The sequence below is a fragment of the Tenrec ecaudatus genome, chromosome 8 (genome assembly GCF_050624435.1).
Source record: "Tenrec ecaudatus isolate mTenEca1 chromosome 8, mTenEca1.hap1, whole genome shotgun sequence".
NCBI classification, from domain to species: Eukaryota; Metazoa; Chordata; class Mammalia; order Afrosoricida; family Tenrecidae; genus Tenrec; species Tenrec ecaudatus.
The window spans coordinates 129,986,739-130,058,827 of NC_134537.1; the positions used below are offsets into that span (position 1 = coordinate 129,986,739).

Below are 72,089 nucleotides of genomic sequence, written 5' to 3' on the forward strand. Positions count from 1 at the left end.
CCTTATTGCATGTTTAATCAATTTCCCCAATGAACTCATTGGTAGAATTCTTCAATTTCCTCCTCAGTAGCTTTTGAGGTTGGTGCTAAATTTAATAATAGTTTATTGATCAGATTCCCTTGAAGGTGGATAGATTTAATCTTATCATAGATAGCATTGTACTTCAAGATTGATTTAGCCAGGAAGCATTAGAGAGGGGAAAATAGCCTTCATAAATGTATGAACCTAGATGAAGGAGATAAGAGAACTCAAAATTACATATTTTTCTTAAATATTTCAATGATTTCAGAGTATATTATTTAACTTTTCCTTCTATTTTATTTTATGTGGTTCATACATAGACTATCATAATAAAGAAAATGTTGAAGTTGTCAAGAATTTTATTTTTCTTGGATCCACAGTCAACGCATATGGGAGTAATAGTAAAGAAGTCAACAAGCATACCACATTGGGCTAATCTACAATTAACTACCTCTTTAGTATGTGAAAAAGTTTTAAAAAGTTGTTACTTGATGAGACAAAGACAGGGTCACAGATATGATGTTTTCAACTCCATCATATGGATATAAAAGTTGGACAATGAATAAGGGATACTGAAGCATGAATCCTGCATTTGAATCACAGTTCTAGTGAATTAAAAAAAAATGTAACATGGACTCCCAGAAGAACAAAACAATTTATCTTGAACCAAGGTACAGCCAGAATGCTACTTAAAAATGAGGATGGTGAGACTGTATCTCATCTAGTTTGGACATGTGATGAAGATGGACCAACACCTGGAGAAGGATATCATGTTTGAGAAAGTCGAGGGTCAGCAAAAAGAAGAGTCTCAAGCTGATGATTTATCCAGTGACTGGACCAATGGGCTCAAACATAGGAACACTCATGAGAATGGGCAAGAATGAGCAATATTTTACTCCATGTACACATGAGTAAGAGGTGACCGAGCAGCATGTAACAGCAACAACAGTATCATATATACAATTAAATATCAGCATACTATAAAGAACGGGATAGAGTAGTAATTATAATTAATTAGGAATCACTCAACTACTATTAAGTATGATAGGGAAATTTGAAGCAGAGACTGGTGAGGGCTGCTCAACTTGATGAATGACATTCAATTAAAGTCATCGTAGAGTACATTTTAAAATATTAAAACAGACCATCTTTCTTTCTTATCTCATTGTCATCCCTCCTAGTGTGCGTCTTTCACCCTGACTCTTGTTTCCACAACTTCCCTGCACCAGTCTCCATCCTTTTACACCCTCTGGGCCTTTGGGTGGTGACACTAGTGGCAGATGCATCAATAGCACAGCAGTAGCAACATTGCCATTAGCCACTGCCTACACCGAAGCCACACCCTGACTCAATTGTGCTCTTGTCTCTGGGCCAACCTCTAGTCAAATTTCACCAACATGCTGTCACATGTACAGTGTGCAATAAATTTGTATCAATGGAAGTGAGGTTTAAGTTCTAGAAAAATGATCACATTGCAAAAATATTTCCTTTGTTGGCAGTGCTTCTCCATGTAGATGCTGATGTGCATATATTATCATTAAAATGATAGGTGTTTTCATTGGCATTGTCACTGAAGATGTTTCCAGGTGTCGTCATGCAACCTGTGTTTCATGAACTCTTTGATTTGACCTGCCATATCCTAGCTTATTAACTGGGAGCCATTAGAATCAGTTATACAGAATATAGTTTGCTTATCACAAGCCTATCACAAGGGTACATTTGTCTGTGATTGGGTGATGAAACTGAGAGTGTTCAGCAGGTCTTGATAAGCTGCTCTGGACAACTATATATCATTAAGCCCCTTGGATTCCATTCTGTTTCATGTATAAATAATGTCAAGTTTTCAGGAATCTTTGATGGTTTCAGGAATCTCTGATGAATAAATTTTGATTGTATTATATTGTATGAAAATAGTTTGTTTTCTTCTAGGTTTTCAAGCTCTGAGTAAAAATAAAGCTTTGTTTTCATGCTCTTTTACATTTCTTAAAGTTATTTTGAATTTTCCCCCTGTGAATGCATCACCTACTCATTATACAATCAGTGGCTCCATCACTTGCTAAGTTGTGAGTACAGTCAGCTCTCTGCATCCATTAGTTCTGCATCCCAAGAATTCAGTCAACCACAGATTGAAAATATTCAGAAGGGGGATATTAAAAAGAAAGCAATTAAGTGATCAGAACAAATTCTTAAGGCTAAGGGAAAGAATAAAGTGCTATTTGCATAGCATTTATATTGCATTTGGTATTATTTGCAATCTAGAGATGATGTCAAGTACATAAGAAGATATTAATAGGTTATATTAATATCATATGCCATTATCTATAAGGAACTAGGCATTTGTTGATGTAGAAATATACACAGGTCCTGAAAACAATTAGAGAAACCACCTCCCCTCTGAAAATACAGACAAATGACAATATTCTCAAAAAGTTTTTTAAATATTTGTGCTGGTTTACATTTTTATGTAAATTTAATTAGACTATTTCAAAATTGTTTGCTTCAAAATATAAGATATATGCATTGTGATTGGACTATTTATTGTAGCTTTACCTTAAGATTACAGTGACCTACGTTGGGAGGAAATATGGGGTGTGCCTTGATAGGGTTATAATAAAAGAAATATTTATAGACACTGTAAGTTTTGTTTTATTGTTTGTGTATTGTTATTAGGTGCACTCAGGCCTTTTCCTACAATTAGTGACCCTTGTACAACATAACAAACCACTGTCTCATCCTGAGTTATTCTCACAATGGCTGTTATGTTAAAGCCCAGTGGCACAGGCAATGTATCAACCCATTTTATTGAGGGTAAACCCTTTTGCCACTGAACTTATATTTTACCAAGTGTGATGTCCTTTGCCAATTGCCAATGATTGTCTCTCCTGATTACATGTCCAAAGTACACAATAAAAAGTCTGATCATCCTCACTTCTATGGAGTATTCTGTTTGTCCTTATTTCAAGACAGCTGTGCTTGTTCTTTTGCCATTCTATGGTATTTTCAGTATTCCTCACCAACACCGTAATTTAAGTGCATCAATTCTTCTGTTGGCCTCCTTATTTACTATCCAACCTTTATCTGCATAGGCATACAATACGGTTTACTGAATATAGTGTGGCTTGGGTCTGAAACGCCTTAATCCGCAGGGTGATACCCTTGCTGTTCAACAGTTTAAAGAGTTCTTTGTGTAGAAGATTTACTCAATGTAAAGCATCATTTAATTTCTTGACTTCAATGATTAATTATGGATCTAACAAAAATGTAACAGTTGACAATTTCATTATTTCCTTCTTTTATTATGATGTTGTCTTTGGAGTCACTTTTGAGGATTTTTCACATGTTAATTGATTTAAAATAGTATTGCCTTTATCTGATCACACAACTTTACAGGTTCCATATTAGCACAATGAAGTGTTCTCGATTTCCACTCTTCCCTATATTATCTATAGTTTGTTGTGATCTGCACAATTGAATGCCTTTACATGCAGAAGGAGACGCAAGTAAACATATTTCTGTGTTCTCTCTCTCCAGCCAAGGTCCATCAGATGCCTGCAATGACATCCCTAGAGCACTATCCTCTTCTTCAACGTGCTTGAATTTCTGGCAGCTCCTTGTCAATGTACTGCTGTTCTATTGCAGAACTATCTTCAGCAACAATTTCCTTCCATGTGATATTAATTACTCTACAATATACAGATCTTGCTGTGTCACCTCTCATTGTAATAGAGAAAATATGCGTTCCTGGCCAGGTAACTTCCAGGTGATTAAGTAGCTCTCTTCCAAATTTCTTATTATGAACAAGTGAGTGCTTTCAATGTTTCATCAGTTTCTTGGAAGAGATTGCATCAGTATTCTGCCAATTCCTGGTCACCATGTTTCTCTAACATCTTAAGTGTAGTTAGATTTCTTTCCTCTATACCATCGTTTTTTTTTTTATCATATGCTCCCTTTTGTAATGGTTGATTCTCTAGCAGTTATTTTTTGGTATAGTTAATATAGTTAACATATTTTTTTTTCACCTTTTGATACTTCCTACATTCTTCAATATTTCAAATCGAGACTTGAATATTTCTTCAGGGTTTTTTTCCAGTTTGAGATATACTGTCATGTTCTTCCTTTTATACTTTCTAACTCCTGGTCTTTGTATGTTTTGGTAAAAAAAAAACCTTATCTACTTAAGCTGTCCTTTGAAAATTCCTACCCAACTCTTCATGGTGTCTGTTATTTGCTTTAGCTACTCGACATTTAAGAGCAAGTGTCTCTTCTGACAACCATTTTGACATCTTCCCACAGCTCATCAAGTCCTCTATTATTAATGTCCACTGCTCTAGGCCTGCAGTTGAAATTTAGAAATCCAAATGATATATGTTCAAGGGTGTATTTAAGCTCTTGTTAACTTGTTTTAATTTTCTCCAATTCAACCTAAATTGCACTGCCAAAATCCTATTGTGTGAACGCCAGTCTTGCTTCTGTACACAAGGCCATATTTTCCAGAAAATGTTCCTTCCTCTTTGTGTCCAACTATTTAATTTAAATAATCAACAATAATTAGCAATGCATCTTGATTGAACATTTGATCAATTTCAAACCAAGGAAGTAGGCAGTATCCTCAATTTCTTCATCACTAGGTTTAGTGATTGGTACATATGTTTGAATAATATTTGTGTTAACTAGTTTTACTTGTAGGATTATAGCTATTAGCCTATTACAGATAACATTGTGCTTCAAGATAAATCTAAAAATAGTCTTTTTGATCATTAATGTGATGCCATTGGTCTAGTCTTGTTATTTTGGTATAGAAAACCACGTGATTCTGACTCAGAATGGCCAATTCCAATCCATTTCTGCTTACTAATATCAAATCTTTATGACTTCTTTCACCTTTGATAATTTCCGTTGTTTTCTAGATTTATGCTCCTTAGAGGCAAGGATGATGAGAACTCATCTCATAGTTCAGCCATGTTGTCAGGAGAGACCAGTCCCTGGAGAAGGACATCATGCCTGGGACAGTAGAGGGGCAGCTAAACAGATGGAGTGACCCAGTGGTTGGGACGATGACCTCAAACTAAGGACAGTTGTGAAGATGACAACAGAACTCGGTTTTGTCCTGTTGTACGCAGTGTGGCTTTCAGTGGGCACTGACTCAGACACACCAACCACAACATAGTAAGGAGACCGCATCAACCTGAGGCTTAACACAAGCACACCTCACCTGCCTTACAAAATTTATTGGAGTGCATAATCTTTTTTATGCTGATCTCACCATTAACCATTCTCAAGTTCTGCTACTCTGCTCCAACCAAAAAAAAAAAAAAAGCAATTTTCTGCTTCTTTCCCCCATAATATTGCTTTGACGGGCTCTTCTCACCACCCCTATGAACTTGTGCAGAGCTCTGCAAATCATCCTAACGAAAGCAGCCACCTACTTGTGCCTGTTGTAGCAGAGGCTCAGCTTCTAACTCGTTTTGCTTATTAACTTCAGAGTCTTCTCAGTTTCCTACACTAATTTTTTAGTCCCTTCACATAAAACTAGTTGATATTTCTTTTTAATATGACACATCAAATATTTAGAACAAAACTTGGCATATGTATGCATAATACATAATTACTTAATGGGTGAATTAATAACTATTTACAATTTGTAGAAATTTCATGAAAAGACAGGTGCTTTTTCATATTTCTTATTTATTTTACATGTCTACCACTATAGTCTCAGACTTATTGGAAGAGAGCTAGTACATTAATATTGACTTCATATTCTTATTTTCTTACCTTATAAATGTCTTATTACTTATTTATATTGTGGGGCCAGTGATTAATGTTAAAATATATGCATATTTGATCTTAAGAAAGCTGTTTAATTATCATAATTCTATATATCCTTACTGATGAAATAAGCTTAGTAGTAGTGCCAACATTGTGAGTATGAAATTTAGAAAATATAAATTGTATCTTAGTCTCTTAGTGACTTTCTTTTACTTCTTCAATCCCCTTGAGTGGACATGACCTAGTTTGGGGACCATAGGAGCTCAGGATAGCAAAGATTTGATTAAGTGCCTAGTAATTTTAGTCAAACACAGAAGTCCCTCAAGGTAGGGAATAAGAGATAGAATTTGATATGTCAGTTGATCCACTCTAACTTTGGCCAAACAAGTCTCTGGACAAAAGTTCTAAATAGATGTCTCTAGGTTAAGAGAATAAAGTCTAATGTCTTCAGTTATATAATTTCATTTCTATAACACAACAGCCCAAGTAGAATCTGTGTGGATTCATACATAATCAATTAATTTATATTACTTCCCACTGATTTAAAGATAGACACAATAAATCTACAGCAGCGGATCATTTCACAGGGTTTTTGCTTTGTTTGTTGTACCTTGCAAAGTTTCTTTGAAGTTATAGTATGTTTCTGAGTAAACAACCAGCTTTCATTTTTACAAAGGATTTAGCGTCTCCTCTGAAGTACAGATATTGCATACAAAATACACACACTCAAAAAACACCGTTTCCTACTTGATGGCACGAGGAGCATTAAGCCATTTAAATAGAATAGATGGAATGCGACGTGAAGTGCACGAGCTTGCACACATTTTCAGTGCATTGGGGATAAAAGAAATTTGACTGAGAAAACTAAAAGGCAGAATAGGCCATAAAGTTACTCCAATCCTGCTAGTCAAGTATTTTTTTTCTCTTCATTTAAATATTGTAACAATTTTTAAAAAGAGGATTAGTCCTATAAATAGCATTAAAAATAAGTTATCAGATTGTTTTTAAATTACCTATGTTTGACAAATGCTTCCAAGAGTTGATTCATTATAATTTCATTCTCCTAAAATTGAAATATATAAAGAGAATGTTTAATAAGCAGGAAATACTTTAAGCTGTTTAAAATGTCTGGATGGCTGAAGAAAATTAGCTGTAAAGTCACACATAAAACCCATTACTCATGTGTTTCACAAAAAAACTTTACTCATAAAATTCATCTTTAAAATATTACTGATAACATTTTACTCTGGCCCCTGCAAATGGCACATACTAAAATACTTGCAAAATATATTTCATGTTAAACTAGCATATGTCACAGTGCACCTACTTAAATATTTAAACATTTTGTTTACTGAATTAACATTTTTTCTAAATATTGTCTTGCTATTAACGGTGTCACTATGAAGGTATGGTGAATGATGGTGATCCCTTGATAGAATTCTCATCTTCTTGGGGAAAGACCTGGGTTTGATCCCTGACAAGAGCACTTGATGAACACCCACCACACGTGTCAGTGACAGCTGGGATGTTTCTTTGATGATCAACTGTTACTGTGAGGAGAAAACGCCTGGCAAATGCTTCAAAAAATGAACAACAACAAAAAAAGAAATCCTATAGATCACGAGGGAGGAAAATGAGGCCTTTTATCCTCAGAGAGATTTATCCGGGGATTGCATGGGGAAAGTTCTACGTTGAATAAGCATCAACCAGATGCCTGTTTGAGTTGCTGGATCACAGTGAGAGAATCACATTGTGCATGGGGTCACTGTCAATAGACTCCTCAACAGCAGCTGACGAAACCTCTTCTACAGATTTTATATTTCAGATCAATGTTAACTTGCCCTGGATGGAAGCGAATTAATGAAACAGAATTTTGTGCAAAAAAGTAATGACAATACAGCATATTGATTTTTTTCTCTAAATTATTTTGAAGCATCTGCAATATAAATGAAATTGTCTTCACTTTAAAATATGTATGAGAAACACTTTGGCATTATTATATAATTTCCCATCATCACTATTTTAACTTCATGAAAAAAAGGAATTTAAATGTACCATAATACCATTCTTCTCTTTTTTTCTATTGCACTGTTATGAATGACTTCACACTACGGTCATCCTGCTTCTCCATATTTGTCAATGAAAAAAAAAAAGAGACACACGGAAAAAAAGCCCCACTGCCATCAAGTCAGTATTCTTAGGTCTTCCAGGCTGGTATTGTATAATTGAACAAAGGCTTTGAACCGCAAGGTATTGCATGAGAGATTGGCTTCTGAAATGTCAGTCTATCCACTCTAATTTTGACCTGATACATATCTGGACAGATTATTTATTTCTTAAGAAAAAAACAATAGAAATCTTTTCTCTATTGCATGTTAGTTGAAAACACACAAAAATGTTTAACCAAGTATACTGAGATTTCTTTGGGCCAGCTGATAGATTTTAGTCGCAATATTTATATAACTTATTGTTTCTTTGGTTATTAACAAATAATAATTTGGGTAGCATCATACTCATTTCAATCACGGTCTCTAAAATGATATCACATTTGTGAGATAATCAAGAATTTGGGCGATACTAATACTGCATAACCTCTCATGCTACAAGAGATTTGGATCAGGGTACCTTGGAAGTTAAATATTAGTCTGTACTTTTAACAAGTTGGTGTGTAGCTATGAAACAACATGAAATTGAAAAGTAAAGGTCATTTACAACCACAAAAAATCTTAGAGTGTATCAAAGACTTAGTGTGGAAACTGGCTAATAATAGAAATATGCACCACCCATGCTCCTACCAGAGGGACACTGGTTTTTGCTTGTTTGTTTGTTTTGCAGATCAGATTGATTAAGTTGTGTTAAAGTCCTTTGTGAAGACAGGAAACAATACTGCTCAAAAGTGAGAGCTCAAAACAGAATTAGTAGAAAAATAAGGTGAACTAAACCAAATAACTTCTTTTTGTTTCCCTTGATTCATCCTCCTTTTTAATCACCTTCCTTCCTCACCATGTATTCTGATTAATTTAATGAAATGAAGATTACACGATGGTATTGAAACATGAAAACCTGCCACCAAGCTTCATCATGATCAATACATTGGTCAGAGAATTTCTGAGTTTTCTATTTGTAGATATAGCAGGGGAAAAATGGCTGTGGGGTGATGGTGTAATAATTTCATGGGAAATATATTGATGTACAAAAAACAAAGAACTAAAGTCTAAAATAAATTGTATCTTCCTATAGCCTTATTTTATTTCATTTACTCTGCAATATGTTCATTCTGTCTCTTTTATAATAAACTAGTTTATTTTTAGGGTCAGAACCATCAAAAGGGAAATAAAAACAAAATGTTTTATCTTTGGAACACACAATGATAAAATCTACCACTGGTCTATTGAGGCTTATAAGTATAAATAAGTAAAAGAGTTACTTATTTGGGTTCCATTTACTGAGAAATGTTTGCATACACATTATATTGTCTTTTTTGTTGTTCTGCCTTTAAACAAGTTATTCCATCATTTGTATTGTATATAATTTGTTTCTTCCCTATGGCAACATATTTTACTAATTTTATATAGCATATTTTTACTTTAAAGAATGTATATCTGAAAGGTTATAAGAATAGTCACATTTCTAATAAAATTGAGTTATTATTTTGAATGACATTTGGACCAATTTTCAGACATTCAGAACAATTTAGACTTCATCATTCATTTAATCTTCTCATGCAGGCTGACACCATGTTATTATTCAACATAGAGATCTTTTACAAATCCAAAAATAAGTTCTAACGTAGTGAGTAACTAACTCTCAGCACATATTTCAAAATTCTATACAATAATTACCTTCACCTCGTTGATGCATACTACATAGTAGTTCTCTGGCAGTGAATAGCAGTTAAATGCTTATTTTATGTGTTTCACTTTTAATCTGCTTTTTCTATTAGTTCAAGATAGTCTAGTACTGTAAAGACAGTCTTTCTCTTCACAGTCTTTTTTTCTTGCCAAAAGTTGAAAAGAAAATTAACTTTTTCAGTACACTACTTTATAGATTCTCAACTATAAAATATCCCAAAACATATCTTTTAGAGAGGGGATGATAAACTATATTTCATTTTTAAAATAATTTGTTATTGGGGACACTATGAAGTAGCCCCTGATGTAGTAGTTCACTTTGATAATACAGAGTGTTGCACAATCACTCCACCCACACACTGACATAATGTTAAATAGGATACATTTTCAGCAGGAAATAAAATTAGTATCTGAAAATGCTAATATAGTTTAATTTTATTGTGCTGGTAACAGTATTTATTTTTCATATGACTTTCAGTCATTTAAAAAATAATGTCTTAATTACAAATGTTCTTATATGAAATACATGTAAGATAAAGTGTTCATTGTAGTATTTAAAATACCCTTAAAATATCATTTAGAAACTGATTCAAATACAATATTATGTTGCTTTTAAAAGGGGAACTATTAATTCATCAAATTATCCATAAGTCAATGGAAGCATGGACTCTTTCTTTATAAGTTGCATGTATCAACAGACAGAATTCTGAAATTGCTATTATTCTTGATATATAGCTTCAGGACAGGGTGACATAAGCTGCTGCTACCTCACCTCCATGCAATATTTGTGTTATTTGAAGAAGAAATTATAGTTTCCCTGTAGGTTGGTTTCCTTTTTACATTCTCAAGGAAGTGGCATTTACATGTTTGCAGTGTTTTTACAGAGCACAGTTTTTATGTTAAAGGCCTTGGGTGTCTGTGTCCCTATAATGTCAGTAGGAACCTTTATATCTTTCCCACTTCTTCACTCTGTTAGCTACCCATGAAAGTCAATAAATTATTCTGCTGAAGCTCTATTCTTCCAAAGGCATGGGCTATCGTAGTGTTACTTATTATTCATTCATTTACTTAATAAGCATGTTTTTAGCATTTAGCATGCAGCAGAAACTGTGCCAGGCAGCCAGAATATGAAGTCAAAAGAGACATCATACCTCTCTTGAGAAACAATGTTTAGCATGAAATGAAAACAAATGATAGGTTGTGATGCAATGTACTACTGATATGACTATGCTTTGGCAATCCAAGAAACTATAGCTGTTTTTTTTAACTTTTTGATGAAGTTATTAAGTCCCCCTCATGAAAACAGCAAACAAATCCTCATAAGGATATCACATACAATTGTTGACAACTCACAATTATGAATAATTTGGCAAATCACAAAGTAACACAATTCCAATGCCAGTAGACATAGAACAGATTCCAAATCACATTGATCTCATACCTGTCATGATGGAATTGTACGCCTTATGGGTTTTTTTTTTTACCAGATTTTTTTGTACCTACGTGCTTCTGGGTGGATTCTTTTGGTTAGCTACCAAGCATATTAATAATTTGCACAAGTTAGGAATTTGAAAGCACAATTTACAGAGTGTCAATTAGGTAGAAATTCTAGAAATGCATGGCATGGCCACGGAGGGAGAAATGTCCTAAAATGAATATCAGATACATTCTGAGGGAGACAAGGGTGGGAATACTGTTTACTTTCTTTGTTCCAAGTCTCTTGTTTTCATATACAGCTTGGATGGAAAGATTTATTCTTGAAACGGGCTAGGAACACAGCTTTATTTGTGAGTTATAGAAGAGCAGTTTGCACAGTGGGATCAGATTTCTTCCCTGTGCAGGAAAGAGCTGTGACCTTTCCAAGCACCTATATTAGGGTCTTTATTAGACTAGTCTGAAGCTAGTGGCTCACCAATAAGTAGGTCTGTGGAATGTGCAAAGGTGACACGAAGCCGGTAAGTTATCAACTGAGACCTATCCAAAAAAGAAGGTTGTTCATTATCATTATATTCTGTCCACTTAATTAGTTTAACGGGTACTAGGAGAAGGTGCAGAACTTCTATACCTGAACTAAAAAGCGCCAGGAAAACTTTACATTTCTAGGTGGACCCGTTGCCTGGTGCACAGAAGCTATAACATTGAAGGTCATCAATTAACTCCATGTGAACAAAATCTTGAAAATTTTGTAGTATGCAGAAAGAATACATGCAAACAAGCACATACACAGAAATGTTTAGATTCTTATTTAATAATGGAAATATAAAACAGTCCTTAGGGTTATCAATTTTTTAAATGGACTTGATTAATCTAGCCAAATATATTTGGCAAACCTCCAGATGGGATTTACTGTCAAAGGAAGTAAATCCCCAAATAAGATGTTAGATATTCATTAAATAGCCTAAAGGAGAGTCTATCAAATCTTGCACAGCGCACTTTCAGGAGGTAAACTCCGTCAGGCACCCAGTCCCAGACCATGTACAGTATTAAATATCCTAATAAAAATGGACATGGAAGCAGAATAGGCTGGAGGCTGATACCACGGAGAAAATGGTGGCCTGTCTTTGGCAGATTCTCATCTGTACCTGCACTGTCTCTTCCTCGACGCTTAAGTTCCTTCACAAGTTCTGAGACGCAGTAAAGAAAAGAAGTGCACCAAAACAACTCTAGTGTCAACAGCTTCTCTGCCTGGCTTTTTGTGAATGTGTTTGGTTGGTTGGTTGAATATTGTTTGGTGTTGTTAGGTGCCATTTTTACATTAAATATTGAACTTTTATATTTGATATTTGGGTTGCCTCAAAAATTCATTTGTATATGAATTTTGACTGATGGCTCTAATAATAATAAAATCCACTCTTTATTGTTTGCCTATTATACACACACTAGGGCCTTGGTGGTCGAGTGGTTATACCTTGGGCATTAAACTCAAGGTCGGCAGTTTGAAACTACAGGCCACGCCATGGGAAAAAGGCAAAGATCTCTCTCTGTCCCCGTAAACAGTTAAAGTTTTGGAAACCCACAAGGCTAGTTCTATGCTGCCCTGTATGGTTGTTATGCGTTGGAATCAATTTGGTGGCAGTGAGTTTCATTTTTGAGGATATATATATATATAAAAACAAAAAAATGGAGAGGATATTATAGTCTAAAATATCTACCCTTAAATATTGGCCAATCTTTGCTTCAAATTTTTTCTTACCCAGCAATTTAACTGAAGTGCATTTCAAAACATCTGAGAGTCTTTTTTTTTTTTAATGCTATGAAAGTTTGAAAAATATAACCTCCTGCATAGTATGGTAATTTATATGCATACTGGGGGTAATAATATGGTAATGTGTATGTATACAAAGATGTGTATATTCACATGTATATATATATCTGGATGTAGATTTATTAATGTATATATCTATGTATAATAATATATAATTATACATCAGTTAAATGGATATATATTACATATATTTATATATATATTTCATATGATAAAATTCAAGTGAAATAGAGTTTATAAAGTATCAAAGAATACACATCTAAGTGGTACAGTCCTTAGATGCTGGACTGCAATCGAATGGTCGGCAGTTCAAAACCACCATCAGCTCAATGGAAGAAAGTCTGGGCGTCGTACTCCAATAAACACGGACAGTCTCGAAGACCTGCCGAGGGCACTATGAGTACATATTGACTGATTGACAGTGAGTGAGCAAATGACAGACATTGTCAAACTTGCATTCAGTTTAAAGTGCTATGTATCTTTTCCAAATTTGGTTAAGTAAATAAACTGATACCAATATAGATAATACTGGAAAGTTTTCACCTGTGATAAATTTGAGTGGAACAAAAAGGCATTATGACTTTTTCTTTCCCCCTTCTAAGTCTCTGGTGACCTGTTTGTAAATGTTTCTGAAGAGAGAGTGGATGTGCATTCCTCTACCTACATTATATTATCACTGTTTTACTTGTATACTGTGTCTAGAAATGTCTTATCTATGCAACATCAATATAATACTGTGGTGGAGTGAAATTTGTTAAGGCACCTCTTCTACCCTATTCTCTGTAACTCCTACAAAGTTATTGAGTGAAACTGAGCAAATAGGATAGGAATCACACTCACAGAGGGGATTCCTCTGTTTCTGTTATGAGACCATTCACTGTGAGGATGAGGCATCTTTGAAGCAGCAGCAGAGAAGGAAGAATTACAAAGGATCCTGGAAAAGCATGTGTAAGACCTCTCTGAAGGGTTTTGGTCCTTTGGGACCTGTACCTCCTTCACAGTCCGTGTGGCATGGGGTGCTCCTCCCAAACAATGGGCACCTTCTCCTTATCTGTCCAAGATGATGGAGCTGTGGGGCAGAGTGCATGAAGGCTGCCTTTCTGGCCCATGGAAGTAAAGGTCAAGGGACTCTGTGGTTGTAAAACTAACAACTGGAAAGAGACTTTGCTGCTGGCAGAGAAGGAAATGGCTCTGTCCTTACTGTCCCAAATGAAGCCTTTTGTGACCATCACCATGAATTAGCACATCCAGTATAGAGACAGAGTGGCACCGGAAGAATGATTGGTGGAGACAACGGATAAATGGAAAGGTGGGTGGGCTATGGGGCTTGTCTGACTCTTGTCTCGAGTTTACAGGGAAGACTTAGGAGGTCAGATATGCTATCCCCAAGACATTTACTGAAAGTGGTCCTGTCTCACCAACAGGGAGGATGTGGTGACAGAAACGTATTTCCCTGTCTTACACTCAGCCCCAAATTTTCCTGCATCTATTATTGTTGGGATGAATATTCTCAAACAGGAAGGATTGTAAGAAGAAGCACACAAATGACCTATTTCCAAAATATTCTGCCTTAATTTAGCATAGAGACCTATACTATTTTGCCTTCGTAAAAATATTAATAATTTACTTAAAATGTTGATGAAGATCAAGAAGATCTAGAAACTGGTAACTTACTTAAAAAGTTTTTTATTCCTTCTGGGATTTTTCCAATAGTTTCTGGCAAAGCCATTGTGGGGAGGAGAGGGCAATTAGTGACGGAGAGTCTTTGCCATAAGAGGCTGCTGGTGTAGTGGTTACATATTGGGTTGCTAACTTCAGGGTCAGCAATTTGAAACCACCAGCTGCTTCAGGAAAAAATCAAGGCTTTCCACTCCCAGAAATATTGACAGTCTTGGCAACCTGCAGGGCCAGTTATAACTTGCCCTATAGAATTGCTAGGCATCAGAATTAATGGTGGTTAGTGAGTGAACCTGTACAGATTTAATGATGCAAATTGGCTTACCATGCTTAATTTCAAGCAATCAATGTTACTTTACTGAATGTGAAGTTAGAAGATAATATGCACAATTGGCTCTTGCAAGTCAGTAGCAGGCTATAGAATTCATCTATAACCACCATTGCTTATGTCCCTATGAAATCTCTGCCACCGTGGCTTCTTCATTGTAATCTCTACTTAAATTCACTCTCCTTAAATCAGGCTGACATTCTTTCAGTGGTAATATCGTTCTATCTGTAGTGCCTTTGCCCTCTGTGTTCCCTTTCTGGAAAATATTATTGCATCATGGACATTTCTTCCCATCTTCAAAGAACATCTCAAATGACAGATTCTAAGAAAATCAGTTTTTCTGTAAATGGCTTATTTAATGAAACATAAAACTTCTCTGAACCACTATTCTCCATTGCATCAATCTCTTTGCTATCTCTCTGTCTTGGAGATTTGTTCCCTAAAATGTCGCTCATTTCCTTGGACTATGATCCATTTGCATTCTACTATTTATTCTCTCAGCCAGTTACTTTTTCATCCACAATGTGCTTTAATGTGAATCTAAAAGAAGAAAAGTCCCAAATGGATTCATTTAGAATATGCTGGGAGTCTCCAGGTAATAAATGAGAGGAGATCCATTCTTCTGTCTGTCTTTCACTCGTGTTTGTCCCTGAGTCAGAAGAGTTAGGTACTGTTCAGACCTAGTTCCATTTAATCCAAAGTTTGTCTTATTATGGTTTATCATGTACATTTATTTCTCTATATGAAAACATTGAAGAAGCACATCCAGATACACTAAAACATCTTGAATATAATAGTAATAATGGTAATGCCTTGATGAATATCACAAATTGAACCCATTTGTTATCATGAACCATGATGAATTTTGAATTTTGAACATAAAAAGGTTTTATGGGGGCGTTTCATAGTAAGGGATTTTGTAACCTAACGGGTTCTTGTATAATCTCTTGAACAATTATTGTTTATTGCCTACTTATACTGTATAAGACTACAAGAAGGGAGAATAAGAAAACTGAAACATATATAGAATATAGTTTCTATCCTTATGTGCTTTTCTTCTAATATTAAATATATAAATAAAATAATTATATATAAATACATAGCTTGGTCTCTCCAAGCTAATATTAATGAGTTAATGAGTAAACGTGTACATGAAAAAAAATGAAATAGAGCATATCATCTTTAGTTAATAGATAGGAAATAGAGACCATGAAATTTAAATTTTTCTCTCATCATTTATAAAGATAGCTTTAGAATTTAAACTCAAAGTACAGACCTATCAATGGTCCTGTGCTTCTTTGTCTTTAGAATGTATGTCTTGATACAATATAGAGAAGTGTAGCCAGTGCTTTAGAAAAACCATTGATGCCATTATCATAAGATGGAGTAGGAAGGAGATTCTTTAAAGTGATTGAGGATGCATATTTGAACTAAATAGAATTGAATCGGTTCAAATGCGTTGGTGTGACACCTGCTGAGTGTCAGTTTGTCACACTTTGGTGGTGTTTGTCATACTGTGGTGTCAGTTTGAAACCTACTGGGTAATCCGTCAGTTTCTTATATTCTGGTGGCTTGCATATTTTTGTGATGCTGGAAAGCATGCTACTGGTATTATTTCAAGGACCAACACGTTGACCGTACTGACCAGATTGAAGCCGAGCATTTGAACTGAGAAAAGACCATGGAGGAGGAATACGTTATTCATTCTGGAAAGATTTTTCCACGGAAAGCTTCTGAATAGCAGCAGAACATTATCAGATGTAGCTCCAGAATGGGAGTCACTCACGGTGAAAGGTCATCAAAATATAATTGGGGAAGAGCAGCCTCCTCGAAGTAGAATTGACTGTAATAATATGAACGGAGTGAGACTGTTTGCTGCCGATGGGGAATAACTCAAAATGAGAAAAAAAACACATTAATAATCAGAAAGTGGAATGAATGAAGAATGATTCTAATAAAACTGGAAGTCATCAGAAATGAAACGGAATGCAAAAAGATCAATGCAGTTGTCATTAGTGAGCTGGTGTGGGTGAGTGTTGACCATTCTGAGTGTGAAGTGATCTAGTTCACTATGCATGAAATGAAAAATCCAAAAAGAATGGCATTGCATTTGTTGTAAAAAAAATAAACTAACATTTCAAGATACATCTTGAAGTATACAGCTATACAGGTTAAGCTACTATTTATATACCTACAAAGAAGTCCAGTTAATATAAATATTATTCAAATGTATGCATAACCACTAAATCAAAGATATAGAAATGGAAATTTCTACTACTTCAGTTTGAAATTTATTTAATATTTAATCAAAATACATTCATCATTATGGTGATTGAATTGATTCAGTTGAGAAAAATCAGGACGTTGTTAATAATAGTGGGGGGAGGTGGAAATTACCTGGGAACAGAAATTAAATTGGAGATGACACAATAGAATTTTGCAAGAAAAACAATGTATTTTGCAAGAAAAAATAATTTCATTGGAAATATATTTTTCAACAACATACCTAACTATTATTCAAGTGGACTCCATTAGATGGAATACACAGGAATCAAAATGAGTATATCAGTAGGAAGGAATGGTGGAGAAGTTCAATATCAACCGTCAAAACAAGGCCACTAGCTGATTGTGGGATAGACCATCAATTGTTCCTTTGCAAGTTCAGACTGAAGCAGAATAAAATGAAAATACATTCCATGAAAGACAAAATGCAACTTTGACTATGTTTAGATAGTATCTCTAAAACAGATCTGATGAATTAAACACTAATGACAGTATCCCAGATGAATTATAACATGACATCAAGACCATCATGTAAGAAGAAAGCAAAAGGTCATTAAAAAGAAAGAAAAGATTAAAGTGGATGTCAGAACAGACTCTTTAACCTGCTCCGAAATGTAGAGTAGTTAAATCAAATGGAGAAAATAGTGAGATAAAAGAGTTGAACAGAAAATGTCAAAAGGCAGCTTGAAGAAATAAAGTATATATGAAATGAGCAAACACTTGGAGGTAGAAAACCAAAATATAGCACATGTAGTATAAATCAAGACAAATGAATGGGAGAGATATCCAAGCCTAGTGTAGAAATATTGAAGGATCCCATGGATAAAAGATGCAAAGATAGAGGAAGGCTCAAAAGAAGAGGGAAGGAATGCACACAGTCACTGTCCCAAAAGTCAACATGTAACCATGAAAAGAGGTAGCAAATGATCAAGCAACGATGGGGTTGAAGCAGGAAGACCAAGGAAGGACAGGGCTCTCAGACATCTTTCAACAAACTTATAAAGCAATGGAAACACTCATTCATATATTTCAGGAAATTGAAAGACAACTCTCTATCCAATCTAATTGAAGAGATCCATGCTAGTGCTCTTTCCAAAGACATTGACCCAACAGTGCACACACCATCAAACAATGTCATTACTGCCACATGCTAGTAAATTCTTGCTGAAGATAATTCAAAATTGGTTAACACAATCCACCAATAGAGCATTTCCAAGAACTCAAACTTTATTCAGAAAAGGACATGTCATGATATAATAACATTGCAGACACTACACTGTTCTTGGTTTAAATCAATGAACACCAGAAAAATGGTTGGCTATTTATGTTTCCTGACTACATAAAGATATTGACATGTTAGGTGCATAACAAACTATGGATAGTATCTCAAAGTATTGTAATTCCAGAGCACTTTTCATTATGTTTACTTGCAACTTGTACAAGAACCAAGATGAAGTTTGTCAAATGAAAGAATGAACTACGGCATGATTTAACATTAGGCATGTTGTGCTGCTTCAGGGCTGTGTCCGCTCATCAGACCTAGTCACTCTGCGTGCAGAACAAATACTCTAAGAAACAGAAATATGTGCCGAGGAGCACAGTGATAGGCTTCCAGGGAGGCTTATTAATAATCTGCTAGATGCCCATGACACTGGCTGGCTTGCTCAAAGCTACACGAGATTGAAGCCCTTGCTTATGCAAATCAAGACCACAATTTTGGATTACTATGAATTAAAAATCAATAGAAAACTACAAAAGTCTTCATAATTGGACAAATAGAGAACAAGGTCCTAAATGGAGAAAACATGTAAGCTATCAAGCATTTTGATTATTTTCTTTGATTCATAATTAATGTTTGCAGAAGCAGCAATCACAAAATAAAATCACTGTACCATATTCTACTCGCTGTCTCTAAAGCTCCATTAATCTTGGATTTCATAGGCTGAAAAACATATAACACAACTTCAATATGGTGACCTTTGATGACAAAACACCTCTGAGATACACTCTAATATGAACTAAGAAAACTCAAAACAATACATACAGAAAATGTTGAAAATCAGATCAGGTCCAACATGGGGTACAAGGGTGGTGGTGATGTTGGGGTGGGGGCAGAAAAGAGGAGATGATGTCAAGGAGTCCTGGAAGAAAACAGAATGTTTGGAAACTGATTGCATAGCACTTGTGCAATATTGCTTGACATGATTGAACTATGGAATTATATATGTATTAACTCCTAATTAATAAAAATATACATATGTGTATATAAAACACAAGGAATCTATTCAATAGCCATGTTTAGCTCTGAGTGCGAGGGCAATTCTCATCATGTGCAGAATGTCTGCCTGCGTGCCTGGGACTTTTAAGGCTCTATTAACTTCATATCAGAGAACTATGTGCACGTTATTTTGAGGGTTAAGGTTGGTAAGTTGAAAATTCATTATGTCCAAGAATATAGAAGTTATTTAAAGGAAAAAAATAAATGAAATCTATTGCAGTGTCATGATCTGAATCCTATCTTGCAAGTCTGGCTAGACCAGCAGGTATACACCGGTACAGATGGGAACTGGAAGCACAGGGAATCCAGGGTGGATGATCCCCTTAGGACCAGTGGAGTGAATGGTGATACTGGGAGAGCATAAGGAGGATGGGTTGGAAAAGGGGAACCAATTTCAAGGATCTACATGTGACCTCCTCCCTGAGGGACAGACAACAGAAAAGTGGGTGAAGGGAGACATGGGACAGAGCAAAATATGACAAAATAATAATGTATAAATTATCACGGATTCATGGGGGGGTTAGGGAGGAAGGGGAAAAAATGAAGACCTGATGCCAAAGGCTTGGGTGGAGAGCAAATGTTTTGAGGATGATGAGGGCAATGAATTTACAAATGTACTTTACACAATTGATGTATGTATGGATTGTGATAAGAGTTGTATGAGCCCCTAATAAAATGATTTTTTTAAAATCTATTGCAGTGGCCAAATTTGCTGCACAATGTTTCATAGGATGTTGTAGAACACAGAGGTCTCTTTGAAGAATAAAGTCACCGAACCCCAGTCGTGGTATTCTTAATTGCCTCATATGCATGTGATAAGCCCACAATAAATAAGGGCCACTGAAAAGAACTGATGATTTGAATTGCAGTCTTGATGAAGAATATTTTAGTGAACAGGGACTACCAGAAGAACACGAAAATAATTTTGGAAGAAGTGCAGTCAGAGCACTTCCTTTAGGCAGGTACAATGAAGTCTCCACTCACATGATTCGGACACATTATCAGGAAATACCAGTCTTTGGAAATGGCCAACATGCCTGGTAAGGGAAAGACCTACAGTCAAATGGATTGACCCAGTACCTGTGACTGTAGCTGAAATATTCCAATACATATGCAGATGGTGTAAGATTGGGCAGTGTTTCTTTCTGTTGTGCTTAGGGTCATATTAGTCAGAACCAATTCAATCAAATTTAACAATTACAGCCAACAGAGATTAGGGCATACACAGGGATGCATGAAAATATGCCTTCATTTATTAGTACCATTAATAGCAGTAGAAATAGTATGAGCAATGTCATTTCTTATAATGGTGTGGTAGTGATTAATAGCAGTTGCGGAAATCTCAATAAACTAGGTATGGTACTAATTTAGTATAACCCTATATACAAAATCTAATTTGATCTTAAAACCTGACTTTGAAGGTAGTTAAGAGAAATTCTTATATTGCTTTAGTATGTAAGAATACAGAGATTCAAAGCAGTCACATAACTTTTGAGTTTTTATGCCATATGATTTTTAATTGTAGAAGTACAAATGAAATAACTTTCTAATTTAAACACTGTAATCCTTCCCTGGATATGCTATAATGCTTTTATGTTGACATATATTATTAATACAGTAACAACTTTATTTGATTGTATGTTTCCACATTTTATTTGTGAAAATTATCATAGAGAAATCAACCTGATATTTTGCCTTGAAGAGCCAGGGTTCTTACCTGCAGAGCAGCTCCCATCGACGCTTAGCCTGATGAAAGTAGATCTTTATATTGATTTATTTTCTGTATAAAAACATTGTGGGGGAAAAAAGGAAAAAACATAAAAATAAGTAAAGACTTACGGTAGAAAGTAGGCAAGAAACGAACTGTAGCGTCGCTAGAAAACACTGCATTAGGAATTTTAAAAAAATAGTGTTTTGTCATTTTAAGAAAGAAACTGTTGCTTCTCTTTTATTTTTCAGAAGCATAATGTGGTAAGCATGAAAACAGTAAAAATTAAATATTTGAGAAGTAAGGTAGCTCTTATTCATCATCGGGCCACTATGTCATAAAAGGACTATTATCCATGCATGTGTGTGTGTATTTCAAAACTTTGAAGCTAGCATATGCTTATACATAGAATCATCTTTTGGGTATTTTATGACCTAGCTATCATGTGCATGTAAACTTCAGTTTATTATGGTTCTTTTTCTCAACACTTTGATCTGTTGTCTGGGTTCTATGTGCTCTGTTTCACTCTCCCTGTATATATATAGAATTACACCCTCGGTTTTACTTTTGACATAAATTATTCACTATTTTTTCCAGGATGGTCTTTGAAGGTACTATACTGTGAATAACTAAGCAAAAATTTTATGGTAGAGAAATGATTTTCTTCCTCATGCATTTGAGATAGAAACTTTAAAGGCATGTTTCATCCTTTCTGAATGTGCTTTGCCCCCTGATATGAGGCATAGAACGGTGAAGACACAGAGGTTGTGCTGACATCTTCCCTGCAAAGCGCTATACTTTGTTTTACTTCTTCATATTCCTGAGATGACATGGTCAGTGATTCTTCAAATTATAATCCAGTTTTGTAATAAAAATAATATATAATTATCATTTTTCAAGTGGCCCACAATAATAGAATGTTAGTCACCTCTCCTCTAAAAATAACTAACAATCAACTTAGGTATGCATGCATGCAGCATATGTGAGTGTACAATGAATCACTATAAAGTTTAAGTGTTATGCTAAATTTTCATAATCAGTATTATGCAAAATTATCATAATCAAATTTTTAACATTTATTTTCTCTTTTTGGGGTTATAAGTACAAGATTTCATATTAATTTTCATATCTGTTTATATTCTCTATCTAATAACTTGTTGGACACTAATTTAAAAAATATATATAAGTGAGATTATATATATATATCTAGTATCTTACCAAGGTATTATGGTCTTACATATAGAAACATGGTAGATCCAATATCCTCATAGGCCTACAAAAGCAGGAAACTTAGTAAAGAAGGTAGAAGAACTGATGCACTTAAATTACGGTGTTGGGGAAGAATATTGAATATACTATGGACAAGCAGAAGACTTAACAAATCTGTCTTGGAAGAAGTACAGCAGAATGTTCCTCCGCAGCAAGGAGAGCAAGACTTCAGTTTGCTCACTTTGGACATTTTATCAGGAGGGTTCCTTCCCTCAAAAAGGACATTCTTAGACAAATAACAAAGCCATGAAAAAGAGAAAGAGCTTCAACAAAATGGATTGACACAGGCGCTCACCAATGGACTAATACAGAGTAATTATTGTAAGGATGGCTAGGTGCCGGACTTTACGTTAGGTAGTTACAAACTAAATACGCTATAAACTAAAAATTCCCTCTGGAAAAGCATGAGGTTAATGAACTCTCAGAAATATCTCTTTCCTGTTGCACAAAGGATCACTTTTAGTAGAAATATAGTTCTTTCCAATTTTCCTTTCTTCAAACACATAGCAAGTTTCTTTAAATCTCTTCTTATTTTGATGGACATGTATGTTTCAAGATGCTAAATGGCATGGCAACCAAGTTCAATACACACATGCAGAAGTCACTGTAAGCTTCGTGTAAGTACACATCGGGAAAGAGATGACAGCTGGAAAATAAAATATCCTGCAGTCACATTTTGCAATGGTTGAAAGAGTTTAGATTTACTGCATGGTGGGCACGAATTATTGCCATTCATAGGAGAGGCCATGGTATCAGAAACTTACATTGTTGTTGTTAGGGCTCATTGAGTTGGCTCTGACCTGAGCGACCCTGTGCACAACACAACAAAACACTGAACTGTCCTATGTCATCCTCATGATTATTCTTATGCCTGAGTCCATTGAGGTAGCCACCGCGTCACTCCCTCTCACTGAGGGCCTTCCTCATTTTCTCTTCCTATCCACATGGTGCCCTTCTCCAGGGACCTGTCTCCCCTGACAGTAGGTCCAAAGAATGTAAGACAAAGTCTTGCCATCCTGGCCTTAGTTTTTCCAATAAAGATTTTTTTTTTCCTTTTAGCAGTTCCTGGCACTTTCAATGTTCTTCTCCAGCACCACCATTCACATGCAAGACCTACCTTAGGAGATGATGACGGCCAACAGTAGGAAGGTCAGTAGACTGATATGCGTTCCCATCATTCAGGCACAACAGGTTGTTAGTGTCCCTTGGCAGAGCAAAAAGAGATTCCAGAAAGAGCAACAAAGGACTTAGTTTAATTTATGGAATTACCAGCAGAAAAATAACCATTTCAGGGACCTACAGGGCAAGTGCTGTTTTTCTTTTGTGTTAGGCAGCTACCAATTAAATATGCTTGAAATATAAGCTGATCTCTCTGGAAAACCTTGAGGTAATAGAACTCCAGGAATATTTCTATATGACTAATGGTTTTTTATTTAATTTATTTTTATTATAATTTATTTTTATTTAATTTATTTAAATTGTTCCAAGAAATAATTCAAGGATAAAACCAAAAAGGGAAAATATAATCAATAATAATGAAAATAGTATGAAAAAGAAAGAAAATATCAGAAGTACCAAACAGAGAAACAATTACATATTAAAAAATAATTATAAAACTTATCTAATAAATTTTGAAGTAATACTTGGAAAAGAAGAATTCCAGTTTCCATTAAAAATAAAGATATTCTAAAAAAATCAAACAAGTTCATGGGAAAGTTTTGATAACTAACATTTATTAATTCTCTAATTTCTTCTACTGATTCAGTTAGCACCATTCTTTGTATAGTATGTGACATATCCTGCAGAGGAAGATAAAGTTTAGATCTGCAGATACGACGTGACAACTGGCATGTTCTTCCAACTGTAACATAATGGAAGCTGTTAGGTCTCAATCATCTGTTGGCTTGTGAGTGTAAATCTGAAATGTTGTACTAGTGACTTCTATGATCCAGTGTAGCCAATTGCTAAAAGATTGAATATTTGTGGGGCTGAAGGTGTTTGAAAAATAACTGGAGGGAGGCATATCTTGAAAAGTGGGAAGAAGAAACCTAATGCCACCTTAAGGTGATGTTAATTAAAATTTAAACTATCTACAAACTTGGTAAATTATATATTATTATACTTTTGAGATATTATTGTAAGTTTCTATATTTTACATTATATTTTCCTCTGGTAATTGTTGCCATTTGTATTGTATTAATTCTACTTAAATTAAACTTTAGCTTTTCATTGCCTCATTGACTAGCGATCTGTAAGGAATGCAAGATCAAAGGCCACTAGCTGAATTACAGATATGACTGCTGTAAAGACATTGGTTCAGCACAGTAAATATAGAAAAAGATTAAGCATCTAACCTAGAAAAAATGAGAGGATTCTTTAAAGAGCTGAAAACAAGATATTTGGCATGTATCATTAACCTGCCGTGTACCATGAATCAGAGTCAAAGCAGGAAAATAAATGTGAAGGGATTCATTCAGGGATTTTCAGTCTTTCAATGAAATCTTTTTAGAGAGTGATTGATAAAAAAATAATCAGCTTTGAAAATAATATTGAGGTAATGAGCAAATAGTTTGGCATAACCTTAATTATTCTGTGATTCTTGTGTGTTTCAATTAATGTCTCTTAATGCTTTATATAGAAATATTAACTCATATAATTCTACAGAGTATTTTAAAGTCCTGATGCACTTGTTTATTTGTTAACAATTTGACTGGCACATTAAGAAAAGTTGCACAGACAGGGCCCTGCATGATAGTCTCCCTCATGAAGGAAATTCATAAGGTATGGGTGCTAAAGCAAAAGGTGATGAAGAAATTAGATGGTGCCCGGCTATCTGACAGAATAGCACCTGAGGTCTTAATGGCTTATGTCCAAATAAGCAGCCATCTAAATGAGATGTCAACTAAGTCCACATGGAAACAGCATCTGTGATCCAAATAGTATAAATTATATAATCCAAAACCCAAGGAGGGAATAGTATGAAAGTTTAAATTGTGAGAGTCTTTATTCAATGTCCAGTTTTCACAAGCACATGAGACCGCTGTTAGCACATGGCTAACATCAGGCACATCTGAGCCTTCAAATGAACATCCTTGCTTTTCAATACTCTTTGAGAGGCCTTCTACAGTTGATTTACTGAATACAACTCCTCTTGTGATGTCTTGACAGCTGCTTCCCTTTAGCAGTGATTGTAGATCCAAGAAAAACAAAATCCTTAACAACTTCAACTTTTTCTTAATTTATCATGATGTTATCAATTGGTTCAGTGAAATATTTGGGTCTCTTTAATATTGAGTTGTAATCTAATCAAAAGGCTATAATCTTTTATCCTCACCAGCAAGTGCGTCAAGTCCTCCTCACTTTCAGCAAGCCGGCTGCGTCATCTATGTAAGCCAGATGGTTAATAAGCCTTCCTCCATTTCCGATGCCACATTTCTTTCATATAATCCAGTTTGTCTCATGATTTGCTCAGCATACAGATTCAATAAGTATGGTGAGAAGATACAATTTATAGCCATCTTTCTTGATTTTAATCCATTTTAATCCTTGTTCTTTCCCATAACTGTCCCTTGATCCACATACAAGTTCTGCATGAGCACAATGAAATGTCCTGGAATTCTGAGTCTTCTCAAGGTTAAGCATCGCTTGGGAAGTTATCCATCCAAACAGTTAAGTTCCTTGGGATTGTCAGTAAAACACAAGTAAACATCTTTCTGGTACTTTCAGCTTTCAGTCAAAATCCATCTGACATCAGCATTGATGTGACTTGACCCACATCCTCTTCTGATTCCTGTCTGAACTTCTGGCAGTTCATAAATCCTTAATGTATGAGCTTTAGCAAAATTGTACTTGCTAGTGATGTCAATAATATTGCTACAGTTGGAGCATTCTGTTGGGGTGCCTTTCTTTGGAATGGGCACATATACGGATGTGTTTCAGTCAATTGGCCAGGTAACGGTCTTTTAAATTTCTTGGCATAGACAAATGTGTACTTCCAGTGTTTCATTTACTTGTTGAAATATTTGAACTGGTATTCCATCCATTTCTGGCACTTTGATTTTAGCTAATTATTTCAGCGCAGCTTGAATCCCTTTCTTCAGCACCATTGGTTGTTGCCCACATGCTACCTCCTGAGATGGTGGACTGTCCTTTAGTGCTTTTTCGTACAACCACCTGTGAATTATTCCATTTTAAAACTATATGTACAGATGTGCTTTATACAATTGATGTATGTATATGTATGGATTGTGATAAGAGTTGTGTGAGCCCCTAATAAAATGTTAAAAAAACTATTTTGCATACATCAATATTTTGCTCATAGAACCCCTTAAAATTGCATTTGGAGGTTTGAAGAAGTTTTGTTGTGTTCTTTCAGCTTAAGTTATGCTGAGTGTGTTCTTTCCTTTTGGTTTTTTAAGGCTAGATCTTCACACATTTCATTATACAATATAATAGATATGTTTAACATGTGTACACAATAACAAAAGAATTATTAGACATATATTTTTCCTTGTTAATACTGTATAGACCGGTGAATAAGCCAAGTTTTATCAGTACATTTTAATGCAGTTTTTGTGGTAACATTAGGTGTCTCGGCTGATATTTGGGTCGGCTCATACTCGAGTATACATGGTAGGTATTAATAAATTGGTTCAGAATCATAGTATTGTTCTATATATGCTAGAACAAACACTAGTTTGTCTGGAGTAACCCTCAAAATAGCTATAATATGTGCGCCCACTGTTGTCCCCAGCATCTGAAGCTGGTCCCATATAATAACATGTTCAAGATACATAAAATGAAGTCTCAAGACCTTAACTTCTAAAAAGTATTCTAATTCTATTTTTTCAAATATAAATATGTTCATTCTTCTGGCTGTTTATGTTGTAGTTAGGTGCTTTCCAGTGAGGTCTGAATCATATCAACCCTATGGACAACAAAAGGAAACACTGCCCTGTGCCATCCTCACAAATATTTGATCCCATCGATGCAGCCACTCTGTCAATCTATCTTGTTGAAGGTGTCCCTCTTTTTCACTGCCTCTCGCGTTTATCAAACAAGAGGCCCTTCTCAAGGGACTGGTCTCTCCTGATGCGGTGTGCAAAATATAAGACCGAGTCTTGCTATCCATGCCTCTAAGGAGTGACTAGCTGTACTTCTGTCAAGACATATTTGTTTGTCCTTCAATTTACTGTCCATGCTACATTCAATATTCTTGGCCAGTACCATAATTCAAATGAATCTATTCTTCTGTGTCTTTTCTAATTCAAGTTCCTGCTTTCATATGCATATGAGCTATTGAAAACACCATGACTTGGGTCAGGCACACCTTAGAATTCAAAGTAACATCCGTGCTTTTTAACCCTTTAAAGAGGTCCTGTGTAGCAGATTTACCCAATGCAAGGTATCATGTAATCTCTTGACAGCTGCTTCCATGAGCACTGACTGTGGATCCAAGTGACCCCAAATCCTTGACAACTTCATTTTTTTCGCCTGATGTTACCTACTGGTTTCATTGTGAGAATTTTGGTGTTCATTAAATTGAGTTCTAACCTGGGGCTGCAATCCTTGATCTTCATCAGGATATGTGTCAAGTCCTCCTAACTTGCACCAACAAGGTTGTGTCACCTGAATAACTCAGGTTGTTCATAAGCCTTACTCCAATCCTAATGCCACATTCTTCTTCAAATAAAGCAGCTTCTCTGATTATATGCTCAGTACGCATATTGAAGAAATAGAGTGAGAGGATGCAACCCGGTGGCAACCTCATCCTGATTTCAAACCAAGCAGGATCTATGCACTTGTTCTGTTCACACACTGACTCTTGACGCATGTACAGATTCTGTAGGACACAATGTAGTGTTCTGTGATTCTCATTCATCTCAAGCCTGATCATAGTTTATTATGGTTCACACAGTAGAATGACTTGGCATACTTACTAAAATGCAAGCAAACACCTTTCTGGTTGGTATTCACTACTTTCAGCCAAGATCTATCTGATATCAGCAAGTGTTATCCCTTGGTCCATGAAGCTCCCTGTCGATATATTCATGCAAACATTGTTGGATGATCTTTAGCAAAATTTTACTTGCATATGGTATTCATGATTTTGTTAATAATTTGAGCCTTCTGAGGAACAACCTGTCTTTGAAATGGATGCAAATATGGATGTCTTCCAATCAGTTGGCCAAGAATCTCTCTTCCAAATATCCTAGCATAGGTTAAAAAGTGCTTTCAATTATTTGTCAGCTTTTGAAACATTTCAATTCGTATGCCATCAATTCTCGGCATCGTGATTTTGGCTAATGCTTTCAGTGTAGTTTGAAGTTCTTCCTTCAGACTCTAAGTAATTTGGTTCCTGCTAATATGCTACCTGCTAAAAAGGTTGAATACAATATAGTTCTTTTTGGAACAGTGATTTTGTGTATTTTTCCATCTCCTCTGATGGTTACTGCATTATTCCATATTTTTCCCATAGAAGCTTTTAATACTGAAACTCAAGATTAGTAGTTTTCACTTATTTCAGTCAAAGATACGTTGAATAAGTTCTTTCTTCTACTTTTTTTTTATTCTAGGTCTCTGCACATGTCATTATTAAATTTTCCTCTGTCTTCTGGAACTGCCCTTTGAAACGTTCTGTTCAGCTCCTTACCTTCATCATTTACTCCATGTCTCTTAAGAACTCCACATGTTGACCCAGTTTCAGAGTGTCTTTTGACATCCACTTTTATCTTTTCCTTCTTTCCTGTCTTTTAATTGTCTTTGTGTTCTTCATGAATGATATTCTTGATGTCATCCCACAGCTTGTAAGGTTTTTTGTCATTAGTATTTAATGCATCAGATGTTCTTGAAGTTTAAGCGGGATAAATTCAAGGTCTTATTTTGGATCTCGCGGACTTGTTTGATTTTCTTCAGCTTCAACCTGAACTTATATATGAACAATTTATGGTCTGTCTGACAGTCAGCTCCTGACCTCATTTTAGCTACTGATACTGAGCTTCTCCACTCCCTCTGCCCACAGATGCATTCAATTTGATTTCTGTGTGTTCAGTGTGACAAAATCCATGTGCACAGTTGACTTTTGTGTTGTTGAAAAAAAAAAGGTCATTGCTATGAACAAGTCATTGTTTTTGCAAAATTCTATCATGTAATCTCCAACTTTGTTTCTATCACCAAGACTATTATGGTGGTCAGATGATTTTATGTAAAGTTGCATTTGTATAAAAGTGTAAGGGTGGAGACCAACCTGCCAATCAGGTCACAGTCTGATGATGCCTCCTTGAGGGTGTAGCTTTTTTATAAAAAGGGAAACTGGGAAGCTTTTTTTCTTTAACTTTGACATTTGTTTGCTCGGACTCTTATACCAATCCTGAGACTGCAAGCACCCTGCAATGTTTGCATTCACTTTGGATGTACCTCACCGTGTCCACCAGCTGTACACTTCCTCTTCTGAGCCCACCATTCTGCATCACCTCCATGCAGCTATGTGAGTGTGAAGAAGGATTTGGGGACTAGTAATGGACTCAATGACTTCAGTTAGTATGAGCAGGAATGCCTTCCTGATATTCAATTACTTAATGATGAAAAGCTCTTTCTCATACTTATATGAGGGTCTTATACATAGATGGGTGTGTTTCTCTAGACAACCTAGTCTAACACAGCTATTTTCCAACCATTGTTCCTACTTCCTTGCTCTCATTTTTTTTATTCCAACGGTCAGTAATTATCAATGCATTTTGATTACACGTTTATAAATTTCCAACTGAAGCCATTCATAGAATTCCTCAATTCCTTCATCACTAGCTTTGGTGGTTGGTCCATTAAACAGAATGGTAGTTGTATTGATTGGATTTCCCTGGAGTCACTCCTATCATAGACAGCACGTTATTGAACTATAGATCTTGAAATGTCTTTTTAAATATGTATGCAATGCTATTTCTCTTGATTATTTCATTTACAGCATAGTAAACCACATGATTTTCTTATTCAAAATGGCCAATATCAGTCTAGTTAAGATCACTAATGCCAAGAATGTTGATTTTTATATATTCCATTTAATATCTGACAACTTTCAATAATGCTAGATTCAAATTTCATAAATCAAAGTTCCTATTAGTAATTACACCTTTTAGCTATTTTGTCCCATCTTTCAACTGATAGGCTTATCTTTTGCCATTGTATTAGGCAGTGTTCTGTTATTCATAAGGCTAGAGTGGATAATTCTGCAGAAGTACATTGCCTCATTGGTGTTCTTGTATGTTCTTAGCCTGTAAGCTATACTGAATTCTGTCCACCATGTCTGAACCTGGTGACAGTTGACATGTCTGCTGTATAGGTTCTAGCATCACAGTAACACACAATCTACTTAGTCCATCAAATGGACAGAATGGTGAAAATGATATCAAATAATAATAATAGGAAACTAACAAAAATATGACTGTTGATGTATTTCTAGTCATCAGATAGCCATGTCATACCATATATTTCCATACATTTATTATGAGGCAAACAGGTTATTCAAATTTTATTCAAGCATTACCAGAAACAGCTGTATGAGGAGATTGCACTGAAAAACCTCAGAATTGTGCTGGGCAGAGTGGAGCTTTGATAGGATGCATTTTTCTCCCTGGGCAAGCATCAAGCACCTCACTCCGAGTTAGTGCACCCAGTGACATCACCTAAGAAAGTTCTCTGGTCACAGTGAATTTTTTCATAAAAGCAGTTTTCTTTGAACCTCATTTTTTTTATGGCCAATTTAAGAGAACAATGTGTGGCTGTGAAATGTTGTTTCCTACTCAGGGAAAATGCCACAGAAACTGTTATGATGTTGAACACGGCTTACAAAGACGACGCTGCGAGAAAAACTAAAGTGTACAAGTGATTTTCTCATTTCAAAAGGGGTGAAATATCAATTGATGACAAACCTCATTCTGGATGTCTGTCAACTTCCCAAACAGATGAAAATGGTGACTTATAGTGTGCTTGGAGTGTGTTCCACCAGGTCAAATGGTTAATCAAACTTTCTATTTAGAGATTATGAAAAGATTGTGTAACATGGTGTAACAACAACAACAAAAGCCTGATTTGTGGCAGAGGAAGGACTGGGTTTGCTGCCACAACAATACACCTACTCCTGCAGCCATCTCAGTGTGTCAGTTTTTGGCAAAGAAACCAGCATGCCTCTCTAGTCCCACATACCTTATTTATCTGACCTGTTTCCTTGACATTATTGTTTGTTTCCATGAATAAAGAGGGACATGAAAGAACAGCAATTTGCTGCCATAGAAGAGGGGCACACACAAAAAAGAGGGAGATGCTGTCAGCCATCCAAACAGATGAGTTTAAAAAATGTTTCTAAGAATGGAATCACAGATTTGACAATTGTTTTAGGTGCAATGGAGAGTACTTTGAAGGTGATAGGTTGTTTTGTAAAAATAACCAAAAAAATTAAACACATAGGTTTGAAAAAAAAAGCTTGTTTTTTTTTTCCGTTACCCCCTCTGATGGTGTATGATCTCCTTCCTTCTGTGCAGCTGACCCAGAGGCTCTGAAGTGAGATGAGAAATGAGATGAAGATCTGCGCTGGGACCCACAGTGAACTCTGAATATCTTCAGCCTGAGAGTTCAAAAAGCAGATACTACACAACATGGGACTGCCAAATAGTAAACATACTAGAATGATTAGTATTTCTCACTCATAGTGATTGTATTGTTATATTTTGTTATTTGAGTTAAAAAGTTATTTATCTATCTTTTAATCACATAAAGAAAGAACAAATTCTATGGAAACAAAATAGAGGGTGAGGATATGCTCCAAACATCTCCTCAACCAGCTGTACTTTATGGCTGGTGTAGCCCTCTGCGTTCCCAGCTCAGGAGTCGGTGGAGCAAGTCCTCGAGGAAGGCACTATATAGCACTGCACTTTTCAGAAACCCGTCTTTAAGCATGTTATCTAAATCTAAATCCAGTTTCAGTTATTAGTTCCTAATGTATTTGTGAAGATTCAAAGAAGAATTTAAACAAAGAATCCATGTAAAAGCAGAACACAGCCTAGAGCATCATAAGCACTCAATAAATGTTTATTCAATTCATTTTGCAAGAATAAAACAAAGGTCATCTATGAGTTCAGCCTTCTTCAATAATTCTGAATTTAAGAAATACTAACAGCTATGGAATTACTGTGCAATAATCATCTACAATAAAAGAAAATGTTTTAGAATCACACTTAAATTTTCATCATCTATATGAATTTCAATAAATAACAGTACATGGTATATCGTTGCCATCTTGATAAATAGCTAACTTATTCAGGTTATATAAAATATCTTTCTGAAAGACATCATCAAGCATTTTATATACTCTATAAATGAATATTTCCTTTACAAAAGTAATTCTTCAACCTTTTTCCGAACAATCAATTGCAAATATATTCTTGGGTGGCAAAGACACTTATTGATATAAATGTAAGAATACATGAGACTGGATAACTGGAGACATTAAAAACATATTGATTCTAATTCTGACAAAGCAGATCTTTTAAAGATCACTTGATGTTGCTTTAACTATAAAGTTCATGATTGGTCTGTTGCCTTCCATACCTACTCTTTCTCACTGTGTTTCCTTGTCCATTGTGACCTTCGTGATGATAGATCACATAAACACACTCAGGGGAATATTTTCAGCCTTTTGTAATTTCATTATTATACATAAAAATATGTTCACTGGTAGAATGTTTATCACTATTGTAAAAGCTTACTATGTTGTATAATATTCTCTAAAATATATATCTCATATATTAATGAGTACTTAGAATTTTCATTTAATAAACTTGAATGCATACATGTTAAGAGCTGCCAGTGATTTTGTAATATGTACATCACTTGATGAATAGATGCACCAATAGTTAATTGCATGTCAAATATAATCACACCTGTGTAATTTGTTGCTGATTCAGTGCAAAATACTGTTTTAGTCATCACTCTTTTGCTTTGTCACCCAAACACTACTGTGTGGAGAATTATATTTTTGGATTATTTTTTCTATCATTTTCATTTGGCGAAAGGATATATTTTTCCAGTGGAATTCTAATTAATTATTGATGTCTGTTTATCATGTAGATTGATCATGGTGAAAATTTAAAATAACATAAAAATTCATGTGTATTGTTGTTCATAAGAAATATAAGTAAAAATTCAATGTTCAACATACAATTCTTCACTAATATTATATATGAGAACAAAATATCAAATAAAATTATCACTATCCTTTTGTAGTTCTTGTCTATATTTTGTTTGTTTTTATTGAAATAACAATGTAGATGTCAGTATACATATTCATATTCTAATTTGTAATGATAAACATTTTTAATTTGACTTCAATTGTGCTTTCATATAGGTAAATGTTTTATGATACTCAAATGTAAATTATATTAAAAGACTGTTTAATTTATTTGAGTTTTAAATTTAGTAAGATAATAATATTTTTAGGTCAGGTCTAAGCTATTTTGAACTTTGGAAACTCTCATGTAATTTAGAGGTATGTGTATGGGTGTGTAGTAATATCACTATGTAGATAAATTACAGATCAAGATTGAAAAAATGGTAAGAAATGTAATTGGCAAAATTACTTACTATATGAAGTTTTTTGAGTATAGTATTTAATTTTTAATTTCAGTATGGTTAAATAAATTGATTAATATTGCTTATATATACTAAAGGAAATTTATCACAAAATGAGATTTGCCAATGCGCTTTATTTCTAAAGCTACCTTCAGAAAAGAATTATAAGATAAAGATAACCAATAATATTGTCACCTTTTCTTTCCTTCATAAAGCACTAGTTGATATATAGCTTTACCCAAACAATGTAAATGTGAGAACTAGAAAACAATGTACTTTACAACTAAGGTTTACTTAAGAATTTAGTCTGTGAGGCAAATATTTATAACAGTGGAAATAAGATTAAGAAGCCTAATATGATCACTCAGAAAAAAGCCAGAGACTGATTATAGAATAGGCTATCAGTTGTTTATATGCAAGTTCAAGTTGAACATAAAGAAATTGAAATAAATTCACTAAAGCCAAAGTTCAGCTTTAGCATATACCATCTGAATTTAGATATAATAATGTAAAAATAGATTTCATGCCTTGAACGCTAATGACAAAAAGCCAAATGAATTGTGGGACATCAAGGACACCATTCGTGGAGTTTTGCCCTAGAAACTTTCAAAATTGCAATGCAAGGCTTGCATGTATTTTGGGTTCATTTCATTTCAGATATGCTGACCAAGTTCTTCCCTCTTAGCTTTCTGACCCACAGCTCTCACACATTTCAGGATAACTGTGCGGCTTTGTCTTCTGCAGCCTTGGACATTTTCTCCTCGCCCTGGACTTCATCCTTCAGCTTCTCCGCCCTGAGGAGTAGGTATCAGAGTCTGTGGACATTCACTCCGAACTTTCCTCTCTTTCCTCTCTCTTTTCTAACCTTTGGCTTTCTTCAGGAATGATGGTCTTGATGTCCTCCCACGGCTCATCACGTCTCTGTCACTGGTGCTCGATGCACCAAATTTGTTCTTGAGCCAATCTCCGAATCCAGATGGAATAAGCTCAGTGTGGCATGTTGGCTCCTGTGCACTTGCTTTAGTTTTCTTCAGCTTCATCCTGAATTTATAGATGAGCAATTAATTATCTCTTCCACTGTAAGCCCCTGTCTTGTATTAGAAGCTGATATTGAGCTTCTCCATGGTGGTTTCCCATGGATAATGTCAATTTAACTTCTGTGCACTTCACCTGGGGAAGTTAGTGTGGACTGTAGAAAACAGGTCTTTGCTATGAGCGAGTGTTTGGTGTTGCAAAGTCCTATCATGAAGTCTCCAGCATCATTTCTATCACCATGTCCATGTTTTCCAACTACTCGTTCATCCTCAATTCCTAATTTTATATTTCAATTGCTGAGAATTATCAATGCATCGTGAATGCATGTTACATCCATTTCTGATAGAAGACTTTGGGAGAATTCTTCAATTTCTTCATTACTAGCTTTTGTGGTTGTTGCATAAATTTTAATAATATTTTATTGATATTATTTTCTTGAATTTTCATAGATTAAATTATGTCACAGAAAGGATCATACTTCATGATTGATTCTGCAATGTTCTTTTTGACAATGAATGGTATGATATTTCTTGGTCATGTTATTCCAGTGTTAGTAAATTATATAATTTCCTGATTCAAAATAGCCATGAATCCATGGTTGACTCATCTCCTAGAAATCAGCACTTCAGTCATATTTCAAGTCCCCAGGGCCTGAGGGCCACCCCCTGCCCTTTCCAGCAGATTCCCTGAAATTGTTTTGCTGCCTTTGTTTAGGCTTTCAGTATCTAAATCTGATTAGAACAATGCATAAGATTTCCATGGATTTTCCTCCGAAATGGGGGCCTGAGTTCATCTTCATGGGCAGTCTGTATGCTGGAAGCTTTGCTGAAACCGATTCACTTTGGCTAACCCTGCTGGCAGTTCAAATACCAGAGGCACTGAGTATCTCATCAGAGGAGCACAAAAGCCACCACAGTACTACAAAATGACAGATAGTGGTTGTGAAAAATGTACAACCAGCCTGCTTCTTAGAAGCAAGGAGGTGATGCATCCCCTCAAGCACTTTGCGAGGAAGAATAGTATGGACGCGTGATATTCTACATTACCAGTAAATTCAGAAGAGAGCTACTTGGCTAACTGACTGGAAGAGATCCATATGTGTGCCCGTTCCAAAGAAAGGTGGCCCTACAGAAGGTTCAAACTGTAGAAGGATATCATTGATATCACATGCAAGCAACTTTTTACTTACATCATCCAACAGCGGTTACAGCATTACATTGACAAGGAATGCCAGAAGTTCCAGCTACATCAGAATAGGGCTTCACCAAAGGACATCACTGATGATGTATTTGGATCATTTACATCTGTTGATTGGTCTTGACTAGAGCAGAGAGTACCAGAAAGATGTTTACATGTGGTTCATTGACTATGCAATGGTATTCAGTTGTGAGGGCCATGGAAAACCTTGGATAACCTTGGGAAGAATAAGGATTCCAGAAACTCTATGATGCTCAAGCAGAACTTGTGCATGGATCAAGGGGCACTTGTGGGAAAGAAACAAGGGATTGTTGCATGCTTCTAAGTTGGGGAAGGTGCACTCTCACCATACTTGTTCAATCTATACGCTGAGAAAATCCTCAGAGAAACAGGCTTACATGAAGAAGAATGTGGCTTCAGGATTGGAGGAAAGCTTACTGACAACCTGTGCTATATAGATGACACAACTTTGCTTGCTGGGGGTGCTAAAGACTTGAAGCACTTGTTGATGAAAAGCAAGGATTGTTGCCTTTAGTATGGATTGCAACTCAATGTACACCAGAACAAAATCCTCACAACTGGACCAAGGTGAAATTTTGATACATGGAGAAAAGTGTGAAGTTGGCAAATATTTTGTCTTGCTTGGATCCACAATCCATACGCATGGAAGCAGCAGTCAAGAGAACAAAAAAAGTAGCAAAACTCTTCATAGGACCTCTTTACAGAGTATGGGAGAGCAAGCATGTTATTTTGAGGTCTAAGTTGTGTCTGAGCCAAGTCATGATATTCCCCTTGCATCTTATACATGTCAACATCGGACATTTAATAAGAAAGACCATAGAAAAATTGATGAATCTGAATTGTGATCCTGTAAAAAAATATGGAAAATCCCATGGACTGCTAAAAGGACAAATGTCATCTCACTTGGAAAAAATAAGAGCAGTGTGCTCCTTACAGTCAGGGACGGCAATAGTAATCTTCTTGCATACTTTAGACATATTGTCAGGAGAGATCAGTGGCCCTCAAGGAGATGAGTTGCCACTATGCCTGCATTAATAGGCTCAGGCATAGGAAGAGTTGTGAGATGGCATAGGGCAAGGGACTGGCGAGGAAAGGCTTTTGGAAATTAAAGAGAAGGAGTCACCATGATGAAGGTGAAGATGCTGAGCCTAAATCTGGACAACTGAGTCCGTGAGGCTAAGTTGGACATAGAGAGAGTGCCAAGAACCTGTGAGCCTGCCTTACATCCTTTTGAGGTCCCTTGAGAATACATAAGAGATTTAAATTTTATCACCGAGTCAATTGTTTGGGGTAGCATTTAAAGGAACTGGATATTGTCCTTTCTTGGGTATGTGATAACACGTTTAGACTCTGGATTTTGACTGAATGAAAAAGTATCATTAAAACACAAACATATGAAGGTTTCATATGAGGCATATGCACTCACTTTTATGGGTCTTCTTATTTTACTGTTGGTGGTGACAAAACTGTGAAATAGTGGAAAATGAATGGACCAGGGCTATGGAGAAGAGGAAAAGCCACTTTATAAAATATTAAGAAAAGACAGTAGATGCTGGTATTGACTACCAATGGAAAGGAGCGTTTTGGGCCACATGTGGAGAGCAAATGGATATTTGGGATGAGCAAAGAACCAGCCTTATATGTTAAATTACCTGAGGACTTGAAAGCGTAAGTAGTGTTAAATTGAGCACAATTGAGATATTTCTTTTGGGAAGTTGTGCTTCTGACAGACATATAGTAATACATAATATGAGGCAATCTATTCCTCTGAAAAAGATTATCTTAGATATGCATACAAATACAATCTGTTGGAACTCTATAAAAGCTTTTGTTTTTACTGCAGCGATGAAGATGATATTTTTGATATGTGGACAATGGACATTCCTGTGATGGTGCATATGGGTCATGTGTGTGCAGTGCTTGATGTGGATAGCTCTCTCACTGGGAAGAAGTTTGTGTTTATGAGCTTTGGCAAGTCTATCTGAATCTTTCCTGTGGACAAAAGTTGAAGTAGGACAGCGTATCACACAAAGGGGATGCAGCATGTCCACTGTGTGAATGGCCTTCTGACAACAAGGTTATTATGTGTAGGTCTGGTGAAGTGAACATTCACTTGTGGCAAGCTAATGCTTCTGAAAAACTGAGTGTGCTTTCACCACAAGAAAAAGCAGTCAAGGGTTAGAATCAGAAATTGAAGGCGAAGCTTCAACATCACCCCCAGAAAAAATGGACAGCACCCCACCAGCATCTCCCCAATCCATCTGCAGTCAGACGCTAGATCAGCAGGTCATGAAAGAAGGGCCTCCACAAAGAGAAGTGAATAGATATAAACATAGTGTGTTAGACCAGGTTCTCTAGAGAAAAAAAAACAGTACATTTATGATTTTATACATGTATATAAAATCATAAGTGTCCTGGTGATATATATATTGAAGAAATAAGGAATATAACAATTAATTAGTCCACACAGTGGTGTAGAGGGCTCACTTCAACTCACTTCCATGAAATAGTTAATATACTGGAAGTCCTTCAACTCACAATTCATGAGGGCTGCTCAGTTCAAGATCAAGGAAGCAGACAGCTGAGTCTTCTGTAGGACAATGCAGGCAGTCCGGCTAGAGGCAGCAAATAGCAGGGTGGGTCACCAACAGTCAGCCAGATGGTAGGATCCAATAGTCCCAAGCTCAAGCAATGTATACACCAGCACCATGGTGAAGCAGGTCTCAAAGGAACCTCAAGCTCTAGCAACACAATCTATGGGTTGGGTGTCCCACAGGTACTGTATGTCATAAGTTGAGGCAGAGAACTTTCTAAGGCAGCAGCACACTGGTCCAATCACCAGAGAACAAGAGAGATAGGGAGAACTTTCTGAGCCATTTATCTCCTTGCCCTCCAATCAAACTGTGACCTTAATAATCCCACGTGTTCTTATTGGTCAAGTTGCCAATTGTGTCAGAAAATGAAGCACATCATGGCTATTGTGAAATAGTAATTGTTACTCATATTAGTCTTGATATCTAAGTATCTTGTTCGGTTGTGGTAAGAGGGCGCCAGTTGAATAAGGAACATTTAGCTTGTGCTGTGTAAGTTTTATCAGTGTTTACTTTGGCTTCCTTGAAAAACATCCCTAAAAGTAGTCTAATTGATAAGATTATCCAACATATTTTCCTTGATTTGCTTTCTTCTTTCATTGGAGAATACAATATTCACAAAATAACTTATTTTTGCTGTTAGGAATTATGATTATACTTTCTATGACCTGTTATGGCTGACACTGTGCCTTAGACTGACATTCAAGACCAAACATCTTAGCTACCCTCATGTTAGCATCGATAGGCTGCAGTGATTCAGTCTTTGATTTCACATAACATTTACACTCTCTCACTCAGTACTTTTTTCAATTGAGTTTCTCTGTGCTCACTTATTTTTGGTCTTTTTGAGCTTTTAAAGAGGATCATGATTTATGCATTTATGTAACTTTAATAAGTCCAGATAATAAAATATTCCTTTTCTCGTTATAAGAAAAAAAAGAGATGGCACAGGACCATGCAGTGTTTCATTATGCTGGCACAGTTGTGCATAGGGTCACTAAGGTTCAAAGCCAACTCCATAGTATCCAACAACAACAAATGTACTTGCGCACAGACGTGTTACATGGTTTTCTTCTCTAAAGACCTCAGACTAACACAAGTGCCACCCAATTGATTCTTGACTCAGCAGCCCGGTGTCCAACAGAGTCTACAGAAGGAAACCCTGCTCACTCTTGTGCTCTCCTCGTAGTCATCCTTGTGCATTCATCGGTTGCTGCAAACACTGTGTCAATCGATCTTGCTGCAGGTCTTCCATGCTTTTGATGACACAGTTAATGCTTTACAGAGGCAGACGTGTCCAAGGCAATACATTGTTTGATTCTGTAACTGCTACTCTCATGAACGTTGATTATGGATCCATGTAAAATTAAATCTATGACGACTTCAATATTTTCTCCATTTATCATGATGACGCTTATTGGAGTTTCTGTTTGGGTTTGTGTGTGTGTGTGTGTGTGTGTGTTTGTGTGTATGGTGCAGGACTGAGAAGTATTCCTTTCTTGTATGCATAGGGTTCCTATGAGTCAGAAGTGGGTCGACTGTTCGTAGCAACAACAACAAATATCTTTTATGTTTCTAGTCTATCCTCCCCAAATATGCAGCCACCACCCAGCCCTGCACCACATCAGAATGCGTGTGTCGGAGTGCATTGTGGCAGCCCCTATGTCCATCCATTTTGCTGAAGGTCTGCTTTTTCACGGACCCTCTCCTTTAGCAAGTGTGTGTCCTGCATCAGAAACTGATTTATTTTGGAAGCCTGTGCAAAGTTCTTGAGAGGCATTAATCTTGCTGCTAAGAGCATTCTGGCTATTTCCTTTTCTGCTTTTTATCAAGACATATTTATTTGTTCTTTTGGTAGTTCATGGTACCTTAAAAATTCTTCAGCAGTAGACTAATTCAAATACTCATTAGTATTCCTTGGTCTTCCTTATTCACTGTTCAACTTCCACATGGGTATCAGGCAATTAAAAATACCATGGCCTACAACAGGTGCACCTAACTCCTCAAAGTAACCTCTGCTTTTCAACATGGGAAAGATGTCATACGCAGATTTCCCTAATGCAGTGCTATAGTGAGCATTTACTATTTACTTGAGAAATAATATTTAGGGGAAAAGATTATTGTCATTAGTAAGATGTAAGATCATTATGAACTTAATACGACATGTTTATTTGTTAAATATATTTTTTACCTAGGGAGTTAGGTGGTTCCTAAATCTAATCCCATCCAAGTGGTTATAAAAGAGTGTGACACATAGTATGAGAAATGTTCTACAAACCAGTGATCTTCTAGGAATACGTGCAATGACAAAAGAAACCTTAAAGGGAAATCCTGATTTGGATAGTAGCTTTTCAAAGTATTACAAAGTATTTCTGTTCCTTAAAGCCATCTCCTTAATTTAATTTTATAATAGTAGCACTGATAAAATGGGAATATGGGTAAACATGAAATAATAATTGAAATTTGGAATGCAGTATGTATGAATCTAGGAAAATTGGAAGTCATCAAAAATGAAGTGAAAAATTGGTAATAAGATCCTAGACATGAGAGAGCTGAAATGAATGGTATCGGGAATTTTGAATCCAAAAATCGTATGATTTACTATCCTAGGAATGACAGATCAAGAGGAATGTTGTCACATACATGTCACATTCACATCTCTCTGGAAGTACAATTCTGTCTGTGGTAGGAAATTATTTGTCTTTAAACAAGAAAACCCAGTCAACACAACTATTATGTCAAGTTGTATGCCAGCTACTCAAGCTAGTGATGAAGAAATTGAAGAATTTTATGAATGTCTCTGGTTGAAAATTCATCAAACAAGCAATCAAAAGGCATTGATTATTATTGGCAACTGTAAAATTGACTCTAAAAGATGGAAACAAAGAGGAAAAATCTGTAGTTGGAAAATATGGACTCAGTTATAGAAACAAAGCTGGGAATTCTCTGATAGAATTTTGCAAGGCCAAGGATGTCTTCGTCACAAATACCTTTGTTCAACAACACAAATACCCATTATACAATATGGACTTCTCTAGATGGAATTCACAGAAATAAAACTGACATTCATAAGAAGAAGTGATAGAGAAGCTCAATATCAGTAGTTAAAGCCATGCCAGGAGCTTAGGGCGAAACAGACCATCAATTGTTCACATGCAAATACTTCAAGTTGAAGCAGAGGAAATTCGAACATGTCCATGAGAACCCAAATCGTTCCTTCAGTCTCTCTCACCTGAACTTCAAGAACAGACTGGATGTATTGCACACTGCCAAAAGAACTTATGAGTTCTGGAATGACATCAAGAACATCAGACATGAAGGCAGCAAAAAAAATAAATAAATAATTTAAATCTAAAAAGGAAACAAGAGGAAAAAAAACCCAATTGAATGTCAGAAGAGACTCAGACACTTGTTCTTATTCATAGAATCACTAAGGTAAGAGGAAACAACATGATGTAGTCAAAGAGCTGATCAGAATGTTTCTAAGGGCAGCTTCAGATGACAGAGCAAATATGATAATGAGACATGTAAAAACGTAGACTAAAGAAGAAGTACACACTCAACATGAAGTTAATGTGAAAGAGCTAAAGAAAAAGTCAAGGTTCAGTTTCAAAGCTGAAAAATTCTATGGGCAAATCACTGAAAGATCCAAGAAGCATCAAAGGAAGGTGAAAATACAAGGATTATAAATATTAAAATCCAAATCCAAAGGAGGGAATGGTATCAGAGCTGAAATTCTGAGCATTCAATTTTCAGAAGACTATAGATGGCAGTGGAAGCCCCAAATCCACTTGCCGGGTATCCTGGAGGATTAAGCCTCTGGCTAGAATCCAGAGATATGAATCGCAGTGATGTCAGATGGGAAACATTGTAATATAAATTAGGGAGACATAGGCTAGAATGTAACAATTTGTCCTTTGATCTCCCATTTGACCCCTTTTGTATTTTGTATTTGTTCCACTTTTTAATATGTTATGCTTTTTTTTTTTCAGTTGACATTTTCCTCTTTAATTTGGTCCTTGTTAGGTTTTCTATGTTCCTTCAGAATATGAAATCCAGGATATGTAAACCTAGAGAGTATGTACCTGGATTGAAAATTACCTAGGGGCAATGCAGGAAAAGTTGGGGGCAAATGAAAGGTATACAACAATGAGAACAAAAAAAAAGAAAACGTTCTAAAATTGATTGTGGCAATGATTATGCAACCATTCTTAATATGATTTAACTATTGAATTATACGTTATGTGAACCATATGCCAATAAAATAAGTCTATTAGAAGTCTTAATGACCTTATTGGATCAAGGAGAACTGGTTCTGCGAGTTTCTGAGACGGTAGCTTTTACAGGACTAGAAATTCATGTCTTTCTTCTACAGAGCAGCTGGTGACTCCAAACTTCTGGTTAAAGTCCAATGTGTACCAACTCTACCTCCAGCATTCTGAGTGGTTAATAGGGATGCATAAAGTAGGTGAATTGAAAATTAGTGACGTAGTTAGTTTATTATGCCAACCTGACCGATAAACACGTGGGGTTAATTGAAGTACAGAGAGATAAATTGTTCGGTGAGCCTTGCCTTTCTAATTCTTGGGTCTCTTGCTTTCTGATGGTCGGACCAGGGTGCAGCTGCCTTAGCCAGTTCCTGCTTCAGCTGGCAAGGCTCACTTCCTGCAAGACATCCCTGAGGAGAAGCCACATGGACCTACCCCGATGCAGCCCTGGGTGCTGGAGCAGCCATGAAGAGACCCCTGCCAGTGCTGAGATGCTTACACGTTCACTGACTCAGCTTTCCTTCTGCTGTCGGCATCATTGCATCTGTTTTGTGAGATGGAGGAGGACTTTGTGGATTGGTGTCGGATATATGGGTTAATGTCGGACGGACTTGTGGGCTTGGGCAGCACTGGGTTGGGATGTTTTCTTGATGTGCATTTACGCTTACATAAAACTCTCTCTTACACATATGAGTTTCTGTGGATTTCTCTAATGTACCCAGACTGACACAATTAGTGCTAATTATAATGGGACATCCAGAATATCCATAAGGAGACTTCTACGGGAGTACTTTAGTTCTCACCATGGAATCACATCACCATGCAACTGTGCTTCACCACCTTGATTTACAGAAAAACAAACGGGAGCTCAACAAGGTGCATTCATATTTCAAAGTCACACAGAGGACTGAGCCCCATCATGTTCTGCCTAGCTCCACAACTGAGTTGCTTCCCATGGTGATTAAGGAAGGAATTTGTGGTAGTCCTACACAGAGAGGTTTAGGAGTATACGATGTTTAATTTTTATGCTGACACAACAGTACATGTTGTAGATTTCCCCAACTATTTAGAGTGCTAGTTTTAAATATAAGCCCCAGTTTAAAATAATGTCATTACTGAATAAATAGATTAATAATCTACCTTGTCTCTTGTGATGAAGCAAAGATGACATTTCTGAAGGTGATATTCATCTTCTGTTTTTTGTCTTCTTATTTTCAACAACATTGCAATTATCTCTACTTTATCTGTCCTTCTCCTCCTTAAGGATATTAATGACCTCCATGATCAAATTAATATCAGATTCACTAGTATTAACTTTGTAGCTGGGTCATTATTTTAGCAATTATACCAAAAAAAAAGTCCTTTCTAGAAAATTGGCAACCACTCAATAATAGTGATTACAGCAATTTGCAAATTTTATTACTGTTATGAAAATGGATGTGGCATTCATAATGCCTCTTCAAAAACAATGACTCTCAGAAATAGTTCTTAAGCTTTAGTTGAATCATAAACACTGGGCAGCTTTGCCAAAATTCAGAATTGCTAAGCATGTCGTCTGGAGCTTCTGATTCAGTAGGTCTGGGAAAAGATTCAAGAATTTGTTTTTCTACTAAGGTTTCAGGTGGAGATTGTCTTGCTAGTCTAGGAACCGCACATTGAAGACCACTCACTGTCTATGGACCTAAGGTCTTGTCGATGGAACCAGTACAGGGAGAAACTAATTTAAGAATTTACCCTTTTTAAACCTGAAGTCCATCTTCAACTTCTTAGTTGGGGCTTATGTTTTGGGCTGAACAAACACACTTGATTCTTGCACAGGATTTTTTGCTGCTACCAGGACTGCTCTAATGTTTTTAGATGGCATGTGACAACTTACAATTCAATGGAACTGTTTGAATAGACCTCCGGGTTAAACGGACAGCCTGCTTAACACATCGAGGGCACCACCTTTTGTGGTGAGAGCGTCTTTTCTACAAGATTCAAATGCAGCCAGCTGCGAAATTTCTCATTTCTTTCTAAAACTTCACTATCCAACCTTCATTGCAGGGATAGGATTTCAGTTTTACATTGCAATTTTTAAGCTGTCAAAGGAAAAGTAAACATTCTTGGCATTTGGGGATTGTAGTAAAATTGATCTTGCTGCTTGTTTGTTATATTAGAATGATGCTGGGGCTTGTGATTTTAAGATGATGACATAAACTTCAGGAAAACATGGGCTACACATTGAGCTGCTAACCACAAGGTCAGCAGTTCAAACCCACCAATTCCTCCATAGGAGAAGAAGGTCTCTGATCCCTGAGATTTAAATATCTCAGAAACTCCCAGAGGCCATTCTAGGCTTTCCTAAGAGCTAGGTCTGTCACTGTGAGTCAGAATTCATTTGAGAGCTAGGAATCTGTCTTTGTGAGTAAAGGGTCAGGTTAAGAACCCCTCGTGGCACAGTAGTTAAAGACAGTGTCTACTGACCAGATGATGGGTAATTAAAACCCACCAGCCTCCCCAAAGGAGCATTAGAGGGTAGTCTGCGTCCATAAAGATGACAGCATTGGAATCCCAATGGGGCAGTTGTATTGTGTCCTGTAGGTATGTTATAAATCAAGCTTAACCACCCAGAGCATTATGCCACTCCCTTCAGTGATTGAGAGAAGCATATCACATGGTAGCATGACTTGTACCTGACAGCTTCATTCTCTGAAACACATGTCAAAATTCCAGAAATATTTAAATATTGATTTAATCATTTTCTTAAAACCACACGTTTTATTCTAAAAGATTCTATTATTCTTTCATTGATATGTTATGAGATATTCTGTATATTTTTTGATAGATAGATGATAGATAGAAAGGAAGGAAGGTGAGTGAGTGAGTCCTGGTGGTTCTCTCACTGCAAGGTCAACAATTCAAACCCACCAGCTCCAGGAAAAAACTGTAAAGCCAGTTGCTCTCTAGAGACTTCTAGTGGATTAGGCCTCCAGGACCTCCTCAGACCTTGACCTTGAGCAGGGTTAGGAATGTCTGTGCTCTCCAGTGGACTGCATGGGGAAACGGATCAACACAAATACAGCTAGTTTAATATATAACACCTTAGCATCTGTTCTCCCTTTTGTTTCATTTTAAATTTGTTCTGATTTTTATTATTTTGTGTTTCTTTTTCTTCATTTTGATTGAGAACTTCTCCGCTTAATTTTGATGTTGCTGGGGTTAAAACATTTTTGCAGTTTCTTATTTATATGTAATACAGAATAGGTAAGCCTATAGAGACAAAACTGGATTGATAGTTTCTTAGGGATATAGCAAGGGGAATTGGTAAATAATATCAACAAATATAAGATTGAATTAAAAATTCTCAAATTGATTGCGACAATGATTGCACACCCTTTTTAATGAGCTGAAATCATTGAATTGTTTGATATGTGCATTCCATGTCAATAAAACTGTGATTTCATTTTTCTTCAAGAATAAAAGGACTTACAGTTTTGGAAATGCTTTATAGGGTTGATTTGACTCAGAATTAGTGCAATGGCAGTGAGTTTCATTATATAGATATATAGATAGAGATAGATATACAGATATATATATATAGATTAGCATTTCATATTTACATACATGTAAAATACCACAAATCTTTCATATTTGGACTATGTCTACAGGCATATCTCTGACTTTCAAGATTGAATTCATCACATAGATTCACACAAAGAAGGAATTGACCTTAACTCTTTAAATCATGGCCTCTGATTAATAAGATCCATTAGCAGTTATGAAAATAACATTGCCGGTGGAAATAAAAGAGATAAATAAGATGTCAAACAGAGTCATTGAATCCAGACAGTGAGACACACTCTGGTATTTTACTCCACCTTCTGCCCGTTTGGTTTGTATCTTGTTATAACAGCAAGATTAACATGGTAGACAGGAAAGCTGTCTTGATCATGATGCTGCTTTGGTGTTTGCTTTTCCTTGGTTAAGCATCTTCCTTTTAAAAGGTTTTTGAAATTTTTCAGTGGTTTTATTTCCCAAGAAAAAAAGATGTTAGAATCCTTGAGCTGAGTGCCATAAAGACGATGCCACCGAAACCCGCTCTATTCCGTGTCCACTCAAGCCGGAGTTTGAGAAGGAAGAGTCTTATGGAGAGCAGGCACTGAGCTGGGAGACCCCTACCAGACTCTACACTGATTCAATCTCTCAGCAATCAAGACCCACACGTGTCTTTCTTGAACCCACTACATACAAGTGCTCGGTTTATGTCAGTCACAAGAGCCGCAGCCCCCTGGATCACCATTCATTTCCTGTTCATTGAAAAGAAGAATTATGATCAATTAAAAGAGGAGGAAAAATAGGGTCTGAGTTTTTAATTGTTATTAAAGAGCAAGTGTGGATTCCCAGAATGTAGTAGTGTATGTGTCATTCTAGTGTGAGAGTGAGATCTCAAGTTAAATGATGAATTTGGGAACTGATGGACAATTGATGACATTTATGAGAATTGGCACAGTTTGTAAGCACCTAACTACAAACCCAAAGTTTGGACCCGCCTAACTGTCCCAAACAGACCAAAAAATAGACTCGCCGACTTGCTCTCAAAAAGATTACAGCCTGCAAACCGCTATAGGGATGGTCTCCTCTGTCACACTAGTCCGCTAGCTTGTTCCACTGGTGGTTTGAGCACTGCTACGATAATGGGAACGTTGCCACTAGTCCCTCCAGTGACAGCAGCCACCCACAGACAATGGTGTCAGTGGACCTTTCCAACCAAGACCAAACTAGGAGGGAGAAATAGACTCTTTACTTCTGAGAGATTGATCACTTAAAACTCTTATAGGAGCAGCGCATTTTACCATATACAACTTGAGATGAGCTTGTCCAGCTGAAAAGCATTCAAAATGCAACTAGCAAAGAGCTGCCTCCTCAAAGCAGTGAAGTGGATGGAGGAAAGCTTCCACCACCTTCATTTGCTGATGCAGCATAATTGAAAATGAAGAGAGACTGCTGGAAACATCCATTCATAATTGAAAAATGAGACGCATGTAGTATACTGGTAAATATAGAAAATTCTGTATAGTCAAAAATGAAATGAAACACATGAAAATTATATCCTAGGCAATAATTAGTTGAAATGAACAGGTATTATTGACTACATTGATTCAGACACTCAAATGTGTGTTTTTTATACCATTAACGAGAAATTCAGGAGCAATGGCATTGCATTAATTGTCAGAAAGAACAGTTCAACTTATATCTTTAAGATTGATGATGTCTACATTACTACAAAGAAATCCAGTTAGTTGAATTATTATTTAAATTTATGATCCAACCGGTAAGGTTATTTATAAAACAATTGAAGAATTTTTCCAACTTCTCCAGTATAAAATTGATCAATCATACAATACAGACAATTACTGGTAATTGGAAGGTAAACTTTGGAAACCAATTGAAAGGATTAATAGTTGTAAAATAAGACCTTATTGATAGAAATTAATTTGGACACATTAAAAATCATGGTGTTGATGAAAAATAATAAAAGTACTATAAACTTAATAAATCTGAATCCAAAGAAGTACAGCCAGAAATCTCCTTAGATATAAGAATAATGTTACTTCTCACTTACTTCAGACCTGTTATTAAAAGAGAGCAATTCTGGGAAAAGGGCATCGTGCAGGGTAAAGTTGAGGGTCAAGGAAAAAGAACACACTCAATGACGTGGATTGACACAGTGACTGCAGCTATGGTCTCAATCACAGCAGTTGTGGGGTTGGCACAGCAGTGTTTCATTCTGTCATGCAGAGGGTCTGCGTGCATCAGAACCGACTGGACACCACCTACCAGCAACAGTACGAAGCCTGGCACAAGGAGTGACTGTGTTAGAAAGCAACTCAACCACACTTACCAACCACAACAAAATGCCATGGATGAAATCCCAAGAGCTGCAGTGACGTCAAAGGGAAGAGCAGTGACTGACCCCGGCCTTTCAAGCATCTCAATTTAGAGAAAAGAAAAAGGCATCAGCAAAAGTCAGCGAAGGAGGTTCCTGACCAGTCCCTCTACTTTTGTACATGACTTTATTGCAGTTTATTTTTCACAGAGTCAGAGAGATCATTTTTAAAGGTAGCTCGATTGTGTTGCTTCTGTGCTCCAACACGGGAAAGGCTTACCCTTCACTCAGTGTCAGAGCAAAATGACGTTGATGGTCTTCAAGGTGGTAATTACTTACACCTCCATTCACCCCTGGCCCGCTCTCACCTTAGCCTCCCTAATGTCCCTTCATTGCCCCTGTTACGTTTGACATTTGTTTCTTTCTTCCAGCTGTTTTCCCCTCTGGGTTAAATGTTCTTTTCCCAGACACACAATTGACTCTTTTCCCTCTTTTAAAGTATTTTCCTAGATCGCTTGCTTTAGAAAGGTCTGCTTTAATCTTTCTGTTTTGTATAAGAACGCGGCTCCTGTACCTTTCCTCCAGGGACTCATATTGAAAACCTTCCACTAAATTTTATTTTATTCCATTCCACTGATCACTAGCTGACATGCAATGTGCTCTACCTACTTATTGTCTTTATTGATTGTCTCTCTATCCCTGGACAAGAATGTAACCCCCAGGAGACATTAAAAGAAGAAATGTCTGTTTCTGTATGTTGATATGTCTACACGAGGGTCCTAGACAAGTTCCTCTCATTAAACAGTTACTCAATAAGCATTTATTGAAAAAGAAATAGTCTGAATGGTATGCGACTTTGTGACCTATTTCAGTCATACAAACATATATTTTTTAAGAGTTTGGTTCCATCGGCAGTGACAGGGGTGAATTATAAACCCACTACCATTTGAGTTGATCCCGACACAGTGATACTATATTGGGTTTCTTAGCCTGCAAATATTTACCAGAATATATAACTTCATTTGTCTCCTGCTGAGTAGCTGGTGGGTTTGAGCTGCCAGATTTGTGCTAAATTATATTCCATAGAAAGCCCCTTTTTAGTAAGGGGAGGAGAAACTTTCATAAGTGAAGGTTATTGACATGAAAAACTATCAAAAGTCTAATACTTTCAAAAAAGAAATCTATTAAAATCATTCAAAATTCATGTATCCATAAGTCCATCATATAGTGACAATAAAGTTGGCTTTGTAACTGAAGCCAGAACTTGACCTTTCTTTACCTTAGAAAGGTGTACATAGGCTTTTTATGCCTGGCAATTTTGCAGCATTTGAGGCCTGTGCAAATCTCCACCTGAGGTTACTCGCCTTGTCTCATTCTCAGTGCATTCCGATTTCTAACTGGACACCACAGCCTACAAAACTGTCAGTCTCCCCACTGATTCTGATAAACTTCTCCTTCTTCTTCTACCTTAAAGTGAGTAGATTGGCCGCACCACTTCAGGGTGGAATGCCTGCATTTCAGATGACAATAGTTTTCATCAGTATTTGGTAATTGCAAGTTATTTCCACATTTAAATCTTTAGCGGCTATCTCCAGATAGGCATAGTTAAGCAATTAATTGAAAAAAGGCCATTTCAAATAAGCTTTGTGTATTTAAATATGTCATGGGATGATGATGGGCAGTAATGTCAAAACTCAGGCTAAATTATCAAGAGCTGTGAAATATACTAGTGATCAAAATAGTTTTATAAATAGAAATGTATGGGTTTCTGGATCATTGCTACTACTTGGTTTATTTTGACCTAGGAAAAATTACTCAATTTATAATAATGAGGAGAACAAATGATAGTCTAACACATGTAATAAAAGAAATGTGAGGTGGGAAATTGAGGGATAAACTATCAAAATTAACTCTGCCATAGACTGAAAACAATACAAGACTTATAGTATATATAAAAAAATCAGCAGAGACTTGATCCCTTCCTTCACTGCCATGCATTTTCCCACTAGGTGAGCATTGGGCAACTCGTTCTGAGTTAGTGTATCCAGTGGCATCTCCTGGGAAGGTTCTCTCTGGCCACAGTGAATTTTTTCAGTAAAGCAGTTTCACTTGAACCTCATTTTTGTAATGTTAAAAGAACAACATGTGGCTGCACAATTTTGTTACCTACTGGGGAAAAATGACACAGAAACTGTTGTGATGTTGAACACAGCTTATGAAGAAAGCATCATAGGAAAAACTGAAGTGTAGGAGTGGTTCTCTCATTTCAAAAAAGGTGAGATGTCAATTGATGACAAGCCTTGTTCTGTACAACCGTCAACTTCCCAAATGGAAGAAAATGTCACCTCGTAGTGCATTCGGGGTTCATTCCACCAGGTCAGACTGCTAATCAGACTTTCTATTTAAAGGCCCTGAAAAGATTGCATAACAGTGTGAGAGCAAAAAAGGCCTGATTTGTGGCCGACAGGGGACTGGTTCTGCCACCACCACAATGTATCTGCTCATGCAGCCATCGCACTGCACCGATTTTTGACCAAAGCCAGCATGCCTCTCTTGCCCAACGTACCTTAATCAACTGACTGACTTCACTCTATGAGATTGTCTTTTGTTTCCCTGAGTACAAAGGGACACAAAGGAGAGAATTTGACTCATCACAAGAGATAAATACAAAAACAAGGGAGGTACTATCTGTCCCACGAAGAGATGAGTTTTAAAAATGTCTCCAAGAATGGAATCACAGATTTGATAATTATATTAAGTGTAGTGGAGAGTACTGTGAAGGTGATAAGGTCATTTTATTTAAAAAAAATGTAATACATAGCTTTTTTTAAAAATCCAGTCTTCGGGTGGGGAGGTACCCCCTCATATGTATTAAATATGTTAGATATGTTGTTATTAGGTAGTGTCTAGTCAATTCAAATTCATAGCAACTCTATGTACAATGGAAAGAAATATTCATTGGTGCTATACCATCCTAAAAATTGTTTCTATCATGACACCATTGTGTAGTCACGGTGTCAGTTTATCTTTTTGAGGGGCTTCCAACTTTTCACTGACCCATTTGAGTTTTCATCTTGCCTCTCACCACCTCCCCAATCCCAGCTTGGTGAAGAATGAATTCACATGGCAGAAGCATTCAAATTCGTTAGAATACATTTTTTATGACTTTAAATAAAGGGTTTTGATAGTGTGTGGTCACAGACTAAAAAAGGAGCTTCTCCAAAGAAGGGATGGGGTGGAAGGAGGACCATGTGACTATATTTTTACCCTCTATACACTTACCTCCCCACCACTTGTCTTTCAGTTGGTTGTGCTGTGGTGGGTTGTGTCTTGTGATGCTGGAAGCTGTGCAACTGGTATTTCAAATGGCAGCAGGGTCACCCAAAGTGAACAGGTTTCAGGAGTGCTTCCAGACAAAGAATAGGCTCCAAGGAACTAGTTGTCTACTTCTGAAGAATTAGCCACTGAAACCCCTATGGATATCTTTGAAACATTGTCATGGACTGAAAACCTACTAAACAGAGCATGACATTGTCAGAGGTAGTGCCAGAAGATGGGCCCCTTAGGTCAGCAGGCTCTCAAACTATGATTGAGGAAGAGCTGCTTTGGCCCCAAGGACCCAAAAGGAGTACAACTTGTAGGATGCCAGGGAATGACTCATTTGGTGCCAGGGAATGACTCAAAAGTAGAAGAAACCACTATGAACATCAATCAAAGTTGGAATGAATCGAGGAAAATTATAACCATCTTGACAAAGGCAGAATTCTTCCATTTTAGCCATTCTGCTTCTTTGAGGGAGTAATCTGGGAGAGTCTCCCGGTTCTAGAGAACTAGGCCAGGGGGTTCTGCTGAGTGCCATCTGTCGGGTTATCCTGTCAGCTGCTCACTTGCCTAGGGCAACATCTGAGTCTCCCTTTTGGTATCCACGGCAATGCACTACTGCTCCTTCAAGAGGCTTTGGACAGCTTCTAGGAGCACCTTGATTTGACATCCATACTTAATGGGATTTCCCTGAATGGTTAAATACCCTATCCCTTGCCAGATTGAGGAATGAACATGAAGGATTAGGAACTCCCACTTAGGGTTTGTGCACAAGGTTACTCTTTTTTTTTGTCCTCTTGTCTAGATCAAGTCTTCAGGTCAATGCTATGAGTTCATCTAGTTGGACTGAAATCCCTTAGGGCAGATGGTTGGGATTTATGACCTAGTGGAGGGGAACTATGCTATCTGTAAATTTCCTGGTCTCTTTTAGTGTTTTCAGACCCAGTCATAGAAAGAGTTAAGTTTTGAAAGGCTTCCATGTGTCATTTTGGATTATCTGTTACTTGCCTAGGTTTCTTTTAATCTGCTTAAATTCAAATAGAGTGAAGGGTGTATGAATGATTCAGAAACCAAATTCTCCAGGTGTCTCTACTAAAGGTAAGAAATCTGGAGGGGCTATTTTTTGTTCAGGTTTCTTTGGGGTTTGATTTTGTTTGGCTTGCACTGTATGAGCCTGGGGTCAATGGCGCCAGTACAGTTTGTCCAAAAGCCGAGGGGCATTCAGCTTCAGGCTTTGGGCCCTTTACAGGTGTGTGGTCTTTACTGTACCTCAGAGTAAGCATGCCTGTATATAAGGGACTTCCGCCCACACTCCTAGCTTCTGGCAGGAAAAGAACTAACTGTATTAAGGGAGAGAAGCAGAGTGCTCCACTCTGTGGACAGAACTCCCCATCACCTTGTCTACACTGGGGTCACTTCATTAGTGTTTGTGGGTCAAATCTGGACCAGTTAGACAAAGTGCAATGCAAAGTTGTTCTCCTCAGAATCAACTTCTGGTTCCCCAGCTATAAAACAAACAGCAATAAATTAGAAAAAACAGCATCCTGGAGTCTTAACTGGAAGTTCTAGTGCCTTGGACCCTGAAGTCCTCAGGCAAAAGTCTCTGTCTTTGGCAGTTGGGACTCACTCAGCTTTAGGCTTTTGGCCAACCCTGGCTGTTTTCTAGAAAGAAATTCAGATATTTTGGACTCACTGTCTCATGAGTGCTGATATACCAATTTGTGCATCATGGGCCTATCTCAGGGCTACAGGACTTGTCTCAGGCTAGATCGGAATAAGGCATCGTATTGGGGAAACTGGGATCCTTGGTTAGGTACCTGTGAACCTAATAATATTTCTTTGAAGGATGTGCCATGTAGGGTTGAAGGAAACACTAACTGTGCATATAAAGCTTCTTGAGTGCTCTTTGGAATAATGGGGTCAATGATTGTCCTGAAATCTAACAAATATAGTTAGACCTTTCTAAATGCTTCTGTACAAATGTTTGACAAAAAGACCAGGGATTCCACCTCCCCCGCCCCCCCAGGTTATTCTATAATTGGGGAAAGGATGTTTGAGAGTAACTCCCACTAATGCATGGCTGAACCAGTGGGTGACAGTAGATGGGGCAAGGGAGTCCTTTTTCATAATGAAGCAGCAAAGGACCATATGCCTCCCTTTCTTAGAGAATTTTAGAAAAGGCAGGGGTCAAAGGGGCTGCAAAGGACGAGTAGACTCAGGAGCAGACTCATGTAGAGAGACTAATAGATAGTGATTAAACTGCACAGGCAAATGGGAGTTACATACGTGAAAAAGAAGGAAGCCAAAACTGGGGCTGAATAACACTAGAAAAGAAAAAGAAGGTGGGAGAAAGACCAGGAGCAGAGGAGTGGGGCCATGGTAGCTGTCCAGGCAATGCTTTCTGTTGGCATGTGAGATCCAGGGATGAAGGAGGTGCAGGCAGCAAAACATGTAAAAGGAATATCAGAGGGGAGTAGAGGGCAGGTCTGTGCGGTAGGTGGCTGGATGTAGTACGGAGAAGCCATTTTCTCAGAGCAGTGGGCTGCCAGTCTTTCTGAGTGCCTTCTGGAAGAGCAGGCGTCAAACACACTGCTTTGGGATGGATTCTAATAGTGACTCCACAGGACAGGGTAGAACGCCCCCTGCCGGCCTCCAAGACTGAAGCTCTTTATGGGAATAGAGAGCCTCATTTTTCTCCCGCAGACATGCTAGTGGTTTCAAACTGTTGGCCTTGCAGTGAGCGGCCCAACATGCAGCCCACGACACTGCTGGGGATACTCCTGCTCTATGTAAGGGGTGAAAAGGGAGGTCTGAAAGAAGAAAAGTGGACAATGTAAGACGAAGCAGAGATTCCCACCCAGCTGTCGGGACAGAGCTTTGTCCTCAGAAATCTGTCTTTGTCCTGAGGAAGACCTAAGTCAGGAGGATGAAAGGTTCTGGGATGTGTTTCCTTGGTTCTTGCTTCTTGGCACACAAAGAATTTGCATGGCAAAAATACAATAGTAAGTGAAAATAAACTTTTGGGATTTAAAGCAAAGTTTTTTTAAAAGTAGATCCTCAAAGATAAAAATGAGCCAGAGAATGGAGCCATGGAAAGAGGCCCCCATGCTTTTCCCCTTTTACTCATCCACCTTGCCTGGGCATGGTTGTGTGTGCTCAACTGGGCTTGTGGTGTCTAATGTCACTGGTCCATACCACTCAGGCCTGGGCTTTGAGTGGGCACTCACTTTAGTACATGTGACATAACTTACCTTTACTATGCATGTCTTTCCTCATAGCTTTCCAGTGTGTGCCTGATTTTTGAAGCAGAATCCTTTACTTTATGGGTGTGGCTAGCTATTCCTTACAGATCGCTGGGTCTGTAATCTTAGGGCAACTTCCATCCCCTAAGATTCCTTTCTGTCACTTCTACTTGACAAAGTATGATATTCTTCTTCAAAATAGGTCATGTTGAGAATGTCCGTATGATACGAGTTGAAGTTTTAGAACCCTTCCTTTAAAACACATTATGATTTCACTGCTTCCAACACAGACTGGCTTTTCCTCTGGCCGTCATGATCAATGTAACAGTCTTTGCCAACCCCATAGTTCAGTCATATTGATGTTCAAGGAGTCATGGCAGCACAGCGAGCTACTGAGAGATAACTGATTATTTAAGATGCCCCTTCTGGTCCTATTCTTGGAATAAGTATGAACAGCATGCTCCTTAGAGGCAATAATGGTGAGATTTAATCTTACAGACTTGGTATATGTTATCAGAAGGAAAACAGTCTTTGGAAAAGGACATTATGCTTGGTAGAGAGGTGATGTAAGATAGGAAGGCCTTTGTGTTAGTCTGGGGAGACTAGAGAAACGAATCCATGGACAAATATATGTGTATAAAAAGTGATTTATATACAAGAGAAAGTGAACATTGAGAAAATATTGCAGGCCACTCCAAATCAAGTCCATAATCTGATATTAACCCATATGTCTGATAGCAATCTATAAAGTCCTCTTCAGACTCACAAAACGCATGCAATGACACTAAATATAGATGATCACAGGCCTGTGGGTGGCAAATCTTAGAACCCAGTGGCATTAGAAACATCTCAGCGTTGGCAGGGGTCTACGCATAGCTTCGCGAGCACTCAGGGATGGGTCCATGTGTCTTGTCAGCTGCTTTGTCTCCCAGGGTGTGAGCAGAGATCTCACACCTCCAAGGAAGAAATTCTGGAATTCCCAGAATCCTTAGGGGAAGGCTATGCCCACACAGAAGCCTCATGGGCTATGACCTGCTTGACAGGCTAGACTCCACCCCTACATATTTAGTCCTTAAATTGACAATTACATAACTACCTCAGATTCTTTTAGATGGGTTCACACAGTGGCTGCAACAAAGGGTTGAAGCATAGAGACAATTTTGAGGATTATACAGAACTGGGCAGTGTTTAATTCTGTAGTACATAGAGTCACTATGGATCAGAACCAGCCAGATGGCACCTAACCACCACAAAAGCCAGGGTCCATTTGTTATAATCCATTTGTGATGTGTTGTAGATTCTACGTACCATGCTTGCGGTTCTGATCCCATATTACAGGATTACGGTTAGGTGTACCTTTAGATTCTATTTTTCTAGAAAGTGTGACTAAAGTCATGAGACTTTGTTCTACCTGAGGCTATGGTTGCTGTAAGGTAAAAACCACACCTCTATGAAAGCCTTCCCTGTTTGGTGACCTCTGACTTTGGTGGTATAGTGGATTACTAGTTAGAGTGATAATGGATAGCTTGAGAAAAAAATGAGATATTATTCCTCTAACATCTATATTCTTAAAAACCCACAGGGGCAGTCCTATCTTTTCCTATAGGGTCACTATAAGGAGAAATTTATTTGATGGTGGTAAGTTTGAATTTTTTGAGTTTGGTTTTTTTACCTGCAATTGTTAGGAACATGATGATGTGCTTTCACTAAGACATATTTGACTTTGAACCCTGTACCTACCTTGCATCTGCCCATCCTTATCATTGGAACTTAAGAGCACCCACAATTAGTGGAGAAACCTCCTTAGATTTTGTGAGTTTTTGTGAGATGTCGCAGCAAATTACAGAATCCAGGGATGTCAGCACACGTGCTAAAGGTGGGAGCATTGGGATCCATTGGGTAGTGGAACTGTGTAACATTTTGGAAACATTGGACACTTGGGGCAACTTTAATCACCTGCTCCTTGGAGTTGATTATTCTAAAAAGACTTTCCTACCACAGCTACCTATTAGGCAGCCAACCACTGTCAGCAGCTCAAATCCTCCAGTCATTCCATAGGAGGAACACCTGGCTGTATGCTCTCATGCAATTTAAAGTCTCAGAAACTCAAAGGAGCAATTCTTTAAGGTTGATATGAGTGAGAATTGATTTGGCATTGAGTTCTCTGTTGGGTTAGGTTCACCTTAGTCTTCAATGTGGTATATTTTCTTTTTACCCTAAAGAGAGGATGATCTGGGTGAGATTTACCAAGGCATGTTCGATTTTTCACTTGTTGCTTATCAACATGGATGGTGACTATGGATTCCAGTAAAATGAAATTCTTGAAAACTTAAAGATTTTCTTCACTTATTGTGATGTTGCTCATTGACCCATTGGTGACCAGGTTATGAAAATGCTTGTGCCATAACCAAACACTTTGAGCAAAGAAGCACTGGTCCCTGACAACACCAAGGTCACATGGTCTACTGAGAGTGTTTGATAGCCTATGTTAGTGAGTAGAGACAGAGGTCTTTAAAGTTTGTAAACAACCATCTAAGGGGGAATCATTGTACCTTCATTATCTGGAGCAAAACAAACAAACAAACAAGTGAAGAAAATCAAAGGCATCAGGAAACAATTGGTATAAAAGATTAAAGGATCATAAGAACCTCAGCCTCCTCACCCTACAATGAGAAAAAAATAGATAGATATTCACATTAAGAAGTATTGTATAGACAAAGAGTAAATTTTAAAACAAAGTTCAGTAGCGAAAAAGATCAGACTTACTAGGTGTGTACAGACTGGTAGACCTCCTGTATCAGTTACATAATCTCCTGTCAACTTGAGTGAAGGGGTGGAGTCTAGCCTGTCAATCATGCCTCTGTGTGGGCATGGCCTTCCCTGAGGATTGTGGGAACTCCTGTCATTCTCCCCAGATGCGGAACATGTGCTCCCTTTGTTTGGTCTTTCTGGTGACAAGCCACATGGAGCTATACTGATGGCAGCGAGAGCCCTGGAATTGCAGGAGCCATGTAGAGACCCACACCAGCGCTGAGATGATTCCACTGCCACTGGATCCATAAGACTTTCCACCTACTGGTCTGTGATCTTTCTGCATTCATCATTTTTGCTTTTATTGCCAAAACCTGAAGAGGAATTTATAGATTGGTATCAGATATATACACTAATATCAGACTTATGGACTTGATCAGGACTGGGCTGAGTTTTCTTAATATACAGTTACTCTTTGATATAAAATTCTCTCTTACACATATGTGAGTGTCAAGGAATTTGTGTAGCTAATAACCCGGACCAACTCACCTTCCCAAGACAATGGTCCTCAGTCCATAGTTCAGGCCAGTAAGGTGCTCACTTTTGTTATAGTAGAGAGGTGTATCAGGTATATAATAGCACTAGAGTGATGCATATCCCTTAGAATAATAAAATAATTGAGATCAAAAGGGCAATCTTAGTCCAAGAACAAAGTTCAGGAGGCAGGAAGAGATAGGAGAGAAGGAGAGACAAAAATAAGGAGCACAAAGAGGAAATGGGATAAGTGATGTGCATTGTGGGAACTGCGAAATGTGTAGAAATAGCCAAGGTTAAAGTGATTTGTTCTGTAAACCATTACTCAAGTCACAATAACATATTTTCTTTAAGTTTTAACAGTTATCAAATTGAATAATTCTGATTTGTATACCATTTTGTATATATGATACATTAAAAATCTGAGTGCTTTTTAAAATAGAATACCTCATCAATGATAGATGTATCAAATGATAAATGAGTTATAATTCACTAATTTATATGGTGCTACTTAAAGTTGTTTAACATAGATGAAACTCAAAGAACTCAAGAAAAAATTCAAGCATTGAATTGAAATTTTGAATGATTCTATCTGAAAACTATGGAATGGTGCAGGAAGCATGAGAGAAAGATGGAAATAATGCACAATCACTGTAGACAGAAAACTAGTAGATAGTCCATCAGTTCACGAGGCAGTGTATGAGAAAAAAGTGGTGGTGAAGGAAGTAGTTCAAGTTGAACTGAAAGCATTAGTCAAAAGTAGGGCTCCAGGAAGAGTTGGAATACTGTGTTAGTCTGGGCATATTAGAGAAACAAATCCACAGAAAGTCATTTGTATAAGAGAGAGTTTTATATAAAGGTTAAGTGCGCATCAAGAAAAACATCCCAACCCAGTGCTGCCCAAGCCCACAAGCCCAATATTAACCCATATGTCCAACAATAATCCACAAAATCCTCCTCCATCTCACAGAACATACACAATGATGCCAACTGCAGGAGGAAAACCGAATCAGTGAGCATGTAAGTATGGGATTTCCATGAAGCTGCTCCAGGACCCAGGGCTACATCGGCATAGGTCCTTGCTGCTTCTCCTCAGGCATGGCTTGAAAGAAGTGAGCCTTGCCAGCTGAAGCAGGGAACTGGCTAAGGCAGCTGCACCCTGGTCCAACCATCACAAAGCAAGAGCACTGAGAACCCAAAAGGCGAGGCTGACCGAGCCATTTATCTCTCCACACTTCAATTACCCCCACATGTGTTTATAGGCAAGGTTGGCACAATAAACTTTAACTATCTCAAATACCCATTGAAATGTTTCAGAAAGCTGAAGAAGCACTAGAAGCAGTCACTTATCTATGCCAGGACATTTGGAAGAAAGCTACCTGGTCAATTGACTAGAAAAAAAACCCATACTTGTGCCCATTCCAAAGAAAAGTGACCCAATAGAATGCTCAGGTTATATAACAATATCATTACTATGGCACATATGTAAAGTTCTACTTAAGATCACCCAACAAAAGTTGCAGCATCACTTTGACAGGGAACTGCCAAAAGGTTTGCTTGAATCCAGAAGAGGTTGTGGAACAAGGGATACCATTGCTGACATCAGATGGACCTTGGCTCAAACACAAGTCAACCAGAAAAATGCTTACGTGTGTTTCGTTGGCTATGCAAAGGTATGTGACTGTGTGGACCAGAAGGCATATTAACAATTTGAAGTATGCAGGTGACACAAACTTGCCTGATGAAAGTGAACAGGACATGAAGTACTAGCTGATTTAGATCAAAGATGGATTCAGAATGGATTATAAATCAATGTAAGACAGACCAAAATCAATGTAACCAACTGGACTAATAGGTGACATCATGATAAATGAAAATAAAAAGGGGGCTGAAGTTGTCAAGGATTTTACTTACTTGGATTCACTATCAATGCTCATGGAAGCAGCAAGAAAGAGATCAAAAGACATAGTGCATTACATAAATCTGGAAGAGCAAGGATGGTACTTAGGTGTGCCTGGCGCAGACCATGATAACGTACATGTATCATGTACATGTGAAAGTTAGCCATTCAATAAGGAAGATTGTAAAGAATAGATGTGTTTGAATTGTGCTGCTAGAGAAGAATATTCAAAAGGACCATGGATTGTTAAAGGACCAATATATCTGTAGTGGACCAACTAAGGCCAGAGTGCTCTTTAGAGGCAAGGATGGCAAAATGTCTTCTTACATACATTGGACATATTGTCAGTGAAGGTCAGTCCCTGGTGAAGGCCATTATCAATGATAAAGTAGAGGGTTCAATAAAAAGAGGAAGGCCCTCCAGGAGATGGATGGACCCCGTGGCTGACCCAGTGAGCCAACAGTTGTGAAAATGGTGCAGGACCTTGTAGGCTTTCCTCTTGTTGTGCCTAGTGCCGCGATGGGTCAGTGCCGACAACATGGCACCTAACAACAAACTAATTCGATAAAGTTTCAAATCTTAAATGGTTGGGCAGGCTTAAATTGTACCATAATGCTTCTGTTATATGATTCTCTGAAATGAGATGCACTATTATGGCACTCAAGGAGATGCGTGGCTGCTACCATGGGCCCGTCTGGGAAGTATTTCATTGTGTTGTGCATACGGTACTGACTCCCTGGCACCAAAGCACAACAACATTAATGTGCTTATTATAGATAATTTAGCCTTAGATAATGATGTTTAAATTACCACATCTATTACTACAATATTCCATTTAAAATAAAAATTGGATTAAGAGTTCTGATAAAGGACTAAATATTAAAATGCCAAATAGGTCTTCAAAAATTGCATGGAAAAATTATCTTTTAATTCCACTTTTCACAAATTTTTGAAATTCCTTCATCTGTGAAAACAGTAACCTACCTATCACTGCAATATTAAAATATTTTCAGAGTAACTGTTTAAAATGGAAATAATATAAATGTCCTTTGATAGGTGTTTGCAAATGCATAGCAACATAGTAAAATCCTATTGAGTTTACTCTGTATACATTCTTAATCTTTTTTTTTCCCTTTTGCAATTTTCTTAGTCTCCTTGACCTAGTTGGCAAATGGTTTCTTTTTACTTCAGAATGAACTATTAGATGACAGAAAAGTAATTTTTTTTGGTATTATAGGATTAGGTGAAATTTTATGCAAGATTAATTATAGTTATTGTCATCAAATATCTCATTTGACGGGGCCTAGATTTGGCTTTTTGAATTTAATGAGAATATTGTTCCAGTGTTTTATTGTGATTCATCATGTATTCCATTTCCTTTTAAAAATGAGACACCACACTTATTGTTTTTCTGTCTCTAGGTTTGGTAGGGTGGATAATTTATTTTTGAGGTTTAACAAAACGTGTAATGCTAGGAGTGGGGAATACTTCTTATATAAACCAAATATGTCTGAAAATAAATAAGATATAAGCATGGTTGTACAGTATAATGTTTTGTTCAAAACAGAAACAACCTAGAGGCACTTCTCTACAGGAAGTATTTTCCCCGACAAAGCATTGCATGTCAGGATAACTCGGCCTGTTCCCACCTCAGCAGGAGTGAACCTGCAGGACCCTCAGAGGCAACAGGATATTTTAGACCAGTGGGTATAGGGGTGTCTGCATTGAGTTTCTGTGCATTATCCCAAGTCAGAAGAAAAAATTGAGTTATACATAGTTCTTCAGTTTTCTGAACCACCTCATTTTCTGGAGGCAGCGATGAAAAAAAGGAGGCTTCTGTCATTTTTGTTTTGTTTTCCCTCTTGCAGCAATTAAAAGAACTCTATTAGTGGACTCATTACTGTAATCTGTGTTTCATACCTATGTGGAGAAGAGCAAGCCGAAGCTGCTGTTTATTGAAAACAATCCAGCATCAGCCTGTACCTGGTAATTATTCACCAAATTACTGCAACAAAAAAAAAAAAAGTTCAGCTCTTTAATACATAAGAACATACTAAAGGAAAATTCTGATTGGTTGTCAATTATGTTACCTAATTAACAGATGAAAGATAATGGAAAGACCATTTAAATATTATTGCTCCTAATCATAATGTCAGAGCCACCGAACAGCTGAGTCTGTGGATATTTCTATGATTTGACGGAATGACTAGCCAGCATGAGCTCTTTGGGCGAGTAGGCTGTGAGAGGAGGAAGCTGGAGCAGTGGAGAGAAGAATGGAAGAGGGGGCGTGCAGTGTTCCTGGGGAAGGCTGGTTAGCTGACTTTTGAAAGTCCGCTCAGAATAGGCAATACACAGGGAAACAAGGTGGTGTCTGGCCTGCATCTTTTAGAGATGCCAAGCACCTACTTTCTTTTGGTAATCTCCCAAATATCTTTCCATCTGTTCCTTCCTTTTCTTTGTACCTGGCACTAAATGTTCAGATATCATCAATACGGCATCAGGAGGCCTGTTGACCTAGTGGTTAGGGGCTGGGCTGCGCTCTGCAAGGTCAACAGCTGGCACTCACCATGTGTTAGTCTTGGGAACTCAAGGGCAAACTTGCCCTGCCTCATAGGATAGGTTCACTCTGTGAAGGCATTGACTCAATGGGACTGAGTTTGTTTTCGTTTGAGGAGAGCAAAACTAGCAGTCCAACAAAACCTAAGAAGGTCCTCAGCAAGAGGGACTGAGACCGTTGTTGCCACTGCAGCGATGGCTTTGCGGAGGGCACGGGACCAGCAGTGTGCCCTTGTGTTTTCCACAGGCTTGCATCATCGTCACCAGGATTGTTACAGTGTAGCCCACATTGCAGCCACTGGGTCAATGCATGTCAAAAAAAAAAGTCTTCTGTCAATTTTGTAAGGTAATTTATGGGCTTCCATGAATACACAGGATGCACTCCAAGCATGTTTCTTTCTGATGCCTCTGTAGAAAACGATAATGTTAATGGTTTAATACCACAGTATGGTATAGTGTACTCTAGAGGTCAGGTGTCAGAAACGGATTTCCCTGAGTAATATCAAATTCTTGTCAGTGCTGAGTCTTCTCTATAGCCCCTAGAAGAAACCTTGTTTCCCTGCTTTTTCCAAGCCCTAGAAGCTACCCTCATTTCTTACAGGCCCCAGTCTCCTCCCCAACGGCAGACTGACTCCACAGCTCTCTCACCTTATGGTGCTGTCTTCTCAGCCTTTTCCTTCCATCGTCCACATAGCAAAAGTTACTGCTTCGCTGAGAACAGGCCAGATTAATCTCTATTTTTGAACTTTTTGTGATTGACACCCATAAATCATTCCACTCTCACTACCATCAACTCCAGACTGACTCATCATGACCATGACAAGCATACCCTTTTCCCCCGGCCTCTGTGGGGTCCGGCCCTGGGGCCTGTGTGAGAAGCAGAAAGCCCTGTCTTTCTCTCTTGTGGTGACTGGTGATTTCCAACTGACAGCCACTCGGATTGCAGCCCAACGTGTAACCCCTACACCAGCCGGTAATCCTCCTGGTAATCCTCCCACAGCATCTTTCCTTCATCTTGCCATACGCAGAATAGTATAGAGACCAGGGGTAACGACCTGGGGCTAAAGAAGGAGGAAGGGAAATCCAGCACCACACCAGCCCAGGGCTGAATTCTCTGAGGCAGAAGTCAGGCATGTTTCGATACTCAAATCGTCTTTACCCCATTCACACACCAACAATCTCTCTCATATTGCTCGACTTCTCTGCGGTTGAATGTGATGATGTGTGCTAATAGCCATATGGATCTCAAAGAAACAAAATGTAATGATTATGGGGATTTATTAGGAAAGTAAACCGGTTACAAATTCAGCATCAGACAGCATTAAGGATACAGTTATTTGGCCCACAGTGTCTTTCCTTAGCCGTACCCTGAGGTCCATCTCTCTCTGAACCTTTGCCTCTCAGTCACAGGACCATTTGGCCTCTAGCCTACTCCAGCAAAGATTGTTGGTGTTGATAAATGCCCACAAGGCGCCCCACTCTGCAAGCTAGACTCCTGCCTGAGTGTGCCAAGCTGTATTATTAATTGGGGGTCGGCCCCCCACCACTAATCGCGGGTTCGACAGGCACATTGTGTATGTGTGTGTGTATATATATATTATCAACAGCATGAGCGATAGAAGAGAGAGTCAAATAATGGAGTCAGACACATTTCATGTAGCATGCACACTCAACCCCGCTTGGTGGTCCACGTGGAGAGAGGGGGAAGGGAGGGAGGACAAAGGTAAAGGGAACAGGGGAGAGAGGATGGGAGAGGAGAGCGGGAAGCCCACCAGAGATCAGGGAAGGAACCAGGCGAGTGAGAAATCTCTATTGTTAACCCACACCTATATACCTTTGGGGGCGTGCAAGCCCACTGATTTCAGGTAAAGACATATGTCACAGGAAGGGGTTGCACTATAGTTTATACAGCAATGAGAGGGGGTGGTCTAGGGACATACACTTACTAGGAAAAGGAGGGATTGGCGGTATACATGTGACAAGATGGGTGGATCCTAGATACAGGATGGCAGCTTAACTTTGGATGTCCCAGAGCAGGTTTGATCTGTTCTCTGGATTCCCATAGGAACCATTAGCAGTAGTGTGTAAACTCTAACTACAGGAACCAAATCAATGACTGTAGGCCTGTCCATTGTCCTTAACAGCAGGACACAGGGCCCACTGCAGTATGGCAACTGATCACCCTCAGGAGGATGCCTGCAAGCATCTGACCTCCCCCACACCCAGCTTTACTTCATTCAGCACTCTATATCAAGGTCATTTGCTGCCCCAATTTTGCCACTCTAGAGAGGGATTTCAGATATGCTTGGTGATTATGGGATTATCCATTTATTGGTGATTATGGGATTATCCATTTCTGGTTATGCAATGGTTCACTTTATACCCAATGTAATAGCAAAACTGCCCAATTTCCACATGAGAGAAGTAGAAGGGGAAGGGGAAGGATTAGCACAGTGCTCTCAATACTGGGCACTCACATGACAACACTTGTGAGGATGGCACAGGATTGTGCAGTGTTTCATTCTGTTGTACATCTAGAAGTTATGAGCCAGCACCAACCGGATGGCACTTAATAACAAAAACAGTAATATACTTTATTACATGTTTCCATCCATTCACTGGGTGATAGACAGTTACCAAGTCTATGGATAGAAGAGCGATACCAAGTAATTTCTCTTCCCTTCACCATATCACGTAACATGTTCACAGATTTCCAATATTAGGTCATTGGAATATTAGCAGGAGTAGATGTAAGTTCATTTGTTTAATTCTCATGGTGATGACACTGAGGGCTGTACCCCAGGCTGCTAACCATAAGATTGGTGATTCAAACTCCTTAGCTGCTCACCGGGAAACGATGAGGCTGTCTGCCCCTATAAAGAGTCAGTCTTCAAATCCATAAACAGGGTTGTTTGTGGTCAGAATTTGCTCAATGACAGTGTTTTCCTTGTTTGTTTGTTTGTTTGTTTGTTTGTTTGTTTGCTGTTTGGCATGTAGTCTTGCCCATGTGCTATCTGTAATATCCATAAGACTCTGTTTTAGATTTGGCCCAACTGGCACACAAATTTGTTTCATTGTTTTTTCATTTCCCACCATCAAACATTCACTTTGTGCTCTAAACCAGCAATGCTTTTAAAAATGAAAACAAGAAACATTAGCAAACAATGCTTTGTATTATCTTAAAACAGAATTTATATCCATTCCCTGAGGAACATTAACACTTGGAGTTTCACTTCAAAGAATTTCAATGCTAGTGATACTTACTTATCGTTTCTTTCCATTATACATTCTCCTATACAAATTACCACCATCAACGCAAATCTTATCCTACTATAGTTCAATAATAAATACCTTTGAAACTTTCTAACACACTCTTTATTTTTTTCTAGTATGCTATATTATTGGAATTCCATGGGCAAGCCGTTTAAAATTGTTTTTAATTAAGCTTATTTTTAATTTGCTAACTATTGCTCCATTTCTTTGAAAGAGTGCCACGAACCACACCTTCTTGTTCTTTTGTTTGCACCTCTATGGAAATCACGATACCCACAGAAAGAGCAGCAATCACACTGAGGAGAATTGCAATGCTCATTATGACAGGAGCCAACTTTTAAATGAGGCTCAATAATCTGCAGGCATATTTGAACAATATGACAAATGAAAACAAACACAACAAAAAAAAAACACTGCCAGGGACTCATTCCAATTCATAGTGACCTGATATAGGGTTGACAAGAAAAAATTTACACATAAAATTCTCCTCATCAGACCAGCAAAGCGTAGAGAGTGAGGTAAGTCACATGTTCCTGGGTACCATTTAAGGAGAAAGAACTTCTTGCATAATCTGTATCCCTGTCTCCAGGTGCTGTCTATGTCTGAAATAGCTCCTTCCAGGACCAAGGACCCTGACCTCAACCACCCTCTGAATTGGTCCATACTATTTCTGGTCTGGACCACTGACTAAAGACATAATCTGGCTGTCAGAACTTCTGCCTTGGATAGGGTGCCCTGCCTCCTCTTTATTCTGGCCCTCATTCTTGGAACTTCTTTGTTGATAGAGGGGGTGAACCCATACTGGGTGCTCTGCTCCTACATGTTTTCTCTTCTCTGAGTCCTGATCCCCACCCTTTTGCTCCTTAATTCCTATCCCATTTATTCCCTTTTATTCTCTCCCTTGTTTTTATCCTTTATTTCTCTTTTTACTTCTATTTCATTTTTCTTTTCCTAGTCCTTCTTCCCCCTTTTTTTGTTGCTATTTTTCTTCAGTTGATTTTACTCTTCTCTATTTTCTTTCCCCACTACATTAGTTTAATTTATTGGCTTTCTTGACTTTTATTTATTAGCTTTCTAACTTCCTTTTAATTTTTTCCATTTTTCTGCATTTATGCTATTAATTGTCCCCTTAAGTTCTCTGACTGCTCTCCTCTCCTGTTTTCTACATTATTTCCTATTTGTTATTTCTTTGTTTAGATATTTTTCTCTTATTTTGGTTTGCATATTGGTATTGTTTTGTTTAGATATTTCTTCTACCAAGAAGAGACAGCAACTGTGGCCTCACGGCCCGGCCACACATTTTCTTACTCATTGCTCCTGAAGCCTTTCTCACGGAGAGAGGGCCACCGCCTTAATGGTCTCCCATCTGATTCATGTTAGCCATGGCTGCGGTGGAGTCAAATGTCATCATATAACTCTTCTGCTCAAGTTTCCGTAACTACCAACAAATGATTGGGTGGGAATGTGCAAGCAATGCACGTGTAACGCTGGGAGAGGAGATTAGATGAGTCAGTTTTTGTTACAGCTCCCTGGCTAGGTAGTGGGATATCTTGGAAGAGAAGAGAAAGAAATCAAAAGACCTTAGAAGATAACATTCAAGAACTTTGTCTGAAATGGTAGCAGCTCCTGAAACCAGATAGATCAAGACTGTGGAGCAATGACTCAGAGGAACAATTCCAAGTCTATGGGGTGTCTTCTCTTCATCTGCCTCAAGATTACACAAGTGAGGAACACAGCGACAGGCAGTCTGGTTCCCTGGCCTTGGAGGGAAAAGCCAAGGGACTGCATGGCTGAGAGGCTGATACCAGAGATAGACTTGGCTCATGACTGGAAAATAACACATACATGCATACATATATACAGAGAGAGAGACATATACATTCTGGAGGTGGTACGGAGATAAATAGTACACTGGAGGTGTGACACACAGATTCTCCCTGGAGACATTCGTGTTGGCAAGGCACATGGAGTCACACTGATGTAGCCAGAACCCTGGAATTGGAGGTACCACGTGGAGACCCACGCCAATTCTGGGGATGCTCCCGCTCCCACTCCCACTGGATCCCCAAGACTTTATACCAACTAGCCTGTGAAATCCCTGCACTCACCATCATTTCATGTGTTAGGTCAGTCTGAAGAGCAATTTACAGACTAGCGTCAAACATATGAGTTAATATCAGACTTTTGGACTTGATCTGAACTGGGTTGGGATGTATTCTTTATGTCCAATTGCTCTTTATCTAAAGTTCCCTCTTGCACATATAGCAGTGTCTCTGGATTTGTTTCTCTAGTCAGCCCAGGCTAACACAACTGGTTTTATTTCTTTAGAAAACAGCCTAACACAGTAAATAAAAAAGTCAAACTCAGTGAATGGAGTCAATTCTGATTTGTGGGAATCATCCTATAGTATAGGGTAGAACTGTCCCTGTGAGTTTCTGAAACTGTAATTCTTCATGGGAATAGACCATCTCAACTTTCCCCTATGGAATGCTTGCTGATTTTGAATTGCTAACCTTGTGATTGGCAGCCCAAAGCATAACCTCAATGCTATCAGAGCTCCATTAACACAGACATATGCAACCCCAAGTTCATCATACCACTGCTCACAATTGCAAGAAGAAGCGTGAACAAGTATTCATCAATACAAGAATGAGGAAGGAAACATTGGTACATACACAAAATGGAATACAAAAACTGATGAAACCACAAAGCACCTCCTGGCATACATGGAAGGAACTGGAAAACACAATGCTGAGAGAAACTAGTTGACAACAGGAAAAATATTGTTTGAGACCACTGTTACAAAGAAAAGAAACGAGAGCAAATTGTCATACCAAAGAAAACAGGCTTTGATATTTGGTTACCAAGGGGATAAGGTGAAGGTAGGCAAAGTGGTAGGCTAAAGGGTAGACAAGACAGGTGTTAACAGGTGAAAGTGAAATTACTATTTCACAAGCTAGAGAGGAGAAATCAAAGGGGACATTGGGTAAACTAAAGTGGGGAGTAGTGGTGGTGGGGTGATATGCAGTTCAAATCATTGAATTAAAAAATTGATGATACAAAATGTAAACCTCCTGCAAAATTTGCAATTAAAGTGATCAAAGGCAGGAAGGGGACCCCTTTATGTAATTGTAGACCTAAGAATCTTCAAAGGAAAATATCTGAGAATACCAAACCCAACCAAGCTCATTGCTATCCAGTTGATCCTAACTCATCAACACCCAATGAGGCAGAATAGAATTGCTCCTTAGGGTTTGAGACTGTAAAAGTTGACGGGAACAAAGGCTCCTCCTCCCATGGAGAGGCTAGTGGGTTTCAACCACTGACTTTGTGATTAGCAGCAAAATAGCTCTCAACCAACCATGCCTGCAGTGCTCCTTCTGAGAATAAAAAGTGCTTCAAAAAGTTTATGGAAAAATTTAGTTGAAAGTGAATACAATTTTCCCACAAGCTTATAGAATCACCAGTCCCGCCCCTCCCCCCCCCCCCCCGGATCATTAAAAGTATGTATTACATATGCCTCCTCCTTAGTGTTAACTAGCTGCAATTGAAGCCTTGTTTGTCCATCTCATTGAACGTCTTCTTCTGCATCCAGACCCTCTAGCAAGCATGATGTCCTTTTCTAGAGACTGGTCTGGCTCATAACCACCTTCAATGAAAATAATTCTGTGGAGATATCCTCTGAATACATAATTGTAGACATCATTCAGAAAAAATTGCAGGTAGATTTTATTTTTCAGAAAATGTATTTTAATCTAGATCTTATAATCAGTCTACATCTTCACCTCAATTATTTAACACTAGCCAATCAGAACATTTAAAAGTTTTAAATAATGTTTATTGACCACATTTAAGTAAAATTCAATAATTTTTCTATGATATTATTTTATTTAAGGAACTCCCTCCTCTTGCTTAAACTACAATTAAAACTATGTAAATTTAAAACTTTTATTTTAGACATTTTATTGATCAATATTCTTAAACAAGATTTTACATCAATCCACAGAGTCATAGAAAACTCCCATGTCTCATGGAAATACAGAATATATCTAATTCCTTAATTTAAGAAACAAATGTATTTTTCAGGTTATAATGAATGAACATTTTCTTCTTCCTGAGATGTAGTTTATAAAAGATTGTGAGCCTTGAAACTATTTGAAATATCATGACCTATAGCTTTGATAATTATAGCTAGATTAAAGACATCTCCTTTGCAGAGAAAAAGAGTATATTTCAGTCAGAATTTTTATCATCTGCTAAGTATAAGGTCAAGCATTTGAAAGTCACGTCTACAATGTTAAGCAGAATAAAATGGTTTTCACATATCCACACAGCACAAATATAAACAACACATCGAGAAAATATCTTTCAGAAATGAAATACTATTTATTTGCAGACTACTCTGGGATATTTCTCTATAGTAGTATATAACTCAAATGTAGAGTTAAGAGACTATAATATTTTAAGGATATAAAGAGATGCCTGAATGTACTGTGTGCTGTTCTCAGTTTTAGATCAATGAGCAATCATGCTGGTGCCAGAATGTAAATTTAGTGTGCCACTGCTTTAGTCATTGCTCGCTACAATAGCTGAACCAGTGATCTGTAATAAAGTATATGTAATGGGAAGAGCCCTCTTGGCACAGTGGGTTGTGCTTTGGTTGCTATGTGTAAGGGCAGCAGTTAGAACCTGCCAGTTGATCTGTTGGTGAAAGACAATGCTGTCTTTTCCCATCAAGATTTACAACCTCAAAATGACAAAGGGTAGTTCTAGTCTCCCATAGTGACACTGTGTTGAAATTGACTCAGCAGTGGATTTGGCTTTTGTTTTGGATACTTGGCCGCTATCAAAAGTAAAGCAAAAATGGAATGAAAAGATAGTGGGATTTTTCCAGGACTGTTATGAAACTCATAGGCATACCTGAGTCCATCTATACATGATATTTTATTATACAATAAATATGTACACAATGAATATATGTGTGCCATTAACATTATCAGTTGGCACCAAAATGGTTTGTGGTTCCAACCTATCCAGAAGCACCTAGTGGAGGTAACAATAATCCAAGTAAATTTGCAGTTTTTCTCCACAAGGTCTTTGTGATAGGTGACAGAAAGAGTGTGGAGGGAGAATGAATTCTGCCGATGTTTTTTAATAACTGAAGGTGAATATTATAGTATATAAGTCCCTTTCCTAGTGAGTTATTGATCACATTACATTGGATTGCATTAAATAATATCATTACTTTCATTTCTATTGGTGGTGGTGCTGCTGCTGCTACTGTTTAATCAGTTCCGATGCATAGTGACTCCAAGCACAATGGAACGAAACACTGTCCGATCCTACACCAGGCTCACAAATGTTGTTATGTTTGAGTTGTTGGTTGTAGCCATTGTACCAATATATCTCTTCCAGTAGCTTGCTCTTTTGACTGACCCTCTGCTTTACCACGTATGCTGCCATTTT

At 37.6% G+C, this 72,089-nt stretch overlaps 1 pseudogene; it reads left to right on the forward strand.

Moving 5' to 3' along the window:
- Positions 1 to 37,445: 37,445 nt before the first annotated feature.
- LOC142454481 (DDB1- and CUL4-associated factor 13-like) lies at positions 37,446 to 39,307 on the forward strand (annotated as a pseudogene).
- The last annotated feature ends 32,782 nt before the right edge of the window (positions 39,308 to 72,089 follow it).